The sequence below is a fragment of the Zea mays genome, chromosome 10 (genome assembly GCF_902167145.1).
Source record: "Zea mays cultivar B73 chromosome 10, Zm-B73-REFERENCE-NAM-5.0, whole genome shotgun sequence".
Classification (NCBI taxonomy): Eukaryota; Viridiplantae; Streptophyta; class Magnoliopsida; order Poales; family Poaceae; genus Zea; species Zea mays.
Genome location: NC_050105.1, coordinates 138917112 through 138989200, shown reverse-complemented (window position 1 = coordinate 138989200; position 72089 = coordinate 138917112). Strand labels below are relative to the sequence as shown.

General features: G+C 50.1%; 2 protein-coding genes across 2 annotated transcripts; one reads left to right on the top strand and one right to left on the bottom strand.

Annotated features, from left to right (window-relative positions):
- The first annotated feature begins 27428 nt into the window (after window positions 1-27428).
- On the top strand, window positions 27429-47936 carry LOC103641949 (copper chaperone for superoxide dismutase, chloroplastic). The gene is made up of 7 exons (XM_020545762.2): window positions 27429-27639; window positions 27728-27757; window positions 45173-45245; window positions 45341-45475; window positions 45909-46017; window positions 46147-46256; window positions 47661-47936. The coding sequence occupies exons 1-7, from the start codon at window positions 27583-27585 to the stop codon at window positions 47897-47899; spliced, it is 753 nt and encodes a 250-aa protein (XP_020401351.1). The 5' UTR covers window positions 27429-27582; the 3' UTR covers window positions 47900-47936.
- Window positions 47886-50628, bottom strand: LOC100286067 (uncharacterized). Its single transcript, NM_001158955.2, has one exon. It carries the CDS (start codon window positions 50514-50516, stop codon window positions 48183-48185), a length of 2334 nt encoding a protein of 777 aa, NP_001152427.2. The 5' UTR covers window positions 50517-50628; the 3' UTR covers window positions 47886-48182.
- Window positions 50629-72089: the final 21461 nt, after the last annotated feature.

Below are 72089 nucleotides of genomic sequence, written 5' to 3'. Positions count from 1 at the left end.
CACCCCCCCCCCCCCCCCCCGTCAACCTGACGCCGTTCCTACCCCCCCCCTCTCGCTGGCAAGCGGGCCCTGCGCAACGCCGTCTCCCCCTCCCACGGCCGCGCCGTTTCCCCGCTCGTGGGCCGCCGCTGGGCCAAAAGCGCCTCCGCGCGCGCGCTCGCGCCCGGGGTGGGCCAGAATTCTTGCCCCCAGCCCAGATAAGGGGAAATCCCTTCTCCTTTTCTTTTCCACCCCTTTTTCCATTTAATTAGTATTCTTCAATATTTTATGCACCAAAAATTATCCAAATAATTTCTAAAGATCTCATACAACATTGATGTTAGAAAATGACACACTATAATTTGTAAATCCCTGTTGATGTATTGTTTTATTGCCTGTTTTCCTAGAAGAAGCGGGGATCGTTGATCCAGAACCCGTAGCCCCGGAAGAGGGACCGGAGCCCGAACTTCCGGAAGTAGGACTTCTGTGCCAGGAAAGCTTCGACGAAGGCAAGTCCATCCTTCCCTTGATGCATAAATTACCTATTCTCTCTACTACTGCCTAGGCCGGGAATCACGGGGAAATATTGCATTGTGAGTGAGAGATGGCCCGCATTATCATATACTTTCTGGGTACGTAATGTGGTTTGGAAAGAAGGGCAAAGTGTTTCCCCTAATAAAGTCTCTTCTTGAAAAGTTTTGCGATGAAGGGTGCTCACCCTCATCACCCTGGGAGTGGGATGATCAGGGACTCCCTGGTTTAGGGGAGGGCCTAAGGTGTTGGCTCAGCTGGTTTAGGCGTGAGCAGAAGGATTGTCCGGTTTGGGCATGGTGGTGGCCTGACTCCTTCCGGATAACCGTTGAGGTTAGGATGCACGAGTAAGGAAAGAGATCCGGCATTCGGGTCTCGCGACGGTGAGATCGCAGAAACCGGGCTAGTGGGTAAAGTGTACCCCTCTGCGCAGAGTTGAAATCTATTCGAATAGTCCGTGTCCACTGGTATGGATGGGTCTGGTATGGCATGGCAATTAGAACTTTTTCTCTAAATTTCTTAACAAGGAAAAAGGTGTGTTTAAAAAGGTTTTGAAGAAGAAACAAAGCCACTGGAGCGGGAAGCTCAGTGGTGGTTGAGTTTTTGGTTACTTATAATATCATGGGAAAACCTTCAAGCAACTGCCTCTCTCTAAGAAAATGATGAGTGACTACAACTCCACCAAATTGAGCATGTACATCATAGGTCTCTTTCTCTCTACGGGAGCGGGGTGGGCTTGCGGAATACCTAGTGTATTCACCCAGATTTATTTATGTTTTTCAGCAGCCGAGGACTTCTTTTCTGCTATGCTTGATTAAGAGGGTTGTGTCTGCACCCAGTTCTGCCTGTGGCTTGGGCTAGTGTATTTTCCTTCTGCGCTTCTCTATTTGGCTCTCTCGAGCTTGTACCCTGGTATTGTAATAAATTTATCTAAACTCTGTACTATTTGAAGTAAGGAATGTGTTTACTAGCCTCCTGGGACTAGTAATTAGTTCACATTTGAATCCCAAAGGATCGGGACGCTTCAGTCGGGTGCGCTTGTAGTAGGGGGATACAAGCGTCCACGCGGGAGTGGGAGCGAGCGGCCTTGCGCGAGCGCCGTCTCGTCCTTCTCCGCGCGAGCCAACCCTCTGTAAGAGGGCCCTGGTCCTTCCTTTTATAGGCGTAAGGAGAGGATCCAGGTGTACAATGGGGGTGTAGCAGAGTGCTACGTGTCTAGCAGAGGAGAGCTAGCGCCCTAAGTACACGCCGTCGTGGCAGCCGGAGAGGTTTTGGCACCCGGTTCGTGTGGTGTCGTGGCCGTCGGAGGAGAGCTGGAGCCTGGCGAGAGGACAGCTGTTGGGGTTGTCGAGTCCTTGCTGACGTCCTCTTGCTTCCGTAAGGGGGCTGAGAGCCACCGTCGTCACAGGGCATGCGGGGCGCCATCATTACTCGCATGGTGGAGCGAGCCAGATGGGACGCCGATCTGGTTCTCCGTAGCCCGAGTCAGCTCGGGGTAGGGTAATGATGGCGCTTCCTGTTGACGTGGTCGGTCCGTGCCCTAGGCTGGGCGAGGTGGAGGCTCCTCCAAGGTCGAGGTCGAGTCTGTCTTCCGTGGCCGTGGTCGAGTCCGAGCCCCTGGGTCGGGCGAGGCGGAGACCGTCGGCTGAGGCCAGGGCTGAGTCCGAGCCCTGGGGTCGGGCGAAGCGGAGTCCGTCGTCTTCCGGGGTTGAGCCTATGTCCGAGCCCTGGGGTCGGGCGAGGCGGAGTTCGTCGTCTTCCGGGGCTGAGCCCGAGTCCGAGCCCTGGGTCGGGCGGAGCGGAGTTCGCCGTCTTCCGGGGCTGAGCCCGAGTCCGAGCCCTGGGTCGGGCGGAGCGGAGTTCGCCGTCTTCCGGGGCCGAGCCCGAGTCCGAGCCCTAGGGTCGGGCGATGCGGAGTTTCCTATGATGCCCGAGGCCGGCCTTGGCTGCTGTCAGCCTCACTCTGTCGGGTGGCTCAGCAGTCGGAGCGGCGCAGGCGGCGCTGTCCTCTTGTCAGACCGGTCAGTAGAGCGGCGAAGTGACTGCGGTCACTTCGGCCCTATCGACTGGAGGGTGTGCGTCAGGATAAAGGTGTCAGGCCACCTTTGCATTAAATGCCCCTGCGATTTGGTCGATCGGCGTGGCGATGTGGCCAAGGTTGCTTCTTGGTGAAGACTGGGCCTCGGGCGAGCCGATAGTGTGCCCGTTGCTGGAGGGGGGGGTCCTTGGGCGAGACGTAGGTTCTCCGGGGTCGGCTTCCCTTGCCCGAGGCTAGGCTCGGGCGAGGCACGATCATGTCCCTTGAATGGACCGATCCTTGACTTAATCGCACCCATCAGGCCTTTGCAGATTTGTGCTGATGGGGTTACCAGCTGAGATTTAGGAGTCTTGAAGGTATTCCTAATTATGGTCCCCGACAATAACTATGACCCTATTCGTTTCTAAGGAACTTAACTTTAGTCCTATCATATTAAATATTTGGATTCTAGTTAGAAGTGTAAAATATAATCTAGTTATAAAACTAATTTTATATATTAGGACTAAACGATAATACAAATTTATTAAACATAACCAACCTTTGTTAATCGTAAATTGATTAGACTTAATAATTTTTTCTTATCATTTAGTGTTCGTTTCTGTAATTAGTTTTTATAATTAGATTATTTAATAACAATTGATATTCAAATATTTGATGATATAAGTCAGAAACCAAGCACCCTACTCCTTTGCTCAACCTGCGGTTCTGAATCCTGAAACAAAATCTGAAAACAGCAGCCAAGTTCAAGCTCAGAACCAGTGCAGTATCTCTAGTCAATCAACCCGATCTCCATCCAATCAACCCACGCACACTGCCGCCGCCGCGGGAAGCAGAAGACACCGGAAGAGCCAACAAGGGCGCGGCACAACGCAGAATGGTGGGTTTCCTCCGGGCCTTCGCCGCCGCCTCCGCTGTGCCTGCTGCAACTGCCGCAGCCTACGCCTTCTCTTCCACCTCCGCCCCTCAGCTTCGAAGCTCCGCTTCCCTCTGCCTGCCTCCTTCCTCTCGGCTTCCTCCTCCTTCTCGACCTCCGGGCACGCTCCCAACGCCGTGCCCTGTCAGGGATCACAAGGGATAATGGAGTCAGTCAGCGGCATGCGGTGTCAGAGGGACGAAGATGTCGTGCCCAGGCTTCAGCGGCAAGCCGGCGCGGGCTTATTACTTTTTTAGGTCTCTCTTCGTTGCCGCTCGCCAAAATACCCCTGTATTCGTAGCGCTCGTCTAATTACCCCACTTAAACCACTTTCCTAGCTAAAATACCTCACTGCACTAATTACCTGTTATAATGGACATTTATACCCTTACATCACGTTCTCTGCTGTTACTTGTGCCCGATGACTGTTGCATGCGTCCTTTCGCGCCGCCATCGCAGCTAGGTCTTCATCTTCTCTGTCACGCCGGCGGCAGAGCCATCGCAGTTGCCCGCTCCATCCGATCGCTGGTGGTTCATCCCGTGCGGCTGGTAGACTTGCCAGGTACTTCATCCCGTGCGCCATCGTAGTTACCTGTTATAATGTGAATTTTGGTTTGCCAGGTTCTTCATCCCGTGCGGCTGGTAGACTTGCCAGGTACTTGGCGTTCTACAACCTGCACTTGAGTAGGACGTCAGATTTAATCTCAGTGATAATTACGTAGAGCATCCCAGGTACCTAAAACTATCATCTGTCGCGTGCATATTTAATTTCTATGATCATATAAATATAAACAATGGCTTTTCTTTACTATGAAGCGATCATGGACGATGATATTGTAAGTACAGGCATCGACGAGGGAAGTGAATCCAGTGGCAGTGGTACTGGTGATAGAGAAGACATTGGTTTTACTAGTGGAACATTGTTTGATTGGTCCATGCTACAAATTGAGGAGCATGAAATTCATGAGGGAATTGGACGTATTGATGAGGATGAGATATACATCACATTGGGTCTTAGAGATGAGGATGATTCACAGCATGGTGCAACAGCACAATTTGCTTCACAATCAAGTTTTGGTCCGCAGAGTAATGGTGCAGATTTGAATGACTATGATGCTGACGTGCTGGTTGACGACGATATTCCAGAAAGTTTCAATATATTACATGATGTAGATCGTCCAGAGATGCATTTGGGTATTATCTACCCCTCAATGGTAGAATTCAGGCTAGCTGTGAGGCAATATGCTATAAACGAAGAATTTCTTCTTGGAACAATAAAGTTAGACAAAGAAAGATACAGGGTGTATTGTCAAGGGAATGGTGGCCAATGTCCTTGGAGACTAAATGGTTCAAAAAAAACCAGATGGAAGTGTCATGGTACTTTAGTGTTTAATTTTTAATTTACTTTAGTGTTTATTTTTTAATTTACTTGCTAATATTCAATTTGGGTTTGTGATATAGGTCACATTGTTGGTGAATGAGCATTCATGTGCCTCAAGCAGCCGGTTGGATGGGTTGAATGCTACTCAAGGATGGGTAGCACAGAAGGCACTTCCTATACTTAGGATTGAGCCAACTATAGGTGCTAAGGACCTACAAAAGAGACTTCAAGCAACATATAAGGTACAAATAACTTATGACACTGCATATAAAGGGCTGCAGAAAGCACTGAAAAAAATGTATGGTACATGGGATGATAGTTTTAGGTTGTTGTATCAATGGAAGGCAGAGGTTTTATTGAGGTCCCCCAATAGTGTTGTGGAGATAGACACCCAGGTTGTAGATGGGAAAGTGTACTTCCATAGATTTTTTTGTGCACTTGGCCCATGTATACAAGGGTTCCTTGGAAGTTGTAGACCTTACCTCAGCGTGGACTCCACGTGTCTGAATGGTAGATGGAATGGGCATTTAGCTGCTGCAACTGCACTAGATGGGCATAATTGGATGTACCCAATTGCTTTTGGTTTTATAGATGGTGAAACAAAAGATAATTGGGTTTGGTTTGTGACACAATTGAGAAAAGCATTGGGCAATATAGATAAGCTTGCTATATGTACAGATGCATGTACGGGGTTGGAGACTGTTGTAGAACTTGTTTTTCCTAATGCAGACAAGAGAGAGTGCTTTAGACATCTGATGCAAAATTTTATTAAGAATTTTCATGGCAATAGCTATAGAGGCATGTACCCTGCTGCAAGAGCATATCGAACTGAAGTTTTTAATAGTCATCTTGGTCCAATTTTGCAAGCTGATCCTGATGTACATGCTTGGTTACATAGAAACCATCCTTTCAAATGGATGAGATGTACTTTTGATCGTGATATTAAATGTGACTACATAAATAACAACTTGGCCGAGTGTTTCAATAACTGGGTGAAAGATCATAAAGACCTTCCAGTAGTTGAATTAGCTGATAAGATTAGAGAAAAGATTATGGTGTTGTGGGAGAAAAGGAGACGGATAAGTGAGAGGTTGAGTGGGGTGATTTTGCCAGCCATAATTCAACAGTTGAATGCTAAGTCTAGAAATGAGTCAAGGTACTTGAAAGGGAATTAGGCTTACACCTATTTCCTAAACTAATTTTGGTGGTTGAATTGCCCAACACAAATAATTGGACTAACTAGTTTGCCCTAGTTTATAAGTTCTACAGGTGGCAAAGGTTCACAATAAGCCAATAAAAGATCAAGAGAAAGGGTTCAAACAAAGGAGCAAAGGGACAACCGAAGGCACCCTGGTCGGGCGCACCGGACTGTCCGGTGTGCCACCAGACACTGTCCGGTGCACCACCGGACAGTGTCCAATGCACTAGGGGGCTCCAAGCTGAACTTCGCACCTTCGGGAATTCTCAGAGCCGGCGCGCTATAATTCACCGGACTGTTCGGTGTACACCGGACAGTGTCCGGTGCTCCAAGAGGACGCGGCTCTGAACTCGCCAGCTTCGGGAATTCGCATCGGCTGCTCCGCTATAATTCACCGGACATGTCCGGTGTACACCGGACTGTCTGGTGTAACTGGCGCACCGGACACTCTACAGTTCATGTTCGGTGCGCCACCGGACATCCAGGCGGGCCCAGTAGTCAGAGCTCCAACGGTCGGAACCCTAACGTTCGGGTGACGTGGCTGGCGCACTGGACATGTCCGGTGTGCACCGGACTGTCCGGTGCACCATGCGACAGACAGCATCCACCCAAACGGCTAGTTTGGTGGTTGGGGCTATAAATACCCCAACCACCCCACATTCAAGTCATCCAAGTTTTCCACTTCTCAACCACTTACAAGAGCTAGGCATTCAATTCTAGACACACTCAAGTGATCAAATCCTCTCCAATTCCACACAAGGCTTTAGTGATTAGCGAGAGAGATTTGTCGTGTTCTTTTGAGCTCTTGCGCTTGGATTGCTTCTTTTCTTTCTCACTTGTTCTTGTGATCAAAACTCAATTGTAACCAAGGCAAGAGACACCAATTGTGTGGTGGTCCTTGCGGGGAAGTTTTGTTCCCGGTTTTGATTTGAGAAGAGAAGCTCACTCGGTCCGAGGGACCGTTTGAGAGAGGGTAAGGGTTGAAAGAGACCCGGCCTTTGTGGCCTCCTCAACGGAGAGTAGGTTTGCAAGAACCGAACCTCGGTAAAACAAATCCGCGTGTCACACTCTTCATTCGCTTGTGATTTGTTTTGCGCCCTCTCTCTCGGACTCATTATTATTTCTAACGCTAACCCGGCTTGTAGTTGTGACTAATTTTGTAAATTTCAGTTTCGCCCTATTCACCCCCCTCTAGGCGACTTTCAATTGGTATCAGAGCCCAATGCTTCAATAGAGCCTAACCGCTCGAAGTGATGTCGGGAGATCACACCAAGAGGGAGATGGAGACCGGCGACAAGCCCACTACGAGTCACGGGAGCACCTCATCGGAAGAGCCCCGCACCAAGAGGAAGGAGAAGAAGAAGAGCTCCTCCAACAAAGGGAAGGGGAAGGAGAAGAAATCCTCTTCCCACAAGTCGCATCGGAGAGGCGACAAGCACAAGAGGATGAGGAAAGTGGTCTACTACGAGATCGACACTTCATCAACATCGACCTCCGACTCCGACGCACCGTCCGTCACTTCTAAGCGCCAAGAGCGCAAGAAGTATAGTAAGATCCCCCTACGCTACCCCTCAAAGTGTACTCCTTTACTCTCCGTTCCATTAGGCAAACCACCGGTTTTTAACGGTGAAGATTATAACATGTGGAGTGACAAAATGAGGCACCATCTAACCTCACTCCACACAAGCATATGGAATGTTGTTGAGTTTGGTGTACAGGTACCATCCGTAGGGGATGACGACTACGACTCGGACGAGGTAGCCCAAATTCACCACTTTAACTCCCAAGCCACCACTATACTCTTCGCCTCTCTGAGTCGAGAGGAGTATAATAAGGTGCAAGGGTTAAAAAGTGCGAAGGAAATTTGGGAAGTACTCAAGACCGCGCAAGAGGGAGACGAGGTGACAAAGATCACCAAGCGGGAGACGATCGAGGGGGAGCTCGGTCGCTTCATGCTTCACCAAGGGGAGGATCCACAAGCTATGTACAACCGCTTGAAGACCTTGGTGAACCAAGTGCGCAACCTCGGGAGCGAAAAATGGGATGACCATGAGATGGTCAAGGTTATTCTTAGATCCCTCGTATTTCTCAACCCTACACAAGTTCAATTAATTCGAGGTGATCCTAGATATAAGCTAATGTCTCTCGAGGAGGTTATAGGAAAATTTGTGAGCTTTGAGCTAATGATTAAAGGCTCAAAGAAAATCATCGAACAAGGCACCTCCTCCACGCCCGAGGTACAACCCGTCGCATTCAAGGCGACGGAAGAAAAGAAGGAGGAGGCTACTCCAAGTCGAACACCCATCGACGCCTCCAAGCTCGACAACGAGGAGATGGTGCTCATCATCAAGAGCTTCCGCCAAATCCTCAAGCAAAGGAGGGGAAAAGACTACAAACCCCGCTCCAAGAAAGTGTGCTACAAATGTGGTAAGCCCGGTCATTTTATTGCTAAATGTCCATTATCTAGTGATAGTGACAGGGGCGACGACAAGAAGGGGAGAAGAAGGGAGAAGAAGAGACATTACAAGAAGAAGGGCGGCGATGCCCACGTGTGCCGCGAGTGGGACTCGGACGAGAGCTCCACCGACTCCTCCTCCGACGAGGACGCCGCCAACATCGCCGTCACCAAGGGACTTCTCTTCCCCAACGTCGGCCACAAGTGCCTCATGGCCAAGGAGGGCAAAAAGAAGAAGGTAAAATCAAGATCCTCCACTAAATATGAAACCTCTAGTGATGAGGATGATGCTAGCAATGAGGAGGATAACTTGCGCATTCTTTTTGCCGACCTAAACATGCAACAAAAAGAAAAATTAAATGAATTGATTAGTGCTATTCATGAGAAGGATGATCTCTTGGACTCTCAAGAGGACTTCCTTATTAAGGAAAACAAAAAGCATGTTAAGGTTAAAAATGCTTATGCTCTACAAGTTGAAAAATGTGAAAAATTGTCTAGTGAGCTAAGTACTTGCCATGAGACTATTGACAACCTTAGAAATGAAAATGCTAGATTAATTGCTAAGGTTGATTCTTATGTTTGTGATGTTTCAATTCCCAATCTTAGAAATGATAATGATGATTTGCTTGCTAAGATTAAGGAATTGAATGATTCTCTTGCTAGTCTTAAGATTGAAAATGAACAATTAATTGCTAAGGCTAAAGATCTTGATGTTTGCAATGTTACAATTTCCGATCTTAGAGATAAAAATGATATATTACGTGCTAAGATTGTTGAACTTAACTCTTGCAAACCCTCTACATCTACCATTGAGCATGTCACTATTTGTACTAGATGTAGAGATATTGATGTTGATGCTATTCATGATCACATGGCTTTAATTAAACAACAAAATGATCATATAGTAATATTAGATGCTAAAATTGCCGAGCACAACTTAGAGAATGAAAAGTTTAAATTTGCTAGAAGTATGCTCTATAATGGGAGACGCCCTGGCATCAAGGATGGCATTGGCTACCAAAGGGGAGACAATGTCAAACTTAGTGCCCCTCCTAAAAGATTGTCTAATTTTGTTAAGCGCAAGGCTCCCATGCCTCAGGATAACGAGGGTTACATTTTGTACCCTGCCGGCTATCCTGAGAGCAAAATTAGGAGAATTCATTCTAGGAAGTCTCACTCTGGCCCTAATCATGCTTTTTATGTATAAGAGTGAGACATCTAGCTCTAGGCAACCAACCCGTGCCAAGTTGCCTAAAAGGAAAACTCCTAATGCATCAAATGATCATAGTATTTCATTTAAAACTTTTGATGCATCTTATGTTTTGACTAACAAATCCGGCAAAGTAGTTGCCAAGTTTGTTGGGGGCAAACACAAGGGGTCAAAGACTTGTGTTTGGGTACCCAAAGTTCTTGTTTCTAATGCCAAAGGACCCAAAACCGTTTGGGTACCTAAAATCAAGAACTAAACTTGTTTTGTAGGTTTATGCATCCGGAGGCTCAAGTTGGATCATCGATAGCGGGTGCACAAACCACATGACAGGGGAGAAGAAGATGTTCTCCTCCTACAAGAAAAACCAAGATCCCCAACGAGCTATCACATTCGGGGATGGAAACCAAGGTTTGGTCAAAGGTTTGGGTAAAATTGCTATATCTCCTGACCATTCCATTTCCTATGTTTTTCTTGTTGATTCTTTAGATTACAATTTGCTTTCCGTTTCGCAATTATGTCAAATGGGCTACAACTGTCTATTTACTGATGTAGGTGTCACTGTCTTTAGAAGAAGTGATGATTCAATAGCATTTAAGGGAGTGTTAGAGGGTCAGCTATACTTGGTAGATTTTGATAGAGCTGAACTCGACACTTGCTTAATTGCTAAGACTAACATGGGTTGGCTCTGGCACCGCCGACTAGCTCATGTTGGAATGAAGAATCTTCATAAGCTTCTAAAGGGAGAACACATTTTAGGACTAACAAATGTTCATTTTGAGAAAGACAGGATTTGTAGCGCATGCCAAGCCGGGAAGCAAGTTGGCACTCATCATCCACACAAAACATCATGACAAGTGACAGGCCACTGGAGCTCCTACACATGGACCTATTCGGCCCGATCGCTTACATAAGCATCGGCGGGAGTAAGTACTGTCTAGTTATTGTGGATGATTATTCTCGCTTCACTTGGGTATTCTTTATGCAGGAAAAATCTCATACCCAAGAGACCTTAAAGGGATTCTTGAGACGGGCTCAAAATGAGTTCGGCTTAAGGATCAAGAAAATTAGAAGCGACAACGGGACGGAGTTCAAGAACTCACAAATAGAAGGCTTCCTTGAGGAGGAGGGCATCAAGCATGAGTTCTCTTCTCCCTACACCCCACAACAAAATGGTGTAGTGGAAAGGAAGAATCGAACTCTATTGGACATGGCAAGAACCATGCTTGATGAGTACAAGACACCGGATCGGTTTTGGGCCGAGGCGGTCAACACCGCCTGCTACGCCATCAACCGGTTATATCTTCACCGAATCCTCAAGAAGACATCCTATGAACTCCTAACCGGTAAAAAGCCCAATATTTCATATTTTAGAGTTTTTGGTAGCAAATGCTTTATTCTTGTTAAGAGAGGTAGAAAATCTAAATTTGCTCCTAAAACTGTAGAAGGCTTTTTACTAGGATATGACTCAAACACAAGGGCATATAGAGTCTTTAACAAGTCCTCAGGACTTGTTGAAGTTTCTTGTGACGTTGTGTTTGATGAAACTAACGGCTCTCAAGTAGAGCAAGTTGATCTTGATGAGATAGGTGAAGAACAGGCTCCGTGCATCGCGCTAAGGAACATGTCCATTGGGGATGTGTGCCCTAAGGAATCCGAAGAGCCTCCACATGCACAAGATCAACCATCCTCCTCCACACAATCATCTCCACCAACCCAAAATGAGGACGAGGCTCAAGTTGATGAAGGAGAAGATCGAAGAGATGAGCCACCTCAAGATGACGGTAATGATCAAGGGGGAGATGCAAACGATCAAGACAAGGAGGATGAAGAACCAAGGCCTCCACACCCAAGAGTCCACCAAGCAATCCAACGAGATCACCCCGTCGACACCATCCTCGGCGACATTCATAAGGGGGTAACCACTCGATCTCGTGTTGCACATTTTTGTGAGCATTACTCTTTTGTTTCCTCTATTGAGCCACACAAGGTAGAGGAAGCACTTCAAGATTCGGATTGGGTGATGGCGATGCAAGAGGAGCTCAACAACTTCACTAGGAATGAGGTATGGCGTTTAGTTCCACGTCCTAATCAAAATGTTGTAGGAACCAAGTGGGTCTTCCGCAACAAGCAAGACGAGCATGGTGTGGTGACAAGGAACAAAGCTCGACTTGTGGCCAAGGGATACTCCCAAGTCGAAGGTTTGGATTTCGGTGAAACCTATGCACCCGTAGCTAGGCTTGAATCAATTCGCATATTATTAGCCTATGCTACTTACCATGGCTTCAACCTTTATCAAATGGACGTGAAAAGTGCCTTCCTCAATGGACCAATCAAGGAAGAGGTCTATGTTGAGCAACCTCCCAGCTTTGAAGACAGTGAGTATCCTAACCATGTCTATAGGCTCTCTAAGGCGCTTTATGGGCTCAAGCAAGCCCCAAGAGCTTGGTATGAATGCCTTAGAGATTTCCTTATTGCTAATGGCTTCAAAGTCGGCAAGGCCGATCCTACTCTATTCACTAAAACTCTTGACAATGATTTGTTTGTATGCCAAATTTATGTTGATGATATTATATTTGGGTCTACTAACGAATCTACATGTGAGGAATTTAGTAGGATCATGACACAGAAATTCGAGATGTCGATGATGGGGGAGTTGAAGTATTTTTTAGGATTCCAAGTCAAGCAACTCCAAGAGGGCACCTTCATTAGCCAAACAAAGTACACTCAAGACATTCTAACCAAGTTTGGAATGAAGGATGCCAAGCCCATCAAGACACCCATGGGAACCAATGGGCATCTCGACCTCGACACGGGAGGTAAATCCGTCGATCAAAAGGTATATCGGTCGATGATTGGTTCATTACTTTATTTATGTGCATCTCGACCGGATATTATGCTTTCCGTTTGCATGTGTGCAAGATTCCAATCCGACCCTAAGGAATCCCACCTTACGGCCGTAAAACGAATCTTGAGATATTTGGCTTATAGTCCTAAGTTTGGGCTTTGGTACCCTCGGGGATCCACATTTGATTTGATTGGTTATTCGGATGCCGATTGGGCGGGGTGTAAGATTAATAGAAAGAGCACATCGGGGACTTGCCAATTCTTGGGAAGATCCTTGGTGTCTTGGGCTTCCAAGAAGCAAAATTCGGTCGCTCTTTCTACCGCCGAAGCCGAGTATATTGCCGCAGGCCATTGTTGCGCGCAATTGCTTTGGATGAGGCAAACCCTGCGGGGCTATGGTTACAAATTAACCAAAGTTCCTCTTCTATGTGATAATGAGAGTGCAATCCGCATGGCGGATAATCCCGTTGAGCATAGCCGCACTAAACACATAGCCATTCGGTATCATTTTCTTAGGGATCACCAACAAAAGGGGGATATCGAGATTGCATACATTAACACTAAAGATCAATTAGCCGATATCTTTACCAAGCCACTAGATGAACAAACTTTTACCAAACTTAGGCATGAGCTCAATATTCTTGATTCTAGGAATTTCTTTTGCTAAATTTGCACACATAGCTCATAAGTATTTCTTTGATCATGTCTCTTTTATATATGCTATGACTAATGTGTTTTCAAGTGTATTTCAAACCAAGTCATAGGTATATTGAAAGGGAATTGGAGTCTTCGGCGAAGACAAAGGCTTCCACTCCACTCTATTACTCATCCTTCGCCGTCACTCCGCTTCACTCTCCGTCTTTGGTATAATCTTCACTCATATGTTTTATTTGCCAAAGGGGAGGAAGTAGTTTGAAAGGGCTTATATCTCACTCAAAGTATCCGTTTTTGGCGATTCATGCCAAAGGGGGAGAAAGTATGAGCCCAAAGCAAAAGGACCGCATCACCACCCTAATTTTAAAACTAATGATTTTCGATTGGTAAATTTCAAATTAGTATCTTATTGTGTTCTAAAGGGGGAGAAAGTAGTATTTTCAAAAATGATATCTTAAAACCCTCTTGAACACTAAGAGGAGAATTTATTTGAGGGGGAGTTTTGTTTAGTCAAAGGAAAAGCATTTGAAACAAGGGGAGAAAATTTCATACTTGAAAATGCTTCGCAAAATCTTACTCATTTACCTTTGACTATTTTGCAAAAGGACTTTGAAAAGGATTTACAAAAAGAATTTGCAAAAACAAAACATGTGGTGCAAGCGTGGTCCAAAATATTAAAACTAAAGAAACAATCCATACATATCTAGTAAGTAATATTTATTGGCTCAAATTCTAAGTAACCTTTGTACTTACATTTTGCAAACTAGTTCAATTCTACACTTCTATATTTGCTTTGGTTTGTGTTGGCATCAATCACCAAAAAGGGGGAGATTGAAAGGGAATTAGGCTTACACCTATTTCCTAAACTAATTTTGGTGGTTGAATTGCCCAACACAAATAATTGGACTAACTAGTTTGCCCTAGTTTATAAGTTCTACAGGTGGCAAAGGTTCACAATAAGCCAATAAAAGATCAAGAGAAAGGGTTCAAACAAAGGAGCAAAGGGACAACCGAAGGCACCCTGGTCGGGCGCACCGGACTGTCCGGTGTGCCACCAGACACTGTCTGGTGCACCACCGGACAGTGTCCGGTGCACCAGGGGGCTCCAAGCTGAACTTCGCACCTTCGGGAATTCTCAGAGCCGGCGCGCTATAATTCACCGGACTGTCCGGTGTACACCGGACAGTGTCCGGTGCTCCAAGAGGACGCTGCTTTGAACTCGCCAGCTTCGGGAATTCGCATCGGCTGCTCCGCTATAATTCACCGGACATGTCCGGTGTACACCGGACTGTCCGGTGTAACTGCGGGGAAACGGCTACTTCGACGCCAACGGCTACCTGCAGGCGCATTAAATGCGCGCCAGCGCGCACAGAAGTCAGGAACGCCCATGCTGGCGCACCGGACACTCTACAGTTCATGTCCGGTGCGCCACCGGACATCCAGGCGGGCCCAGCAGTCAGAGCTCCAACGGTCGGAACCCTAACGTTCGGGTGACGTGGCTGGCGCACCGGACATGTCCGGTGTGCACCGGACTGTCCGGTGCACCATGCGACAGACAGCCTCCACCCAAACGGCTAGTTTGGTGGTTGGGGCTATAAATACCCCAACCACCCCACATTTAAGTCATCCAAGTTTTCCACTTCTCAACCACTTACAAGAGCTAGGCATTCAATTCTAGACACACTCAAGTGATCAAATCCTCTCCAATTCCACACAAGGCTTTAGTGATTAGCGAGAGAGATTTGTTGTGTTCTTTTGAGCTCTTGCGCTTGGATTGCTTCTTTTCTTTCTCACTTGTTCTTGTGATCAAAACTCAATTGTAACCAAGGCAAGAGACACCAATTGTGTGGTGGTCCTTGCGGGGAAGTTTTGTTCCCGGTTTTGATTTGAGAAGAGAAGCTCACTCGGTCCGAGGGACCGTTTGAGAGAGGGTAAGGGTTGAAAGAGACCCGGCCTTTGTGGCCTCCTCAACGGGGAGTAGGTTTGCAAGAACCGAACCTCGGTAAAACAAATCCGCGTGTCACACTCTTCATTCGCTTGCGATTTGTTTTGCGCCCTCTCTCTCGGACTCATTATTATTTCTAACGCTAACCCGGCTTGTAGTTGTGACTAATTTTGTAAATTTCAGTTTCGCCCTATTCACCCCCCTCTAGGCGACTTTCAGTACTAACTAGTCATTTTTATATGTCAATTCATCATTTTTTCTCTAGTGACTACACATTTTTTGTAGCCAAGTGATGATTGTAGGTCTACAAGGTGGACTAACACATCCTGAAGATGCCACATGTGCACCTGCACCACCTCCAAGTGTTGAAAATGAAGCAACTCCAAGTGCTCTAATCTCAACCCCAACAAGAAACAATTATACCAAGAAGAAAAAGCTTACTCCCAAAAAGAAAAGATGTTGATGAAATTCGTTTAGTTTGCCTTTTGTGTGATTGTGTGTGACTATGAACTGGATGCTAAATTGTGTGACTGTGAACTGTGTGCTATCAAAATTGAGCACTATTTTACTATGTATGGATCCTATCAAAATTAAGACAAAACGCTGTCAAAATTATGCATTAGTTGACAACACTGCAGGTTCCTGTATGGCTGTCAGTATTTAGTGTTTCGGTGTTTCAGTAGAGAATGCAATGTAGTAACAGTTTTCTAGTTCCTACGTGGCTGTCATGACCATATTCATAAATCTAGAAACAACCTGGAACCAATCACGGTTGGTTTGTCGAAACCTGGACAGTAGCATGCATTGTTCTATTAAAAGAATGGCTGGACAGTAGCACAAGCGCACGCAGCTGCAACAACATGATGCATCTGTCACATGACAGAGAAAATGAAGAAACGAGAACGTGACGTTAAGAAACAGTGTAAGGGTATAAATGTCCATTATAACAGGTAATTAGTGCAGTGGGGTATTTTAGCTAGGAAAGGGGTTTAAGTGGGGTAATTAGACGAGCGCTACAAATACCGGGGTATTTTGGCGAGCGGCAAAGAAGAGAGACTAAAAAAGCAATAAGCCCATGTCAACGACTCTGACGAGAAGCCCATCTTCGACGAGGGTCCCATCTTCGACGAGGAGCCCGGTACCTTCAGCGCTGCCAAGGACTCGCTGGAGCTCACCGACGCTGACAACACACACTTCAACAGCGTCCGGTGCGGCCACCGATTTGAGACGTTGAGCAACCCGTCTGCCCCTGGCGTGCTCGCCACCAGTAGGGTCCCTGCGCCCCACGACCGGCTGCTACAACCCCTCGCCCACCGCTGCCCCCTGGAGCGCGTCTGTTGTGTGGCCCGTCCTGCCCAGGTCTCATTCCTCCCGACGACGGCGGTGTGGAAGGAGACGTCGCGTGCGTCGTTCATGCGCGAGAAGGGCGAGCACCCCAAGGGCCCGCATGATCGCTCCAGCGACAAGGTGCTGGTGGTGTCGCTAGAGGGTATCGACGACACGCGGAGGGCCGAGATCCACATGTGCGTGACCACGGCGTGCACAGGCTGGGCCATCTCCCAGGTGGAAGACACCGCGATAGTGCCCGACATGGTGCGCCTCGCGCGTGACTCCTTCACGCTCCCACCCGAGGACAAGCTTCCGCTCGGCCCCTACATCGAGACGGCCCCATCTCCAGCTTCCTTGATACTGCAGCTGGTGGTGACCGAGGAGGAGGATGAGGTTTTCCACACCTCGGCCGCCAAGTGCTCGACAGAATGCTTCAGCCAGGAAATCGTCTTGTTGAAGCCTAGCAGTGATGCGCCAACATCCACGCTCGTGCCTGCTACACCAAGGGCAATAGTCGAGGTTGCTGACAACTCGTTCACAAGGTACATCCCTATTGATTCATTGGACTCGAGTGGTGCTGTTCTATCGCGCTATGCCATTGAAGGTCATGAGGCTCCTGAGGTGCTTGTGGAAATGACTACTCAGTGTTTAGTAATACCACGCCTATTCTCTGCTACTGAGGTTGACATAGGACCTTGGCCACCCCCTCTTGAGAACAAGTACACATGGCTCAGTGACACCATGACACCATATTTTAGTTTCGATCTGTCATTCTGTTACGGTCAGGAAGCTCTGAAGCAAAGACCACCATGGCCTCCACCTACACAGTGGGTTATGCATATTGTGGGTGCTCAACTCAGGCCAATACCCTGGCCATCTTATGGCTCTCGTTCAGTTGGGCAAAGTTTATGGTGGGATCCAGGTGGTGATCAATGTTTGCTTACTGAATTTCATTATATTAATGGTGTGGGGGCCTTGCTAAGGCAACAGGCTAATCTGTCTTTTGTCAAGAAGAAAGGGTGGCTGGTTTTATTGCAATTTTTATCCGGTGGTCAGCACAACCTATCTAAAGAAGCTATGGTGTTCATGCAAAGAAATTATGGTGGTCTGCACAAGTCTATTATTGGCTTCAATTCACAAATACAGAAGAATCACAATGGATGTGGTAGCAGTGTAAAGGCCATATTGTCAATTCAACAAGACTCAGTTCAATTTTGTATTTCTTCCACCGTGAACAATAGTTGTTGTGTTAGTTGGCTTATCAATTGGAAAACTTGTCTTCAACGTGCTATCACACATCAACCATGCTATGATGGTCCCATAAATGGTGGCAAGGTAGCTGCACATATCCTCCAAGATATTGCTATTGAGAAGTATTGCATTTTGTCCAGACAGCCTCCATGGCCACCACTTGTGCAGTTTGTGATACATGGTGGAATTGAGCAGGGATACATATGGCGAGTGGAAGGACTTTTGTTTCAAGCTGCTATCAACGAAGATGATTGCAACGGGATAATTCAATTTATACAATTGCATTATGATTTGTTTGACAAGATACTTTGGAGTGCCAGTTATACCAGCGGCATGTATTACAACTGCAGAGTTTGTGCCTGGTTCAAGGTGATGTGGCAAGCTAACATGTCAGCAACGTCCAGAGATCCGAAAGCCAGTAATACTACCAGCGGCAACGATGGAGATCAAGCCAACTTGTCTCAACGGAGAAGCAGCCAGGAAAGAGACCGCGTCAGCTGAAGCAAAGCAACTGGCGAGCAAGTGGGCCGATTGGGTCGTGTATTTAGAGCCTGGTGGGCCGACCGTAGAGCCTGGTGGGCCGACCGTGTGACGATATAAACATGTGTCGTGGTTTTGTAAAGGGACATCGAAGAATTAATGAACGGAATATCAACTGGTTGCCATCGCGAGACCTTCTTCTTCCCCACGTCTCCAATCTCTACTGCTTCCTCTCTTCCCTGTTCTATAGGCTTCTAGAGGGTGCTAACATTTGGTATCAGATTAGGTCATTCTGGATCCGTTCTCTGCTGTGCCGTGGCGCCCCCGATCGTCCGCGATGGATCATCCAAATGCTACGGTCCGCAAGCTGCTCGATGTAGTGGCACTGATGGAGGAGCGCTTGACAGCTGCGTTGGCTGGCCGTCATGGTGAGCAGACTGCTCACGGATGCACTGCCTTCTTCGATGACAGCCGCATCGATGAACTCGATGTGTGGGACGAGGATGCCACGAGCGTCGACGCGGATGACTATGTCTCCGCCTCCACGGTGGATCGGGAACTGCGGTTCGACGAGTTCACCTTCAACGACAAATCTACGCCGTATCATCTCTCGTCCACCCGCGAGGCCCTCTTCTCCGACGGCGCCAACCCCTTCTTCGACGAGGCGTACTATGCGCTCAAAGTGTTCGATCAAATGTCTAGCCCATGCTTCGATGGAGAGCCTATTTTCGACGAGGTGCCCAACGACTCCATCACCGAGTACAAATTGCCGCTCATGGAGGTTCCCCACTTCGCGTTACGCTACGAGAAGATTCAGCAGCACGTCGACGTTGCTGCTCTCTAGGGCGAGGAGCACCTAGTCTCCCTCGAGACAATGAAGTCGAAGGTCGAGGCGGGGAACACCATGGCGGCGATGGCCGCGGCCGCCTCGCCACTCCCGTCCCTACTCGCTGCGGGGAATCTGACGCCGTCCTCCATCGCGCAACCGCATCCGCAAGCTGGGGCGGTGGGGTCGTCCCAGTCAGAGTATGCGACGCCTTCCTCCGTCCACGATGACTCTGTCGCGCTGATCGCCTTCTACGGCAGATGCGACTACGCACGTGCCAACGAGATGACCAGCGCCCAGATCGACGCCATGGCACAGGACGAGACAGACGAGATTGCCAACACCGTGGAGCAGCTGACGGGCCTGGGCGTGGAGAAGGTGGTGGCGACTGCGCTACCCCCGATCGGCTGCACGCCATGGCTATCGAGGTCCAACGACTACGGCTCCTGCAACACCCTCGACACCCTGTTTCAGGTGGTTGTTGTGTACAAATTCAGGGACCCAAAGACCTCCGACCAGGAGATGCTCGAGAGCATCTGCGGCGTGCTCATGCCCTTGAAGCTCCAAGCTAAGGTATCCAGGCCCATGGACATCATCATCAATTCACTCTGCAGCAACAAGGATATCTACGTGAGGGAGCTCATAGCTAATGCTTCTAATGCGTTGGGCAAGATTAGGTTCATTTCCTTTGCTGATAAGGAAGTTCTGGGTGAAGAGAACACTGAGAAACTTGAGTTTCAGATTAAGTTGGACAACAAGAAGCAGATGCTCTCCATTCAGGATATGGGTATTGGTTTGACCATATTTACTAATGGCGTTCAAGTCAGACCTCTACCGTGGCCATCTTTTTACTCTTATACAACTTTGGTGTTGAGAAGTAAATCTTTGGTTGTGGCCGGCTCCATCCTGCCAAAGCCTCCTTGGTGGGTAGTTGGCCTAGGAAACTTGTTTAAAGTTGTTGGCAGCTGCAATAGGAGTAAAAGTGTAGCTGGGAATATTCAGAGCCAATGTTATATGAGTGGAGTGGTGTATCACACTATCTGGCTGCTGGTATTATTTCAGTATATATCAACTTGGCGCTGGTTTTCAACTACACACCTAAATGAGTTGAGGAGGATCAACTTGGCCTGGGAAGTTGATTGTGTTTTCACCTGGTCTGCACTTGGACTTCACAGTGTTGTTCATAGCAGTCCAGACAGCGCCACCGATGGTTGTTTTTCGACTGCAGTTTCAATGCTTGAGGTCACTGATGCGGATAATGGTTCCAGAAACTGTATGAATGTTAAGAGGACAGTGGAAGGATTTAGTAATGCTGGTTTTGCTGGAACAGGAATTATTCTTGAAGATTGGGGGTCACCAAGGGTATGTGAACAAATACAAGGAAGGAAGGTTGTATCAAGGGACGCATCAGTTCAGCACATAGAAGCTGTTGTTGATGCCAGGCATGAGAGTGGTTCTAATTGTTTCTTACACAAGTTGTCGGGAGTTCAACAAATGCAACAAGCGATCACTGTGAAAATGGCTAACGAGCAGCTTCGGTCCGGTGATGAGTACATATCGTCGACAACTTGGGTGATGTCAGATTGTGATTTTTTAGCAGATCTAAAAATTTTGCAGACATCAGCTCTCCAACTCCATGCTATCGAAGAGGTCTGGGACTTGTTAACCCCGACAGAAGAAGTGGATGTCTTTTCTGAAACCAATGATCAGCTCCTGATGGTGTTGTCATCTTCAGCAGGGTCTAGCACTAAGACAACTACCACATTGCAGTTACAAGGTCATATTCAGCATCAAGATAGTCTGGTGCTCATTGAATCCGGATCCTCTCACATTTTTCTCAGCGACAGATTGCGATCAGAGTTATCTGCTGTGCAACCGCTGGTAACCCCACTCACCGTTCAAATGGCTAGTGATCAAGTGATTACCTGTTGCCATCATCTACCTTCAAACGAATGGATGATGTCAGGCTGTTATTTTTCAGCAGCCCGCAAGTTCCTGCTTATACCGTCATTTGACTTGGTGGTTGGCACTTGGCAGGATTGGCTCCAACCTCACATGTCTTCTTCGTACAACACCAGCTACCAGTCAGTTGTGGGCCACACTCCTATTGCTCGTGAACCAAAACAATTTCTTAGTCTTTCTTTGGGATCCTGGAGGTCATATGAAGCACAGCTTGGGGGCAAGCTGTATTTCAAGGAGTGGGGAATGTCAGCAACGTCCAGAGATCTGAAAGCCAGTCATACTACCAGCGGCAACGATGGAGATCAAGCCAACTTGTCTCAACGGAGAAGCAGCCAGGAAAGAGACCGCGTCAGCTGAAGCAAAGCAACTGGCGAGCAAGTGGGCCGATTGGGTCGTGTATTTAGAGCCTGGTGGGCCGACCGTGTGACGATATAAACATGTGCCGTGGTTTTGTAAAGGGACATCGAAGAATTAATGAACGGAATATCAACTGGTTGCCATCGCGAGACCTTCTTCTTCCCCACGTCTCCAATCTCTACTGCTTCCTCTCTTCCCTGTTCTATAGGCTTCTAGAGGGTGCTAACATAACACATGTTTGTTGCCATGGTTCCAAGGTCACAAAAGTGCCAGCACCATGCCGCTCCATGCAATTGATGAAGCTTGGGGATTGCTCACCTTGGAGGATGGTGTCGAGACAGTGCCAGAACAGACCAGGCAGCTGTTGACTTCAGCTCGACGTCGATTACCGAGAGAACGATCAATCAGTCGAGTATTGAAGAAGAACAGTGAAAACAGAGGATTTTCTTTGGACAGGCCAAAACGGGTGAGCCTGCCTCCTTTTTGTGTTTTTCTATTTATTCCCTGGACTACTCAACGCGTTCCGATTACACAGCTCCAAAACTTCCCACGATCGCCATACCCACGACCCTGGATGCTCGGAGCACTCTCCCACGATGACACACACTCACATTGGACACTGCGCAGCGCAGGACAGGTCCCTGGCTCACGCTAACCACTGACTCTACAACAGAAATTCCCGCCAAGAGCCTAACTGAGAAGCTGAAGTATCTAACAATCTCCCCCTACTCTTGCTTCCCATAATCTGGAATCCTAAATGACTCCAATCTTCCTGCGAATCTCCTGGAAACGCAGCCTGCTTAAAGCTTTGGTGAACGTATCTGCAAGCTGTTCATCAGTCCCAACCTGCACCAATTCAATATCACCACGTTCCACACATTCTCTGGTAAAATGATATTTCACATCAATGTGTTTGCTTCGATCATGATGAACCGGGTTCTTTGCCAACGCAATAGCAGCCGTGTTATCCATGAGAATAATTGTTGGCTTAGCAGGGATGCCAACGACCTCCTCAAGTAGCTTCTGCAGCCACACTGCTTGAGCTGCCGCGGCTGCGCTCGCCATGTATTCTGCTTCACATGACGATGTGGCCACTGCCTTTTGTTTCTGAGACATCCATGACACTGGACTCCCCCCAAGAAAACATATAGCACCTGTAGTACTGCGGCGATCATCAATGTCACCGGCTAAGTCACTGTCTGAATACCCAATCAATTTCAGACTGCCTCTTCCTCGACTGTACTGTAGTCCATAACCTGTTGTCGCTGACAGATAACGTAAAACACGCTTCAATGCAACCTTGTGATCATGCCTTGGAGACTCCATGAACCGGCTCAGAAATCCAACACTGAAAGAGAGGTCTGGTCTTGTATGAAGCAGATATCTGAGACTACCAATTATACTTCTATATTCAGTTTTGTCAACTGTTGGAGCTTCACTTCTCTTAGATAGCTGAATTCTAGACTCCATTGGTGTTGCACATCCATTACAGTTTGCCATCCCTGCTTTCTCAAGTAATTTCTTTGCATATGCTTCCTGTTTTAATTCCAGTCCTTCAGCTGTTTGGCGTACTTCAATTCCGAGATAATATGACAACGATCCTAAATCTGTCATTTCAAACTCCTTCTTCATCTCCTTCTTGAATTCAGTTATCTGTGCGTCTGATTCCCCTATAATTAACAGGTCATCTACATATACTCCAACAACAACTCTCTGACCACCTTTCTTTCTAGTATATAGTGCATGATCTGTTTTGCATCTTGTGAAACCAAGTTTACCTAAACTTTTGTCCAGCTTCACATTCCAAGCTCAAGGAGCCTGTCGCAATCCGTACAGAGCTTTGTGCAATTTTAGAACCTTGCCTTCCTCCCCTTTTGCAGTGAACCCAGGAGGTTGTGTGACATATACCTCCTCAGCCAAATCACCATTCAAGAACGCTGATTTCACATCCATGTGATGGATTGGCCACCCATGATGTGCTGCGACTGCCAATAGTACCCTGACAGTCTCCATTCTAGCCACTGGAGCGAAAACTTCTTCAAAATCAATACCTTGCTGTTGCACATATCCCTTAGCTACCAGTCTAGCTTTGTGTTTGATCACAACTCCTAATTCGTTACGCTTCAGCTTATACACCCATTTCAGACCTATAGCGCGATGTCCTTTTGGTAAATCAACCAGTGACCATGTCTTGTTCCCTTCAATTGATGCCATCTCCTCTAACATTGCCTTTCTCCAATCAGTAACCTTCAGAGCCTCAGTCACTGAATATGGCTCCTCACCGATGGCTGTCAACAATTCTTCAACAGCAAGTATTTCAGCTTGTTCTGGGACATTATCAGTTCCCAACACACTTTCCAGCATACGATACCTCCGTGGCGCATCATCTTCATGGTCAGCATCAAGATCTGGGGTTTCAGTGGGAGGAGTGGCATACTCGGTACCCATTATCCCAGGTGTGAGCACCTGCTGTTCATCCTGAACATCCCACTGGCCACCAGGATGAGTGGGAGGCCCAGAAAGACCACTACTCGACACGCTTGGTGACGAGGACGAAGAACCCGGCTTGTCCATCAAGCGAATGGAGCTCTCGACAGGCACAAACTCAGCACCAAATGGGACATTTGTCCCAGTCTTCTCCTCATTCCAGTCCCAGGCACGATCCTCTTCAAACACGACGTCACGCGACACGTGTACGCGTTTTGTGATTGGATTATAAAAACGCCAGGCCTTGCTGCCACTTTCATACCCAATGAACACCATTTGTGTACTTCTATCTTCAAGTTTTGTTAGACGCTTGTTGCCTTGCTTAACATGTGCAACACAGCCGAATGTACGAAGATGACTGACGGTAGGTTTTGTTCCATGCCATACCTCATATGGTGTGCTCCCTTCATTTCCTTGAGTGGGTGATCTGTTCAGTATGTATACAGCCGTTGCCACAGCCTCCCCCCAGAACCAGTTAGGGAGATTCATGGCTTTTAGCATGCTCCGCGCCATTCCCATGATGGTTTGGTTTCTCCGTTCCTCCACTCCATTCTGCTCCGGCGTGTACGGTGCTGTCAAGTGTCGCTTGATCCCTTCACTGCAACAATGCTCGATGAAGGCTTGTGCTGTGAACTCTCCGCCTCGGTCCGTACGGAAAGTTCCCACCTTTCTTCCAGCTTCCACCTCAGCTCTTGCCTGAAAGGACTTGAACGCCGACATCGCTCCATCCTTGGAACGCAGAAGAGACACCCACATGTACCTACTCAGGTCATCCACCAAAAGAAAGAAAAACCTGTTACCGCTCGGTGTCGATGGGGTCAGAGGCCCGCAAAGATCCCCATGGATCAGCTCAAGCTTGCTCGTCGCACGATAGCCTGCCTCTCCTGGGAAAGAAAGTCGACGCTGCTTCCCGGCGAGACAGCTATCACAGACATGATCAGCGTGATCAATCCGTGGCAGCCCGCACACCATTTCTTCTTTGGCTAGACGTCTCAAGCTTCGAAAATTAAGGTGTCCAAGGCGTGCGTGCCACCTCCATGTTGCGCTGCCTCCTTGCGCAGCGAGGCAGACTGGCTTTGCAACGTCAAGATCCAGCTCGTACAGCTGGTTCACCGACCGCGGCACACTTGCCAGTAGCTGACGCTGAGTATCCCAGATCTTCAGACGCCCGTTCAGCATTAGAATCTTGTGTCCACCTTCTTCCAATTGTCCAAGGCTCACGATATTCGTGGTGAGCCTCGGAATGTAGTAAACTCCCGTCAGAGTCTTGTGGTCACCATTCCGGCAGTGGAGAAGAATGGATCCGCGACCACAAATGGCCGTGACTGAACCATCACCGAATCGCACTGTACCTTGCACCTTCTCATTCAGCGAGGAGAACGCAGAGCGCTCACCTGTCATGTGATTTGTGGCTCCCGTATCTAGGATCCACCGCGCCTCTTCCTTCACTTTGTCACCAAGCTGAACGTACAGCTTGTCCTCCCTGAGATGAACGACTTGGTGCGGCCCCAGTGAAGCCGGGGCGTCGTCGAGGTTCTCTTGTATGTCGATGACGCTGGTTCTCGCCAGTAACAAGGCTTCGTCCACCTCTTCAGTATGCACAGCGTGGGATTGCTCATCGCGCTTCTTCTTCCTACAGTCCCGCGCCCAGTGACCAGTATTTCCGCAATAACGACATTCGTCGTTCGCGACCGTCTTTCCTCCACGACCGCCGTTGCGGCCACCACGTCTCCCACTGTTTCTTCCGCGCCCGCGTCCTCGGCCACAGAAATTTCCAGACACCGACGAGCTCCCGCCAAAACCTGATGGTTTATCACCTGCAATCTTCAGACGTGAAGTTATCTTGGCAATTAACTCATCCTCTGTGAGATTTAGTCGGGGCAGGGCCACTGCGCGCTCCTGGGTGAGTCGCTCCTCAGCTGCCTTCAGACGCCCGATTAGCTCATCAACGGACATCTCGCTCAAGTCAAGTAGCGTCTCAATTGAAGCCGCTATCTGATCAAACCGAGATGGCAGGGCCTGCAGAAACTTCCTAACAACTTCCTCCTCGGTGTATTCATCACCAAGCACCGCCAGTTCACCCGTGATGCGTGTGATCCGTACACCGAAATCATCCACGCTTTCGCCGTCGTTGAACTTGAGGGCGTCGAAATCCCTCTTCAGTGTACTCGCCTTCGCCTTCCTGACGCGGTCGACTCCGACGTTGCGCAGTCGAAGCATCTTCCACGCATCCTGCGCCGTTGCCTTCCCAGCCACGGCTCCCATCAGCTCCGGCGGAACTGCCTTGGAGAGTATCTCCAAAGCATTCCGGTCGTCGACGTAAATCGTCGTGCCTTCACTCACCGCGTCCCACAGGTTCCTCGCCTGCAGCATCACGCGCATGAGGGCCGCCCAGTCATGGTAGTTGGTCTTCGTCAAGATCGGGTAGTTCCCCGACGGAGCAGCCCGCTCCACAACGACGTGCTCGACCACGCGCTCATAACCGCCTCCTCCCCGATTGCCGCGCGTCCCCCAGCGTGGCGGAGGTGACCTCCCTCGTCGCTGGCGCCGCGGCGGAGTGACCGACCGGTCAAAGCGTCCTCCTGCCGGCATGCTAGTCGCCATATCCGGCTCTGATACCACTTGTTGACTTCAGCTCGACGTCGATTACCGAGAGAACGATCAATCAGTCGAGTATTAAAGAAGAACAGTAAAAACAGAGGATTTTCTTTAGACAGGCCAAAACGGGTGAGCCTGCCTCCTTTTTGTGTTTTTCTATTTATTCCCTGGACTACTCAACGCGTTCCGATTACACAGCTCCAAAACTTCCCACGATCGCCATACCCACGACCCTGGATGCTCGGAGCACTCTCCCACGATGACACACACTCACATTGGACACTGCGCAGCGCAGGACAGGTCCCTGGCTCACGCTAACCACTGACTCTACAACAGAAATTCCCGCCAAGAGCCTAACTGAGAAGCTGAAGTATCTAACAGCAGCTTATGAGAGCATTATCTCTGTCACCGGTTGCTTGGGAGGGAACAGACACAGGGACTGCCATGAGATTGTCTAGTTGTATGCAGCAACAAGATCCATTAATACTCATGGACTTGGGTTCACTCACACGTCTGTCAATGAACATCTCTGCACCCAAAAGCTGCCTCTCTCCATTCCAGTGCAAGTGGCCAACAGTCAGTGTAGTCTTACGCACGTGGAATGGACAAACAAGAGGATTGTGATCCTGTATAAATGTTCTTCAGTATGGTTGCAGGGTCTTGCGCCATCTTGTCCAACTGGGGAACTCATCACAAAGCTTATTCACCAGCAATTGTCCCGCACACAGTTCTAGATGACGAAGCAGGTAGATACAAAGCTTATCTGTCCGCTTGGGGACAAGCAGCATTTGAAGACCGGGGGAATGTCAGGGATCACAAGAGATAATGGAGTCAGTCAGCGGTATGCGGTGTCAGAGGGACGAAGATGTCGTGCCCAGGCTTCAGCGGCAAGCCGGCAACGACGTAAGAATGTGCTAAATGGGCTATGTAATACATTAGCTGGGTTCGGCCTGTATGGAACGATATATGTGTGTCTCTGTAAACTGAGGAGGACATGGTAAAACACATAACAGAAACGTTACTTCTCTGCCTCGTCTCCTTCCTCGCTGCCGTCCTTACCTCTTCTCCACGAAATCTGCCATTGCTGCTTGTTTCTCTTCTGCAGCCTCGCTAGGCATCTGCAGCTTCGCTAGGCATCGCTAACATGCCCTCGATGGCCACCACCGCAGCGCCCGCGGCCGATCTCTCGGCGCCCGATAAGGTTTGGCCGCTCGCGTCACCATCAGTAATCTGTTAGCCTCGCCTGAGAGCTGTGCGCCTTTTCTAACTTTGTGTTTGGTGTGTTGCAGCAGCAGGACTCGGCTCTTCCGGAGCTCACTGTAGGTGTTTCTGACTTTACTAGATGCCTGCGTTTTTTTTTCACGATGAAATGCTACTTGCTCTGGGTGCTGGTTGCGGGAATCTGAATTAGTTTTAGACCGTTTACTGGATTGAATTGGTGGTTGAGAGGTGGAAAATCGAATACATCAATTCCATATCTAGGTTTAGATAGCTGGAGATCTTGGTCTGAGTGTGGTGATATGTTCAGTTGGCTGGTGATTGTTTCTTCTTTTTCTATAGTTAGTGGATGTTTCCAATTTGTAGAGCTGGTAATCCACTAGTAGTGTTAGCTCTATAATATCATCTCATTTAGCTATTTAGAAGAAAGATTGAGTTGCATCAGTGAATTTTAGTTGCACCTGCAGATGTTGTGCTAAGGTCATGTTTGTCTTCATGCTGTATCAAGATATTTGATTTATCAAGGATATCGGCAGCAGTAACAAATCTACCTTTGATTTGTTTTCTCTCTGTTGCCAGAAGATAGCTAAAAGGGATTAAGTAAACAATGGGTATGGGAGGCCTGTGAGGAGCCACTATCAGATCTTCAGATTGTTGCTTTGAGAGGGACATTCAGTTTTAATATGATCAATATTTGGACAGTTAAAATAGATAAGTAGTTGCACATGAGTTCCATACAAGGGAGACGACATTACGACAAAACTTGAGTATGAAAGTCAGATGTTGGTACCATAAATCATTCGAACACTTCCATTTTTCTTGGACATGAGATACACCATTCGGGTGGTGGGTGGTATGAGGTATCAGCTCCAAATTGCCTGGCTTGCTATGTCGTTTTCATAAAGGGCCATAACTTAGCACCAATAACTAAAAGATATTGCAATTTTCTCCAAGTAGGACAAGATGTTGTGTGCAGGAGTGATGTTAGATTTAGTAGCTCAAGAATAGGACTGGAAAAAAGCTCGACGAGTCGGCTCGGCTCGGAACGAGTCCGAGCCAAGCCTGTTTTTGTGGCTCATGAAAAGAACAAGCTAGCTCGGCTCAGCTCGCTGCGGCTCGCAAGCTGGCTTGTGGCTCGATCCAACAACAATTTACATAAAATCTTGATTAGCATATAGTGTTAATACCAAATAGATGATTAGTTTCTGTTATTTGAGATTACAATACAAAATAAATCTATTTTCTATATTATATTAGTAATGTATTTATTTTATAATAATGCGCAGCTCTCCTACGTATTCGAGAAAAAAAACATGTTACTTAAATTATTTTTGAGATTTTATATTATAATTTAGAGGGCAATTTCACGTTTATGTTTAGGCTCATTGGCTCGTGAGCCGGCTTGCGAGCTTGGAATGAGCCGAACCAACTTTTCAGGAGCTCGGCTCGTTTCCACCCCTACTCAGGAACTAGGTTATGTACTTCGAAAGCCTACTGCAAACTATGATTGTTTCATTTTGGAAATGATTTTATATGTTCAAGGCAGATAGGCAATTTCTGGCATGTGGTTGCTTGGTGAAGTTCTACAGCCTGGTCCCAGTCGCAATCGTAGTCATTCTCACATAGACTATGGTGCCGTTGTGTATGGATTCAGTAGGGCTTTAGGGTTTTTCTCGATCTGCGTGAGGTCTTCTTCTTAGTGTGATACCCAAGGGTTGTCATACCCCATGCAAGTTGAAATATGGTCTAGAATGGCAAGGCAATATACTATTTTGTTTTTTTAAATACAAAATAGACAATATGTAGTCTTTTGTCACACCCGGTTTTAAGGAACAAAGCCGGGTGCATCTCATACATGCGCTAAGAAGACAACATATATAATAACAGAGTGTATAGAGATAAATGTCACAATAAAATCAGAGTACTTATTACATAGCAGAAGTCTTACAAAAATAAAATATGAATATCGCAGGATCTAAAATTTATCCTTGGCGCCAGAAAGCTGACTGAGAGACGCCACCTAGATCAAGTCGAAAGCCTCAGTGTTAGGCGGCTCCTCTTCGACCACCTGTTCTTCTCCTGTGGGGGGTGAGACAGCAAGAGTGAGCTCACACATGTTCATCGCTCAACAAGTTGTGGGGAATAATGTGGCATGAACACACCAAAGGTGGGAGTTCATGAAGTGTAAGGCTGATCAATGAAATAAAAGGCTGAAGCTGAGCATTGCTTTTAGAAGTTGGTCAAAATTTTATTAGCAGTTACTAAGTGTAAGTGAATACCAAACCATAGTAATAATAAATAAAAGTAATAGTAAAATAATCCCAGATGCAATGAAATGACAAATTAAGTTTAAGTTCCATAAATTAATCATGTGAGTGTCCGAGCCGCTCATGACCGTTAGCACGGCTAGTATACCAGTTTTACACTCTGCAGAGGTTGCGCATCTTTACCCACAAGTCGTGTTACCCATTTGCCACGGAGTTGATCAGACCCCATACACCTCTACCAAGGAAGCGAGGCAGGGTACCACTACGAGGCCTTTACAAAGTTCCACTAGCTTCAGACTACCCGCTACAGTTTATAGGAAGCTCCAGTGCAGGAATCCCTCGCCTGACCGCCATCGCAGCAAAATCAACCCAAGGACCTCCTTACACTGACCACTTCCCTACTGCCCTTGCCCCTTTCGGGTAAGATAGCCATCCACTAGCTTTCCTAGTTAATCAGCCAAGGGCGTCTCATTAAACCCTTGTGGTAGCACTGTTTTCCCGGGTGGTTCTCCATGTTCCCATTAACATAATGATCTTATCATGAACATAAAATAATGAATATATAATAACAAGTATAAAAATGAGTGATGAATATCTCTATACCCAAAGCCACATAAAGCAATAGCATGTACTATCCAAAAATTTAGTAGTAAAACTAGTGGTGAAACAAGGTATAAAGATAGTCAACATCTAGGGTATCCTATTGGGTCCCAGCAAAATTAACCTATGCAAATCATTATGATTAATAAGAACATGAATGGGTAAAAGAAGTGATCAAGGGCACAACTTGCCTTCAACGAGCTCCTGCTCAGCTACTTCAACCTGCTGCTCACCAGTATCCTCAGTCACGGTCTCTTCTACTCGCCACAATACAAACAAGCACAGTATATAGAGAAAATTAACATTACACCAAACATGTAAACAAAATACACAGTAATAATCTACACATTAAAATAAAATCTTAGGAACATGAATCGTAATTTTTGGTGTAATGGATATTAAATTATGAATTTCCAAAGGTTTCATGTGCTTAAAATAGATTAAGTGAGGAATTAAATTTCTTACTGTTTTCATGACAAAACAGAGGCTCTAGGTGTTAGAGAATAAAATTACAAAATTTTAGAAAGTGGAATGGGTTAATTTGGAGTTCATATGAATTTTCTATGGAATAAACAAGTTCTAGTAATTATTTTCATATTAAAAATCCATTTTCTAATTTTTTATTCAAATTAAATAGGTTCTGGACTGGGCCTCATTTACTGAAAAGTGCAGGGGTCCATCTATAATTGTTCCCGAGACACAAACCGCCTCCCTACTGGACGACGGGTTAATTTATAGTTTCACCAGGGACTCTTAAGCAAAAGGGCAGCCGAAGAGGTATCGTGCATTGTGGGCCGCACGATCGGGATTCACTGGCCTGTATTGAATCTAGTCTTTAATGAACCGGTACGCGGTTATAACCATCCGATCAAGCGTCAACGTTCTAGATTTAAAATATCCTGCATCGATTTCTGTCCAGCCGATCAAGATCGGACGATTCACAGCGCATACACCGAATCGGTATACAACAACTAATCCAGACCGCCCAGGGAGCATCTGACGGCGTCGATTCCCCCCAGACCCTATGAGACGGCGATTTGATCTCCACCATACGCTCAAATCAACGGTCAGGGCTACTCTTCTTCCTCCTCACGAATCCCGCACGGCGGCGCCCAAGGATGATGCCGCGCTCCTGACCGGAGCTAGCAAACCGGTGACCCGAGGCCTAATTCTAGGGTATAGCTAGCACAACGTAAACAGGGGAAGATAGTGGATCGATTGACGCATTCCATACCGTGGACCGACGCTCGTCTGCTAATGGTCGCGGTGGGAAGCTTGACGGCGCGATTGCCCGGCTCCGATGAGAAATTAGCCTCGCCCCGCCGCCAGATTCGCCCCGCCGAGTCCACGAATAGCCTCACCACGCTCCTGCAATGCACCACACCTCGACTACGCGCTCAGATCGGCAAGGGGAACGCTTGCCCCGAGCGGTGGAACACGGTCTTCACGGCTAGTGTTGGGGACCATAATTAGGGGTACCCTCAAGACGCCTAATTCTCAGCTGGTAACCCCCATCAGCATAAAGCTGCAAAGGCCTGATGGGTACGATTAAGTCAGGGATCAGTCCACACGAGTGACTCGATCACGCTTCACCCGAGCCTAGCCTCGGCCAAGGGCAGCCGACCTCGAGAGACTTCCGTCTCGCCCGAGGCCCCCCCTTTTTACGGCGGACACATCACCGGCTCGCCCGAGGCCTTGGCTTCGCTCAGAAGCGACCCTGACTAAATCGCCACACCGACTGACCGAGTTGCAGGAGCATTTAACGCAAAGGGTGAGTCAGACAGACAGTCAGACCTTGCCAAAGGCGCCACGGCGAACTCCGCTCCGCCCGACCCCAGGGCTCAGACTCGGGCTAAGACCCGGAAGACGGCGAACTCCGCTCCGCCCGACCCCAGGGCTCGGACTCGGGCTAAGACCCGGAAGACGGCGAACTCCGCTCCGCCCGACCCCAGGGCTCGGACTCGGGCTAAGACCCGGAAGACGGCGAACTCCGCTCCGCCCGACCCCAGGGCTCGGACTCGGGCTAAGACCCTGAAGACGGCGAACTCCGCTCCGCCCGACCCCAGGGCTCGGACTCGGGCTAAGACCCGGAAGACGGCGAACTCCGCTCCGCCCGACCCCAGGGCTCGGACTCGGGCTAAGACCCGGAAGACGACGAAACTCCGCCTCGCCCGACCCCAGGGCTCGGACTCTGCTCTGGCCTCGGCCAAACGACCTCCGCCTCGCCCGACCCCATGGCTCGGACTCGGCCTCGGCAACAGAAGACAGACTCAACCTCGGCTTCGGAGGAGCCCCCACGTCACCCCGCCTAGGGCACAGACCCACCACGTCAACAGGAAGCGTCATCATCGTCCTACCCCGAATCGACTCGGGTCACGGAGAACAAGACCGGCGTCCCATCCGACCAGCTCCGCCGGATGGGCAATGATGGCGCTCCACAAGCTCTGTGACGACGGCGGCCCCCAGCTCTCTTATGGAAGCAGGGCGACGTCAGCAAGGACTCGACCGCTCCAACAGCTGTCCCTCCGCCAGGCTCCGTCGCACCTCCGACAGCCACGACATCACGCCAGCAAGGTGCCAAGACCTCTCCGGCTGCCACATTGGCATGTACCTAGGGCGCTAGCTTTCTCTCCGCTAGACACGTAGCACTCTGCTACACCCCCCATTGTACACCTGGATCCTCTCCTTACGACTATAAAAGGGAGGACCAGGGCCTTCTTAGAGGAGGTTGGCCGCGCGGGACCGAGGACGGGACAGGCGCTCTCTTGGGGCCGCTCGCTTCCCTCACCCGCGTGGACGCTTGTAACCCCCCTACTGCAAGCGCACCCGACCTGGGCGCGGGACGAACACGAAGGCCGCGGGACTTCCACCTCTCTCACGCTCGACTCCGGCCACCTCGCCTCTCCCCCCTTCGCGCTCGCCCACGCGCTCGACCCATCTGGGCTGGGGCACGCAGCACACTCACTCGTCGGCTTTGGGACCCCCCTGTCTCGAAACGCCGACAGTTGGCGCGCCAGGTAGGGGCCTGCTGCGTGCTGACGAACGGCTCCCCGTCAAGCTCCAGATGGGCAATCTCCAGCAACCTCTCCGGCCCGGGGCGGTGCTTCGTTTCGGGACTCTTGAGTTCATGTCCTTCGACGGCAGCTACGACATGATACTTCTTCCACCGCCGTGCGATAACGACAATGGCGGCCGACAACCCGCTCGCCGGCGGCGGAATCGACGACACCTTCCCCGCGTGGTGGAAGAACAACATTCGAGCTCGCTCCGTTCTCTCCCCCGCCAACGGAGGAGGAGGCGGGGCCATCAAGGCCAAGCGGGAGGCCGCGCTTCGTTGGCCGTCGAGCGAATCGACGCCCCCGACGCCCCGACGGAAGGCACGCCGGACGTCGACCTCGCGTTCAAGACGAAGGCAAGCGCCGTCCCCCCGCGACACGCTGACCCCGAGCAAGAAGACGACGCCGGCGCGCTCGCGGAAAGCCTGCAGGACGTCGCCCTCGTACCTGAGATGACGGTGCAACCAGTCCCCGATGCGACTACGTCGCTCCTCGTCGACCAAAAGGTACCAACTAACTCCCATCTTACGTCATTTCGACTCGGCCTCAACCCGCCAAACGACCTCGCTTTGGCGGGCGCTCTCATTGAGGCGAGTGCAACCCCACTGGGGTTTCGTATACGGTCGCCTTGGGACCGGCTGACGGACGTCTCGACCTACGGGTCCTCTGGGTCCGAGGAAGATGACGACCCCAGCGTCTGTTGGGATTTCTCCGGACTTGGCAACCCCAGTGCCATGCGGGACTTCATGACCGCATGTGACTACTGCCTATCCGACTGTTCCGGCGGAAGCCGCAGCCTTGGCGACGAGAGCTGCGGCCCAAGCCGCGAATGTTTCCACATTGAGCTAGGGGATCCCTCCGAAGGCAACCGTCTCGGCATGCCGGAGGACGGTGATCTTCCTAGGCCGGTGCCTCGCGCCGACATCCCACGGGAGCTAGCTGTGGTCCCCGCTCCGGCGGGGGGTTACGACCCACAACTCGAGCAAGTCCGCGAGGCGCAGGCCAGGCTCAACGAGGGAACAGGAGCGCTTGAGCCGATCCGTCGGGACGTCGGGCAGGTATGGGCGGGCCAACCCCTGGTCGGAGAAATACGTCACCTGCCCCAAGGTCTCCAGCACCGCGTCGCCAACGATGTCAGGGTCAGGCCGCCGCCCGCATCCAGCGGGGTTGGTCAGAACCTGGCAGCCGCAGCGATGCTCCTCCGCGCGATGCCGGAGCCATCAACCACCGAGGGTCGGCGAATCCAGGGAGAGCTCAAGAATCTCCTGGAAGGCGCTGCGGCCCGACGGGCCGAGAGCACTGCCTCCCGAAGGCAAGGATATCCCTCGGAACCTCATGCCGCGACTTCCCGATTCATGCGGGAAGCCTCGGTCTACACCGGGCGCACGCGCAACACCGCGCCTGCGGCCCCGGGCCACCTCGGCAACGAGCACCATCGACGCGACCGTCGGGCCCACCTCAACGAAAAGGTGCGCCGAGGCTACCACCCCAGGCGTGGGGGGCGCTACGACAGCGGGGAGGATCGGAGTCCCTCGCCCGAACCACCCGGTCCGCAGGCCTTCAGTCGGGCCATCCGACGGGCGCCATTCCCGACCCGGTTCCGACCCCCGACTACTATCACGAAGTACTCGGGGGAAACGAGACCGGAACTGTGGCTCGCGGACTACCGCCTTGCTTGCCAACTGGGTGGGACGGACGACGACAACCTCATCATCCGTAACCTTCCCCTGTTCCTCTCTGACACTGCTCGCGCCTGGTTGGAGCACCTGCCTCCGGGGCAGATCTCCAACTGGGACGACTTGGTCCAAGCCTTCGCTGGGAATTTCCAGGGCACGTACGTGCGCCCCGGGAATTCCTGGGACCTTCGAAGCTGCCGGCAACAGTCGGGGGAGTCGCTCCGGGACTACATCCGGCGATTCTCGAAGCAGCGCACCGAGCTGCCCAACATCACCGACTCGGATGTCATCGGCGCGTTCCTCGCCGGCACCACTTGCCGCGACCTGGTGAGCAAGCTGGGTCGCAAGACCCCCACCAGGGCGAGCGAGCTGATGGACATCGCCACCAAGTTTGCCTCTGGCCAGGAGGCAGTCGAGGCTATCTTCCGAAAGGACAAGCAGCCCCAGGGCCGCCCATCGGAAGAGGCTTCCGAGGCGTCTGCTCCGCGCGGCGCCAAGAAGAAAGGCAAGAAGAAAGTCGCAATCGAAACGCGACGCCACTGACGCGGACCTTGTCGCCGCCGCCGAGTACAAGAACCCTCGGAAGCCCCCTGGAGGTGCAAACCTCTTCGACAAGATGCTCAAGGAGCCGTGCCCCTACCATCAGGGGCCCGTCAAGCACACCCTCGAGGAGTGCATTATGCTTCGGCGTCACTTCCACAGGGTCGGGCCACCCGCCGAGGGTGGCAGGGCTCGCGACGACGACAAGAACGAAGATCACCAAGCAGGAGAGTTCCCCGAGGTCCGCGACTGCTTCATGATCTATGGAGGGCATGCGGCGAATGCCTCGGCTCGGCATCGCAAGCAAGAGCGCCGGGAGGTCTGCTCGGTGAAGGTGGCGGCGCCAGTCTACCTAGACTGGTCCGACAAGCCCATCACCTTCGACCAGGCCGACCACCCCGACCATGTGCCGAGCCCGGGGAAATACCCGCTCGTCGTCGACCCCGTTGTCGGCAATGTCAGGCTCACCAAGGTCCTGATGGATGGGGGCAGCTGCCTCAACATCATCTACGCCGAGACCCTCAAGCTCCTGCGCATCGATCTGTCCTCCGTCCGAGCAGGCGCTGCGCCCTTCCACGGGATCATCCCTGGGAAGCGCGTCCAGCCCCTCGGGCGACTCGACCTCCCCGTCTGCTTCGGGACGCCCTCCAACTTCCGAAGGGAGACCCTGACGTTCGAGGTGGTCGGGTTCCGAGGAACCTACCACGCCGTACTAGGGAGGCCATGTTACGCGAAGTTCATGGCCGTCCCCAACTACACCTACCTGAAGCTCAAGATGCCGGGCCCCAATGGGGTCATCACCGTCGGCCCCACGTACAAACACGCGTTCGAATGCGACGTGGAGTGCGTGGAGTACGCCGAGGCCCTCGCCGAGTCCGAGGCCCTCATCGCCGACCTGGAGAACCTCTCCAAGGAGGTGCCAGACGTGAAGCGCCATGCCGGCAACTTCGAGCCAGCAGAGACGGTTAAGGCTGTCCCTCTTGACCCCGGTGGCGACACCACCAAGCAGGTCCGGATCGGTTCCGGGCTCGACCCCGAATAGGAAGCAGTGCTCGTCGACTTTCTCCGCGCAAGCGCCGACGTCTTTGCGTGGAGTCCCTCGGACATGCCTGGCATACCGAGGGATGTCGCCGAGCACTCGCTGGATATTCGGGCCGGAGCCCGACCCGTCAGGCAGTCTCTGCGCCGATTCGACGAGGAGAAGCGCAGAGTGATTGGCGAAGAGATCCACAAGCTAATGGCAGCAGGGTTCATCAAAGAGGTATTCCATCCCGAATGGCTCGCCAACCCTGTGCTTGTGAGGAAGAAAGGGGGGAAATGGCGGATGTGTGTAGACTACACTGGTCTCAACAAAGCATGTCCGAAGGTTCCCTACCCTCTGCCCCGCATCGATCAAATCGTGGATTCCACCGCTGGGTGCGAAACCCTGTCCTTCCTCGATGCCTACTCAGGGTATCACCAGATCCGGATGAAAGAGTCCGACCAGCTCGCGACTTCTTTCATCACGTCGTTCGGCATGTACTGCTATGTCACCATGCCGTTCGGTTTGAGGAATGCGGGCGCGACGTACCAGCGGTGCATGAACCATGTGTTCGGCGAACACATCGGTCGCACAGTCGAGGCCTACGTCGATGACATCGTAGTCAAGACAAGGAAGGCTTCCGACCTCCTCTCCGACCTTGAAGTGACATTCCGATGTCTCAAGGCGAAAGGAGTCAAGCTCAATCCTGAGAAGTGTGTCTTCGAGGTGCCCCGAGGCATGCTCCTAGGGTTCATCGTCTCCGAGCGAGGCATTGAAGCCAACCCAGAGAAGATCGCGGCCATCACCAGCATGGGGCCCATCAAGGACTTAAAAGGTGTACAGAGGGTCATGGGATGCCTCGCGGCCTTGAGCCGCTTCATCTCACGCCTCGGCGAAAGAGGTCTGCCTCTGTACCGCCTATTAAGGAAGGCCGAGTGTTTCGCTTGGACCCCTGAGGCTGAGGAAGCCCTCGGCAACCTGAAGGCGCTCCTTACGAAGGCGCCTGTCTTGGTGCCCCCGGCGGATGGAGAAGCCCTCTTGGTCTACGTCGCCGCGACCACACAGGTGGTTAGCGCCGCGATTGTGGTCGAGAGGCAAGAGGAAGGGCATGCATTGCCCGTTCAGAGGCCGGTCTACTTCGTCAGCGAAGTGCTGTCCGAGACCAAGATCCGCTACCCACAAGTTCAAAAGCTGCTATATGCTGTGATCCTGACAAGGCGGAAGCTGCGACACTACTTCGAGTCTCATCCGGTAACTGTGGTGTCATCCTTCCCCCTGGGGGAGATCATCCAGTGCCGAGAGGCCTCGGGCAGGATCGCAAAGTGGGCGGTGGAAATCATGGGCGAAACGATCTCGTTCGCCCCTCGGAAGGCCATCAAGTCCCAGGTGTTGGCGGACTTCGTGGCCGAATGGGTTGACACCCAGTTGCCGACGGCTCCGATCCAACCGGAGCTCTGGACCATGTTTTTCGACGGGTCGCTGATGAAGACAGGAGCCGGCGCGGGCCTGCTCTTCATCTCGCCCCTCGGAAAGCACCTGCGCTACGTGCTGCGCCTCCATTTCCCGGCGTCCAACAATGTGGCCGAGTACGAAGCTCTGGTCAACGGGTTGCGGATCGCCATCGAGCTAGGGGTCAGACGCCTCGACGCCCGTGGTGATTCGCAGCTCGTCATCGACCAAGTCATGAAGAACTCCCACTGCCGCGACCCGAAGATGGAGGCCTACTGCGACGAGGTTCGGCGCCTGGAAGACAAGTTCTTCGGGCTCGAGCTCAACCACATCGCTCGGCGCTACAACGAAACCGCAGACGAGCTGGCTAAAATAGCCTCGGGGCGAACGACGGTCCCCCCGGACGTCTTCTCCCGGGATCTGCATCGACCCTCTGTCAAGATCGACGACGTGCCCGAGCCCGAGGCACCCTCGGCTCAAGCCGAGGCGCCCTCAGCTCGGCCCGAGGCACCCTCGGCTCAGCCCGAGGTACCCTCGGCCCCCGAGGGCGAGGCACTGGACGTCGAGGAAGAGCAGAGCGGGGCCACGCCTGATCGAGATTGGTAGGCCCCGTACCTGCAATATCTCCGTCGAGGAGAGCTACCCCCCGACCAAGTCGAGGCTCGGCGGGTAGCGCGACGCGCCAAGTCGTTCGTCTTGCTGGGCGATGAAGAGGAGCTCTACCATCGCAGCCCCTCGGGCATCCTCCAGCGATGCATCTCCATCGCCGAAGGTCGGGAACTGCTGCAAGAAATACACTCGGGGGCTTGTGGCCACCACGCGGCGCCCCGAGCCCTTGTCGGGAATGCTTTCCGGCAAGGCTTCTACTGGCCAACGGCGGTGGCTGACGCCACTAGAATCGTCCGCACCTGCGAAGGGTGCCAATTCTATGCGAAGCAGACCCACCTGCCCGCTCAGGCTCTGCAGACGATACCCATCACCTGGCCCTTCGCCGTATGGGGTCTGGACCTCGTCGGTCCCTTGCAGAAGGCGCCCGGGGGCTACACGCACCTGCTGGCCGCCATCGACAAATTCTCCAAGTGGATCGAGGTCCGACCTCTGAACAGCATCAGGTCCGAGCAGGCGGTGGCGTTCTTCACCAACATCATCCATCGCTTCGGGGTCCCGAACTCCATCATCACCGACAACGACACCCAGTTCACAGGCAAAAAATTCTTGGATTTTTGCGAGGATCACCATATCCGGGTGGACTGGGCCGCCGTGGCTCATCCCATGTCGAATGGGCAAGTAGAGCCCGCATGATTCTACAAGGGCTCAAGCCTCGGATCTACAACGACCTCAACAAGTTCGGCAAGCGGTGGATGAAGGAACTCCCCTCGGTGGTCTGGAGCCTAAGGACGACGCCGAGTCGCGCCACGGGTTTCACACCGTTTTTCCTGGTCTACGGGGCTGAAGCTATCTTGCCCACTGACCTGGAATACGGCTCCCCGAGGACGAGGGCCTACACCGATCAAAGCAACCAAGCTAGCCGAGAAGAATCGCTGGACCAGCTGGAGGAGGCTCGGGACAGGGCCTTACTACACTCGGCGCGGTACCAGCAGTCCCTGCGACGCTACCACGCCCGAGGGGTCCGGTCCCGAGACCTCCAGGTGGGCGATCTGGTGCTTCGGCTGCGGCAAGACGCCCGAGGGAGGCACAAGCTCACGCCCCCCTGGGAAGGGCCATTCGTCATCGCCAAAGTTCTGAAGCCCGGAACATACAAGCTGGCCAACAATCAAGGCGAGATCTACGGCAACGCCTGGAACATCAAACAGCTACGTCGCTTCTACCCTTAAGATGTTTCCAAGTTGTTCATATACCTCGCACCTACGCAAAGTTTAGTGTTCAAGGAAGGGTCGGCCTAGCCCCGGCAAAGCCCGACCCTCCCTCGGGGGCTAAAAGGGGAGAGACCCCCTCTGCGTCGAATTTTTTCCTCGAAAAAGGATCTCTTTTTAGCAGGATTACTCTCGTGCTTCTTGACTACTTCGGAAAGCGGATCCTGGAAACGACAGAGTACACGTAAGCAGCCAAGGCTGACCGAGCCGAGGGACTCCTACGCCTCCGGGATACGGATACCTCACTCATCACCTTCTGCGATAAGTAACTCACGCTCGGATAAAGCGACTCCGTGGACCGAACAAGTCTTCACGCTCGGAAGCTCTCCTGCCGAAGCAGTCCTTCAAGCTTTCTCGACTAAGTCGGGGACAGGGCCTCATGGACGGGTGAAAGTACGCGTAAGCGGCAAGGCCGACCGAGCCGAGGGATTCCCACGCCTCTGGGATACGGATACCTCACTCGTCCCTTCCGTGAGAAGTAACTCTCGCTCACACAAACATCCCTGTTACCGACAGAGTCCAGATGCTCGAAACAAGAGGAAAAAAGACGCAGCTTCGCAAGCACGGCGAGGGTGTGTTTTCTGGCCTCGGCGGCCGCAGAAGGCACACGCTACCAGACGATCTGATCCTGCAGGCTCGGGTCTTCACGCTGAAGGGAGCCGTAGCACCCTCGGCATCGACGACGTCTTCAGCTATGTCCGACCCAGCCTCGGACGGCGGCGCGGTCCAGGGACCCCTTCGGGAATCCGGCCCGAGCAGGCGGCCCGGCCGGTTACCCCTGGGGACTCGGCCAACCGGCTTCCAAGGGCGCCAGCCCGACCCGAGGCCTCGGCGGATCGACTTTGGCGTCGGCTCCGCTGACGGACAACATGACTAGGCTTCGGCCAACCAGGTTCCCATTCTCGAGCCAACTCCGCCTCTGTTCATACTGATATCGCTACCCCTGGCCTCGGCTCATCGAAGGGCAGCCGAGGGGTCTCTTTAACTAAGCTAGAGGAGCCCCAGACAACAAGGCCGATCGGGCCGAGGGATTCCCACGCCTCCGGGATACGGATACCTCATTCGTCACCTTGACACGGGGCGACTCATGCTTGGTAAAGCGGTTCAGATAACCAACAGGCGAGACTTAGTGCTCGAAAATGAGGAAAAAACACGGCTCCGTGCCGAAATTACATATATGTTCAGGCCTCGCCAACCACTCGCCCCGTCGCATTAACTCCGCGGCGGGACACGCGGCGCCTCTGGCGGGAGAAGCGCGCGACGCTTCACCTTCGCCGTAATAACCGCGTCAAAAAGAGGTACGCCACGTCGTTCGATTTCGTTTCCTTTTCCTTTTTCCTCTTTCTCTATCTCTTGCAACAGGGACCGGGAAAGGGGATACCCCGAAAAGGATCCTTTTCCGCGAAGGAACCGGGCTCCGAGCCCCCCCTACTGATCAGGGGTTCGAAGACTGGCCCTCCGAAGGGTTCAACAGTCGCCTCATATCGCGTGGGCCCGACACCCACTACTGGTCAGGGGTTCGAAGGCCAGCCCCCCGAAGGGCTCCATGGCCGCCTCAGGCTACTCGGGCTCCGCGCCCATTACTGATCAGGGGTTCGAAGGCTGGCCCCCGAAGGGTTCACAGTCGCCTCAGACACCGAGCGAGGGATGACCAAGGGTACGTTCGATACATAACCGAGGCTCAGGTTGCGCTCCCGAGGTACCCTAGGACATTTCCGAGACCAGCGGGAACGATCTTGTAACGGAATCCCATCGGAGGGAGGCATTGAGCCCTCGGACCCCGTCGCCAGGGGACCGGGTCCGGCAAATCACCCGCAGGTACTTTTGGGCGTGCCTCTGGGCCCCTAGCCGACCCCCAACGAACGGGGCACGGACGCCCACTCGGATTACCCGCTTGCAGCTCACCGGAGACACCATGTTCGGTGCCCATCGAGGGTAACATGGCGCACTCCCCCCCTCCTCCTTGCGGAAAGGCGACGTAGGGGCGTATGTAAAAAGTCGAGTCTGTCCCTGATCGTCCTCTCGCCCTGTGCAGAGGCTCGGGGGCTGCTCTCGCAAAAACCGGCTCCGGCCAAACCGTTGACAGCGTCAACATACCAGCCCGAGAGCTTGGGCCCCGACCGTGCACCCGGGCTACGGCCAGTTCGCATGAGGGAACGACCAGACCAGCCGAAGCATTACGCAAGGTATTAAGACCTCGAAGGAGTGTAACCACTCCTCTGAGGCCTCGGGGGCTACACCCGGCGGGTGCGCTCGCGCGCACCCACCAGAACAAAATGCAACCGAGAAAGGCTGGTCCCCTTGCAAAAAAGTGCGACGAAAGCCTCCAAGCGAGTGCTAACACTCCCTTCGAGGCTCGGGGGCTACTGTCGGGGACCATAATTAGGGGTACCCTCAAGACGCCTAATTCTCAGCTGGTAACCCCCATCAGCATAAAGCTGCAAAGGCCTGATGGGTACGATTAAGTCAGGGATCAGTCCACACGAGTGACTCGATCACGCTTCACCCGAGCCTAGCCTCGGCCAAGGGCAGCCGACCTCGAGAGACTTCCGTCTCGCCCGAGGCCCCCCTTTTTACGGCGGACACATCACCGGCTCGCCCGAGGCCTTGGCTTCGCTCAGAAGCGACCCTGACTAAATCGCCACACCGACTGATCGAGTTGCAGGAGCATTTAACGCAAAGGGTGAGTCAGACAGACAGTCAGGCCTTGCCAAAGGCGCCACGGCGAACTCCGCTCCGCCCGACCCCAGGGCTCGGACTCGGGCTAAGACCCGGAAGACGGCGAACTCCGCTCCGCCCGACCCCAGGGCTCGGACTCGGGCTAAGACCCGGAAGACGGCGAACTCCGCTCCGCCCGACCCCAGGGCTCGGACTCGGGCTAAGACCCGGAAGACGGCGAACTCCGCTCCGCCCGACCCCAGGGCTCGGACTCGGGCTAAGACCCGGAAGACGGCGAACTCCGCTCCGCCCGACCCCAGGGCTCGGACTCGGGCTAAGACCCGGAAGACGACGAAACTCCGCCTCGCCCGACCCCAAGGCTCGGACTCCGCCCTGGCCTCGGCCAAACGACCTCCGCCTCGCCCGACCCCATGGCTCGGACTCAGCCTCGGCAACAGAAGACAGACTCAACCTCGGCTTCGGAGGAGCCCCCACGTCACCCCGCCTAGGGCACAGACCCGCCACGTCAACAGGAAGCGTCATCATCGTCCTACCCCGAATCGACTCGGGTCACGGAGAACAAGACCGGCGTCCCATCCGACCAGCTCCGCCGGATGGGCAATGATGGCGCTCCACAAGCTCTGTGACGACGGCGGCCCCCAGCTCTCTTACGGAAGCAGGGCGACGTCAGCAAGGACTCGACCGCTCCAACAGCTGTCCCTCCGCCAGGCTCCGTCGCACCTCCGACAGCCACGACATCACGCCAGCAAGGTGCCAATACCTCTCCGGCTGCCACATTGGCATGTACCTAGGGTGCTAGCTTTCTCTCCGCTAGACACGTAGCACTCTGCTACACCCCCCATTGTACACCTGGATCCTCTCCTTACGACTATAAAAGGGAGGACCAGGGCCTTCTTAGAGGAGGTTGGCCGCGCGGGACCGAGGACGGGACAGGCGCTCTCTTGGGGCCGCTCGCTTCCCTCACCCGCGTGGACGCTTGTAACCCCCCTACTGCAAGCGCACCCGACCTAGGCGCGGGACGAACACGAAGGCCGCGGGACTTCCACCTCTCTCACGCTCGACTCCGGCCACCTCGCCTCTCCCCCCTTCGCGCTCGCCCACGCGCTCGACCCATCTGGGCTGGGGCACGCAGCACACTCACTCGTCGGCTTTGGGACCCCCCTGTCTCGAAACGCCGACAGCTAGCACGGCTAAGGTGGAGGTCGGTTTGGTTAGAGCTGTTCACGTGTGGATGGAGTAAAGAGGAGGATAAGGATCCGGTTCCGGTCTTCTTATGGCCGCCCGAGGTCCGTTCGCGGCCTACTCCAACGGATCCCGCCATCTGCGCCATAACAGAGCACGCCCGAGTCGCGCGGCGAGGGAAGAGGAAGATCCCAGCGGAGCGGGCCCGCGCAGCAGTGGCTGGTGGTCTTGCGCGCGAGCCATCTCCCGGCATGCAGAGAGTCCCAGAATCGCGCGATTCCGTTGAAGCTCAGTCCACGGCGGACCCAACACCATGGCCATGCGGCGACGCCCAGGAAGATTGGGCTGACACCCGCGCCCCACTGGCAGAGCCCGAGCACACCCAAAGTGACCGGTTCGCGGGCCCGAAGTGATAGTGAGAAAGCGGCAGGCTGTGCGGGATTTGGCGTGGCTGGCGTTAGACTGTTGAGTGGGGCCCGCACGCCAGAGTGGCTGCGCGCGTGGTCATGGGCCGAGAGTGCGGTAGGGATAGTGGGCCGATTATCTAAGGTTTTGGCCCATGCGCGTGTTTCTTCTTTTTATTTTCCTTTCCTGTTTCTTGTTTATATTTTCCCTTCTCATTTGAGTTCAAATTTCAAACTCAAATTCTTTGGTAAATTCTCCTCAGATTGAAAGTCTTACTTTTATTTATACTATTTATTTTGCATATACTTTCCTTTTTAGTAATTCTTTCCTCCCTCTCCACATTTCTTTGGAGTTTTGTTTCTCCAAAATAGAATTTAAATTACATGTGTCTATTAACATATTAATAATACCTTTATTTTATTAGTCATAAATGCACAATCAAATAAAAATTCAGCATGATGCATGATTTATTTAGGTGTTATTGGTTATTTAATCCCCTTTTGATGGTGTTTATTCACATGTGATATTAACTAGGGATGGTACACACATATAGGTAGAGGAAATACTCTCTTATCATATGATTTACAAATCTGGGTATTACATCTTTCTAGCTAAATATACTATTTGGCTTGTGTTTTGTTGCACTCTGTTGATAGAAGCATCACCTGGTGGTTCACTTCATGGTTCTTTGTGCATTCTCTTTAGGAATTGTTTATGTCTCAATGGAAAGAGTTAGTTAATAATCTTGTGCTTGATATGATCTGAAGACGAAATTCATGGTGGACATGAAATGTGAGGGATGTGTAACAGCTGTGAAAAACAAGCTGCAAACTCTTGAAGGTATGGGGCCATACTATTTAATTTTCTATCGACTTCAATGAAACTCTAAGCATAGTGATTTCTGTTTGGTTTATGATGGCTACCTTTTACTACAGGAATAAAAAACATTGAGGTGGACTTGTCTAACCAAGTTGTTAGGGTTCTGGGATCTCGTCCAGTGAAGATAATGTTAGATGTCCTTTATCAAACAGGTCGAGAAGCACGACTGATTGGACAAGGGAACCCAAATGGTTTGTGTTAATTATATGTTATTCAGCATTTGTTACCAAAACTCATTCATATTAGCTTGGTTATTTACTGGCATTTGTTATCAAAAATCATAATGGTTGGTTTAGCGATCATCGTGAGTGAAATGTGGTGTTGGTAATTTCTTGTGACATGTTGACATCTGTAGCATTGGGCTATAATTGTCTCTTTTCATATTGAGAGATCCATCGAAGATTTTGAAGATCTTTAAAACGGTACTATAGTTTCCATTTGTCTTTGAAATGCTTGTAAGTTGCAACAGGTCTTATTGTGCTCTTTTAATTGTTTGATGGAGCGTCAGTTTTTAATTGGCATATACTGTGAAGATCACCTTCCGATTGCTTGCCTGTTCTATTTTGCTAATGTGTTGCATAGTTGTGTATATTACGACTAATTTTATTCCCCCTAACATTGCAGATTTCTTAGTTTCTGCTGCTGTAGCTGAGTTTAAAGGGCCAGTTGTATTTGGTGTTGTTCGTCTGGCCCAAGTAAACATGGAGTTGGCTAGAGTGGAAGCCACGTTTAGGCCTTGTTCGTTTCCACCGGATTGATGGGTCGGAATAATTCCTAACCGGATTGCTTCTCTAATTTATATAAACTTTGTTTAGACGGAACGATTCCGGGTGTAATCCTCTACAAACGAACAGGGCTTTAGTGGTCTATCACCTGGTGAACATGGATGGTCAATAAATCAGTTTGGGGATTTGACAAGAGGTGCAGAAAGCACTGGCAACATATATAATCCGCCAGATCATTTATCTGATACGGTAATATTCCAACACTTGAAATCATCAGAACATGGTCGTAAAATAGTTACAAATGACAACATGTTGGCAGTTGGAGAGGTTTGGGGATTCTCTTATGTTGTCTTGATTTCAATTAGGATTAGGTAATCTAGCTTCAGAATCATTCATCTTGTATAGTTGTATGATGATATAATACTACAATTTCAAAGACAAGCAACTTCAGAGCGGATGGTTTATCTTTAGACTTCTTTGCAGTTTGCACCCTTATTACTTGCTCTTTCAGAGTTGCATTGCATCCAGTGCATGTCATAGCAACTCAGTTGGTAATTTGGTATAGTGACCTGGTACTATATGCCTATATCTCACATAAAATCGTTTATGTTTAATTTACAGTGTCTTGTTATCTAGAAACACTAGTTATCTTGCATGAGTCTAGAACTTTGAAGCATGTTCCAAGCGTATAATTAGATTAAGGGGGTGTTTGGTTACACCCCGCTAAAATTTAGCCCCTGTCCCATCGAATGTTTGAACCTCCGTTCCGGGTATTAAATGTAGTCGGATTATAAAACTAATTTGTCAGCCGAAGATTAAAAGACGAGACAAATCTAGTCGAGTTGGTTGGATCTATATTTCATACTCCTATTTAAAAGTCAAACGTTTGATGTGACCCGGGCTAAACTTTAGCAGGAGCAACCAAACACCCCCTAAATAAGTTGTGTATGGAGACTTAAACATGCTCTTTTACCCTTACTATCCCATGGTAACGAACCATATAGGTTTCTTCTAGATTTATTATTCAGGTTTACTTTGCAGTTGCCCCGCGATCTACCATCTACTTTCACTACAAAGCATTTATTGTGCCTTAAATTCGACGACCAAATCCACCAATCCAAATAGTTCCTGCAAATATTAGCAAGGCACTGGCATACCGGCCTGTTTCTGTTTTGCATATGCTGCATCACATGGCTGTCAGAATGTAGCAGATTTAGATTCGAGCAACTGTAGTTCATCCACCGGTGGGCCTGGTCGGGTGGATCATCTTTTACTGCTTGCATCTGTTGCATTAGATTTGCATAGCATATTTGTTACTGAACATCATTGGGAAAGATAAGGTAGCAATTTCTTATGGGTTGGCTGATTATGTTTTATAAAGGGTTTTATGTTTTATCAAGGTTTCAGAGAATGTGTTGTATTTAGCTGAGTGATCAGTCTTGAGAAATAAAATATTGTTGCAACTGAGGGAACACAGTTTCGACTTTCAACATGGAAAGCACAAATCTTTTGAACCCTGAGCTCAACAGTGTATTCAAGTGACCTGCTTTGAGAAATCAATTTCATTATTTGAAGGAATACCAATTTCAACAATGAAAACGTAACTCCTTCAAATCAAAATTGGGAACTAATATTTTTACCTCTCTGAAACAACCACTTGGTGACCTGGGAACTCTAGAAGCTGGAGAGAACGGGGAAGCCCATTTCTCAGGACCGAAGGAGAAATTGAGAGTAGTTGATTTGATCGGCCGCTCGATTGCTTTGTATGCAGCGAAGGACAAATCAGACCCTGGCATCGCCGCAGCGGTGATTGCAAGAAGTGCCGGCGTAGGAGAGAACTACAAGGAACTCTGCACTTGTGATGGTGTCACCATTTGGGAATCAAGCTAAACCTGCTAGCAGCAAATTTTCCGTACTATTTGCTTCCATTTCTTGTACACTCATTAATGTAGAAACAATCAAACTGGCAACTGAACATTTGGAATAAGCATGAATACATTGAAGAATAAAGGCGGTTCTCATGTGGAGCTTTGACAGTATTTTTCCGTTGGTTAGTGAACCTGTTCTGCCGCTGCCGCTGCCGCTGCGACACAACGGATCTCTGGCTTGATTACCCAGGCCCAGAGGTTCCTGCTCCATTGCTTGCTCTAAACGCACGGTAAATAAACGAAGCTCACATCGGTGGCAGCCATGTGAGGACAAGGGGGCTCCGGACGATGTGGACGCCGTCGCTCCAAGACAGCGCTCCGAACTCCGGTGTCTTCTGGGCAGCCTTGGTTGTCATCGTCACCTTGTAGGTTAGCTTCTGGTTCGAACTTGTGAAGTGCAGGGTGCTTGGTTCGACGACAATGTCTGCGCCTTTGAACTCTGTAACCTTGACATGGTAAGTCGAAGACGGCGGGCCGACGTTCGTCACGGTGCGACGCACCGTCAGCGCAGCAGATGGCTGCTCCGCGAAGACCGCGGAGATGGCCGGATAATTCAAGTCACCCGGCGAGCTGAAGGTGTGCTTGCATGTCTTGCTCGAGTTCTTGGTGAAGGACCTGAGCTGCAACGGCGTCAGGTTCTCCACGCAGAGGAACTCCAGGTAGTCGTCCTGGCCGATGTCGTAGACCAGGCCAGGGTTGAGGGCACGCAGCGGGTGTATGTGCCCAGCTCCGTGATCGAACGGCGTGGACGCCTTGCCGGTGGCCGCGTCCTTCAGCGACCGGTACGTGTTGTCGTGGACGTACGCGGTGGTCATCAGCGCGGACTTGATCTTCGCGGGGCTCCAGTCCGGGTGGCTGGCCTTGATCAGCGCAGCCACGCCGGCGACGTGCGGGCACGACATGGACGTCCCCGACAGGATGTTGAAGCCGACCCGCCGGCGGTCGCTGGACAAGCTCGACGGGCTGGCGTCGCCGCTCCATGCCGCCAAGATGTTCACGCCGGGCGCGATGACATCCGGCTTGAGGATCTCCAGGGTCAGGAAGTTTGGTCCCCGGGACGAGAACGCGGCTACGACTGGCGATGGGCGGATCCCGAGCTTCGTCCCGTCGAAGCTGAGCGTGGCCGTTGGTTTCGGGGCGGTTTTGCTGTACTTCTTGGCGGCAATGCCTTCAGACTGCCCAACGGCCACTGCTGGCAGGAGGTGGCTGTCGGCGACAAGCTCCTCGCCGTTTGCCGGTGTGTTGGCGAGTATCATGCCCGCGGCACCGGCGTTCTTGACAACCTGACCCTTCTGCACCCGAGGACTAATGCCGCGGTCGCAGATCACAATCTTTCCAGCGACCTCGTGGGGCTGGAGTGTCCCCTCCAGGCACAGGGACCTGGGGTCAGGGATGCTCGAGTTGCCGCCCATGTAGACTAACGGGTACTGCTCCTTGGACGAAAGACCTCGCCGGCCTTTGTAGAGCGAAACCCCGGTGAGGTTTGCGCCATTGCCGAGCGTCACCGTGGCCGGGAAGTCCCGGTCCATGGTGCTCGCGCCCACCGTGGTTATCCACGGCGACAGGTTGGTGAGGCTTATGGGGTCCGGGCCGCCGTTGCCGCCCGAGCAGGCGACGAACACGCCCATCTGCATGGCACCGAACGACGCGATGGCCAGGCTGTCGCGGAAGTAGGGGGACGAGCCGCCGCCGAGCGAGATGGAGAGCACGTCGACGCCGTCCGCCACGGCGCGGTCGACGGCCGCCAGGATGTCGGAGCTGAAGCAGCCCCCCGTCCAGCACACCTTGTACGCCGCGACGCGGGCGCGGGGCGCCATGCCACGGGCGACGCCGCTGGCGTAGCCGAAGAGGCTGGCGTCCGGCACGGGCGCGCCCGCGGCGGTGGCCGCGGTGTGCGTGCCGTGGCCGTCCTGGTCCCGCGGAGATTTGAGCTCGGCCGTCTCGTTGATGGGGCCCGACGAGGCCTCGTAGCCGTTGTAGAAGATGCGCGCGCCGATGATCTTGCGGTTGCAGCTGGCTACGGTGAAGCCGCGGCCGGTCTGGCACAGGCCCTTCCACCTGGCCGGGACAGGGCCGAGGCCCTTGTCGCTAAAGCTGGGGCTCTCGGGCCAGATGCCGGTGTCGAGCACGCCGACGACGACGTCGTGGTCGGCCAGGCCGGCGGACCATATGCTGTCGCTGATCTCCGGGCTGATGCCCAGGAAGTCCGGGCTCCTGGTGGTGTGCAGCTGCAGGACCGTCTCCGGGAGCACGGCCACCACGCCGTCCGCCTCGGCCATCCGCTCGGCCTCGTCCTCGTCCAGCTTCGCCGCGAAGCCGTGGAACGCCGTCTCGTAGTTGTAGACGATCCTCGCGGCGTAATGGTCGTCCGCGTCTCCTTCCAGCTGCACAGAGCTCACGGATTTCACAGTGGATGCGTACCATTCGTGGTGGAAATCGAACGAGCTCGGCATCTCAGACGCGGCCATCTGAACGATGTAAGTCTTGGGAGCTGCCCCGCGAGCAGGGAGGCATGCTTGCAGAGCCACGAGAGCTAGGCACAGCGGCAGAGCCTTCCATCTGACGCCGCCAGAACCCATGGAGGACGAGTCTCGAAGCTGTGATGGATGGACAGAGGTGGAGGAGCCAGCTCAGCTGCCGTGCCTTATGTATGCTGCTGCTGCTCGTACAGCGTCCTCGAGTGAGCTCCGGTGTCCGGTGTGGGAAGCAGGGGAGTGGAGATTGGAGAGTGAACAGCAGGCGCCAGACGGGAAGGTGGTGGTTGCCGGTGTCCTCATTTATTAAGTTTATTCATCACTCGGCTCAGCTGTGCGGTGGGACTGTAAATGGCGAGAGCCGTTGTTTGGTGCGCTCATGCCATGCCGCCATTACTTCTTGGAGATATTTTAAGTGGGCCATTGACGCTTGTGTTCTTCTGCTTCTCCTGCCTGCAAGCTGCAAGGTTAGATTCGAGCAAAGGGAAAGGAAAAAAAAAAAGAAAGAACATTGAAGCGGTGGATCCGAACGGCACATGACTCTGCTACTATTACGGGGTAAATCGCATTGATTGTCATCGTAGACGGTTGCTAGGGTTCGTGAAAGCAGTTCACGTGCTAGCTCATTACTCTGCTACTGTTATCGGCACTGACGCAACGCAAGGGAAGAAGATCGCCGGCGACGGCAATGCGCGAGCGGATTGCATGACGGATACGGCGATCTGAGACGAGTGACGGAGCTGGTGCTGCTTGTGCTTTGCTTGCCGAGGAATGACTGCCTGACACACCACATAATCAAAGTTGCATGGAAGTGTTTGATTAGCTCCTGATTGGACGATACGGGTGAACAGTGGAGGGGATGGTCGAGCTGCGAAGAATCGCATGAACAACAGGGACGAAACAGGTGGTTTGTGTCTGTAATTGGTTGTCACGCAAGGATTTAATCTAACGCGACGATGTTGATCAATGATCAACGGGGTGTTGACGCTTTTTCGGAGCGCCAAATACTCAAGAAGAACCGGCGGCGGTGCTCTCTGGTCAGGCGCGGACAGTCCGCGGCCTGGGGCCGGACGGTCCGCGACCTGGCACAGGGGCTAGGGTTTCCTGCCTGACGGCCGGACGGTCCGCGCGTGCGCAGGGGCGGCGGAAGATCGCCGGCGGCGCCTGGATCTCGCTCCCGGGAGGGACCCCGTCGGGGAGGAGAGATCCTAGGGGTTGTCTAGGCTCGGGCCGGCCGACCTAGACTCCTCCAATCGGCGTAGAGTCGAAGAGAGGCGGAGAATTTGGGGATTGAGAGGCTAAACCTAAACTAGACTAGAACTACTCCTAGGATGAAATGCGAATAAAAGTTGTATTGATTCGATTGTTGATTATTACAAATCGGCCGTAGACCTCTCTATTTATAGAGGAGGGGGGCTGGACCCTTTACACAACTAATTCCGAGCTAATCTCGCGAATATAGCTAACAACCGTAGCACAAAACTCGGAACCCTAATCTATTCTGCGCACGCGCGGACCGTCCGGCCCACAAGCGCGGACCGTCCGGACCGCGGACCGTCCGGCCTCAGGGCCGGACCGTCCGCTTGCTCATTTTTGGTTCTAACATATGCCCCCCTGCCTTTTGGTGGAGCTGGGCGAACCAAAAGCAACTAACTCGATGTGATCACATCGGTTCTCTTAGGCATCTTGCCACATACTAGGATGGTACTGTTTGAGGAAACGCCCATTCAAAGGCTTTGGTAAATCCTTGCCTTGTAATGTTTGTAGCAAATAGGCGTTACCAGACATTACCTGTTTTACTTTATAAGGACCCTCCCAGCTTGGCGACCATTTTCCAAACTTCCGGTCTTTATTCCTTAGAGGCAAGATGGTCTTCCACACCAGATCCCCTACTTGAAATGACTTTGCTTTGACCTTCTTATTGTAGGCCCTGGCTACCATGATCTTGTCCTTTTCTATTGCTCCCAAAGCTATCATCCTCTTGTCGGTCACCTCATCAATATTATCCACCATTGAATTATAATAATCAGTAGTAGTTAGATCATTTTGTCTGGCAAACCTGACAGCATTCAAACTTATTTCCACAGGTAACACTGCTTCCTGCCCATAGACAAGCTCAAAAGGAGATACTTTAGTAGCACTATGTTTAGATATTCTATGAGCCCATAAAGCTTCAGACAAAATCTTATGCCAATGTTTAGGATTATCAGATACCTTCTTCTTTATCAAATTAATCAATATCCTATTACTAGACTCGGCCTGTCCATTGGCCTGAGCATAATATGGAGACGAATTAAGCAGCTTAATTCTGTATAATTCAGCAAATTCACGTACCTCCTTTGACATAAAAGAAGTACCTTGATCTGTAGTCAAGGTCTGGGGAATGCCGAATCTATGAATAATATGCTCAGTTATGAACTCAATTACCTCCTTGTGCGTCATGTTCTTTAGAGCAACGGCTTCAGTCCATTTGGTGAAATAGTCAGTGGCAACTAACACAAACCGATGCCCCTTTGATGATGAAGGATGAATTTCTCCAATAAAGTCTAATCCCCATCCTCTGAATGGCCAAGGCTTGATGATAGGATGTAATTCGGCTGCAGGGACTAACTGTAGGTCGCCGAATTTTTGACACACTTGGCACCCCTTGTAGTACTTGAAACAATCAGCTGTCATACTAGGCCAATAAAAACTAGACCTTCGCAACAACCACTTCATCTTTGGAGCTGATTGATGGGTACCACAAATTCCTTCATGTACTTCGGCCATGGCTAATATAGCATCATCTGGGCCCAAGCACTTAAGCAGGACATCATTAACCGTTCGGCGGTAAAGTTCATCACTCATCAAAACATACTTGAAAGCTGTTCGCCGAATGTTCTTATCTGTCCTGATATTGGGATTTTGCAAATAATTAAGTATAGGTGTCCTCCAATCACTTGCATCGACTTCATTGTCAGCCGAATCGATTAAGAGAACCTTTCTGGTAACCTCGGACGGTCCGGCGTCAACACGCGGACGGTCCGCGACCTGGGAATTTGGCTCTGCACTGGTTATCAGATTTTCAGTTTTGTGAAATTTCCCTCTCTTTATCCGATAACCCGATGCATCTTGTGCCAAGTCGTTAGCTCTATGATTCTCAACTCTAGAGATATGCCGAATACTGAACTCGTCAAAAGAATGGATTATGCTCCAACATTTCTCAAGATAACTATTTAGAGTACCATCAAGACATTGATATTCTTCTAACACTTGTTGGACAACCAGCTGAGAATCACCAAATACCTTCACATGTTTTACTCCCATACCATTTAAAAGTTCTAAACCGAATAGGAGGGCCTCATATTCAGCTTGATTATTAGTGTAATACGTTTTCAATCGGCTAGAGAAGTCAAAGGAGACATTACTTGGTGAAACAAGCACAATGCCAATTCCTTGCCCTTCATTGCAAACCGATCCATCAAAATATAAAGTCCAAGGAGTAATAGTGAGGTATGATATGTCTAGTTCATGAATATCATTAACCCGATGTTCTACAATAAAATCCGCTACGACTTGGCCTTTCATAGATTTCAATGGTTCATAAGCCAAGTCATATTCTATGAGTGCATAAGCCCACTTACCAATTCTACCACTCATAATTGGGTTATGCAACATGTACTTGATTACATCGGCTTGACCAGAAATAGTGCAATGACTAGACAGTAAATAACATCTACATTTGGTGCATGCATAAAACAAGCATAAGCATAACTTTTCGATAAAAGTGTACCTTGTTTCAGCATCCACCAATCTTCGGCTTAGATATGTCACCACATGCTCCTTCCCCTCAGTTTCTTGTGTCAGAACAGCCCCAATAACCTTGTCTTCAGCTGCAATGTATAATCTGAACGGTGCTCCTACTTGTGGTGCTTTTAACACGGGAGCCGAAGACAAGTATTTTTTTTAATGAGATCAAATGCTTCCTGCTGCTCTGCCCCCCAAGTGAATTCAGCATCATTCTTAAGCCGAAGGATAGGGGTGAAGGCATCAATCTTCCTGGCTAAATTAGAAATAAACCTTCGTAAATAATTCACCTTGCCGAGAAACCTCTGCACTTCGACCTTACACGTCGGGGGCCCCACATTCCGAATAGACTTGATTCGGTCAGGGTCTATTTCTATACCATGTTCATGGATGACAAATCCTAAAAACTTACCAGCCGACACTCCAAAAGCACATTTACGTGGGTTCATTTTTAAACCATACCGACGCATTTTATCAAAGGCTTTGCGCAAATCAGCTATATGAGAACTAAACTCAGCCGATTTGACTACAATATCATCAATGTAGACCTCCACAGTGTTTCCTAACAACTCATGGAAGATCAGATTCATAGCCCTCTGATAAGTAGCACCAGCATTCTTAAGACCGAATGTCATGACAACCCATTCAAATAAACCAATGAAGTCTGGACATATAAAGGCTGTTTTAGACGCATCTTCTTCGGCCATGAAAATCTGATTATATCCGGCATTACCATCAAGGAAGCTAATAATTCTATTTCCTGACGCATTATTGATTAATGTGTCGGCTATGGGCATGGGATATTCATCTTTAGGAGTTGCTTTATTTAAATTACGAAAATCAATGCATATTCTAAGCTTACCTGACTCCTTCTTCTCCACCGGCACAATATTGGAGACCCACTCTGCGTATCTGCAAGGTCTAATAAAATTAGCTTCTAGCAGCCGGTGGATTTCGTCCTTGATTCGTGGGAGAAGATCTGGACGAAATGTTCTAGCTTTCTGCTTGAAAGGTCTGAAACCAGGCTTAATAGGCAGCCGATGTTCGATAATTTCTCGGCTTAGTCCAGACATTTCAGTGTAATTCCAAGCAAAACAATCTGAATATTCCTTCAATAGACCGATCATCTCATTTCTAGAATCGGTCTCCAGGGTCTTGTTTACAAAAGTCGGCCTTGGAGTTTTACCATCTCCTATGTCAATCTCCTCCAAAGGATCGGCCGATGTAAACCCCTGTCCTAGTTTATCAAGATCTCTGAATTCCTCTATCATGTCCCCCACAGAGGAATCAGATGATCTTTGTGTGATGGCGAACTCTCCGGTCTCGTGGATCGGATCATCCGTAATACTGTCTTTTCGCTGTGGTAGATGTTCGGTTTTAAAGTCCGAACTCTTTTGTGAAAGACCAGACCATCCGGCCTTGGCGGCCGAACTGTCCGTGACCAAAGACTCATGAACTTTGTGTGTATTCATTATTTAACTTTATTTAGGATTTAGCCGATTCTCCATCGGCTCTAGCATTACAGGAATGAAACCTTTCTTATCTATACTTATGAATTGATAATCAGAAAAGTCTACTCCTGTGAGACATGTAGCAGTCTCATAAGTCCAGAGTACAGGGGCATCGGCCACAGCGATGCAGGCCGATACATCAGCATGTACTTGTTCTATGTCATCGCCTACCCATTGTATCAGCATTTGATGTAATGTAGAAGGTATACATTGATTGGCGTGAATCCAATCTCTGCCTAGGATTAAACTGTAATTTCCTTCTACATCAGCGACGAAGAATGCAGCAGCAAGGGTCTTAGTCCCGATGGTTAATTCAACGGACGTGACTCCCCTGGCTTTGATCGAACTATCAGTTCCAACACCGCTGAGGGTCATGTTGGTCTTGACAAGTTCGTCATCTTGTTTACCTAATTTTCTGTATAATGAATAAGACATTAGATTTACAGCCGCCCCTCCATCTACCAACATCTTAGCAATCGGTATCCCATCAATGTGGCCGCGCACGAAGAGCGGCTTTAAATGATTTACCGATTCTTTTGGTTTAGTAAAGGCGGCTTCTTTAGGACCAAAATCAAACTAGGCAACAACAGGTTCATCGTCGCCGATAATAGTACAATCGACAGAAAATGTAATAATATTTACATCCATACCTGGGCGTTCTGGAGAAGCCTCATAGTCGACCAGGTCTTCTCCCAGCAGGTCGTCCTCCTCCATTGATGTTGTCGTGTCGTTGGAGGCCTCTTGGTGAACGGCGGGCGGTCCGCGCACGGAGGCCGGACGGTCCGCGCCTGGTGCAGGTTGTCCAGACGCTTCCTGGTGAAAGCCGGACGGTCCGTGCGCAGGGGCTGGACGGTCCGCGCCTGGTGCAGATTATCCAGACGCTTCCTGGTGAGGGACGGACAGTCCACGCGCAGAGGCCGGACGGTCCGCGCCTGGTGCAGGTTGACTTTCTATTTCCGTGGCCGTTTGTTTTTTCTCGACGGCCTTTGGTCTCCATTTCTTTTGCGGTGGCGGGTATAGTGGATGTGTGTCATTAAATGTCTTTTCCGCCTCTTTTTCCTGGCTCTCCTTTGCTCTTAGGCGCTGTAATTTTCTCTTTTGGGATCGTGTCAATCCCGCTGGGCACCATCGAGGCATGGAGTATTTTGGATCGGCTGTTTTGATGGTAGCCGTATCCTTTTCGGTTGTGTTGGCCGATTCGCCGAAAATCATCGGTCCTTTATTGTCTCCCTGTATGACAACATCTGCGGTACCTATTTTGATGATGTCCTTTTTTGTTGTTCTTTGAGTTGCTACAGGCATATGCCCCCCTGCCGGATTGGTCGGCCTAGGAGGCCGAGTAGTCCGGTAATCTTGTTGGGCCTGTGCCAGGTGACCTGATTCAGCAGCGCTCAATCGGTCTTGCACTGGCGGCGCCAACCTATCAAAAACGGACGTTTGGGGTGCCCCCCAGGCGGGGTACTGTGGCATCCCAAATGGATATGGTGGCATGCCCCACATTTGATTTGGGACATATGGTGGAGGTAAGTATGTGTATGGATATGGCATAGATGGATAAGGAGGTGGAGGGGTCCATGTCGGCATGTTAGGTCTCAATTGTACAATAGGACCTTTCATTTCTTCCGATTGGTGAGGTGGTCCAATCGGCCTGACCTGACGTTGCTCATGAATGGGTGAGCGGGGTCGCTTCGGTGGCCGGTCACTGGGGCCGACCTTCTTTTTCACATATTTAGACAACAATTGATCGAAAGTTGGGCCAGGCTTGATCAGCCGACCAGCTGCTTTAAATGTATTTGTTTTCCACATACCTATCTCTGGTCGTCGTGGTTTGAAGGTACGTGGTCGCTGCGAGTCCTGAGTACGGCCGGACCGTCCGCCGGAGCTCTCCGGACCGTCCGGTGGGGTCCCGGACCGTCCGCGCCTACGTGTCGGACCGTCCGGGATACACAGCACGGGTTCCTGCATCTGTCTCCCTGTCTGCGCTTGCCCCCCAGTGCTGGAGGCTGTGATGGTCACCTTTAGGGTCTCCCCTCCATCGGGAGTCTTCTCGGCTACCACTTTTCTGCAAGAAACTTTATGATCCTCATCGGCCTTTTTAGAATTGCCGATGATTGCCTCTTTGCCTTTGCTTTTATCGGCCGTGTTTGGCCGAACCAGGACTTTCTTGCCCTCAAAGTCGATCACGTTCATTGGAAAGGGCTCTGTATCCACCTGCATTTCCTGAAATTTCAATCGTCCCTCATTAATGGCCGATTGAATCTGTCGTCGGAATACATTACAATCATTAGTGGCATGAGAAAATGAGTTATGCCACTTGCAGTATGCACGACGTTTTAGCTCGTCGGCGGATGGAACAGTGTGATTTATTTTAATATTGCCATTTTTGAGTAATTCGTCAAATATTTTATCACACTTACCAACATTAAACGTAAACTTAACCTCCTCTTGCCGTTTCTTTTGAATCGGCTGCAAGGAGGAACAAGCCGAAGATTTGACCTGTTTAGGCCAAACCATTTCAGCAGCATATACTTCGGCTGATTCGTCATCTGAGCTACTTTGGTCGCATTCTACTATATGTACGTTGTGACGCATTGTTTTAGCAGTTTCTTTGCTCCGGCTTTCGCAAGCCAAAGCCCTCTGGTGTAACTGTGCTAGTGTAAAAAATTGGATGCCTTCTAATTTCTCTTTTAAATAATATCGTAGACCATTAAAGGCTAATCCTACTAGCTGTTTTTCTGCTAAATGAATTTGAAAGCATCGGTTTCTTGTATCGCGGAATCTCCGGATGTAATCATTAACCGATTCGTCCTTTGTCTGTCGCAATGACACTAAATCTACCAAATCCAATTCATAATCACCGGAGAAAAAATGATCATGAAATTTTTGTTCTAGATCCCCCCATGATGAAATGGAATTAGGAGGCAAAGTGGCATACCATGCAAACACGGTTCCTGTTAGTGATAATGAAAATAAACGTACGCGAAATGCCTCTGTGTCGGCCAATTCTCCCAATTGTGCTAAGAACTGGCCTATATGTTCGCGTGTGTTTTTCCCTTGATCACCCGAAAATTTTGCGAATTCGGGTATCCTGGTTCCCTGTGGGTATGGGTGGTGATCAAATCGGCTGTCATAAGGTTTCCGATATGATTGCCCCCCAGGGACCATGCTTACTCCGAGCTTATCTCGGAACGCCCCGGCTATTTCTTCCCTTACTATATCAATGGCAGCCGGTGCAAGACCACCGGCTCTCTGGTCAAACATAGGTGGGGTTGGCTGGATATTAGCATGTTGTCTTTCCCCCCCATTGGTTTGAGTTACGTGGTGCATTTTCATTTGCCCTATATGGGTCATAGGTTTGATCGTTTCTTTCCGGCCTTCTAGGTGGGGCCGGAAAGCTTTCCTGGGCTTTGGATCCTGAATTAATGGGATGGTGCATCGCATAGTGTGATGGGAAGTGTTGCTGGGACGGGCGAGGATTCATGTAATAATCCTCCTCAAAATACTCATGCGCGGACTGTCCGGATACGTACCCGGACCGTCCGTGGTTATATGCGGACCGTCCGTCGTTGTATGCGGACCGTCCGACTGGGTAGTTTGGGTTCTGTGCCGTGTGTGGTGGCTCGGGCGCATATCTAGGTAACTCATTAAAAATAGGCCCGACTGTTGCTGGCCCGGACGGTCCGCGCTCACGTGCGGACGGTCCGGGCATGTGCAGATCGGCTGGTTTGCTGCCGATTTGCGGTTGCTTAGGGTATGTGTCCATCGACATCCCATAAAGGGGTTGTGACTAGTCGTGACAACCTGTAGCCGATGTGTTACACGCGTTATCTCCTAACCCAACCTCGTGTGAAGGAAAATTTGCGATGTTAGACTTATCGAATGCACATACTAGTCTCTTAACATCGCTTTGCATACCCCCTATGATGCTCTGCATTTGTTCACGCTGCTCTTCTACATAATTTCTAAGAGATTGTAGCTCGTTGGTATTACTTACATTGGGGATATCTGGCGTGGGTTGGAGCGAAGCCGGATCCGTCGCCCGATGTCGGACGACCTTGTTGTTCCTGTCCACTTTGAAGTTGGCCAGGAACTTTGCTTTCGCCTCCTGGATCATCCGCTCCTTGTGCTCCTCGAACTGGAGCTGCTCGTCAGCCGGCAAGGTTTCCCAAGTCGGCTCTATGATGTTGCTTGGAGAAATATCAGAGCTATCCCTTGAACCGGCCATTGAGGGCCGATTTGATGAGCTTAGATATGTCGTCCCCAGCGGAGTCGCCAAAAAGTATGTTGACGCTTTTTCGGAGCGCCAAATACTCAAGAAGAACCGGCGGCGGTGCTCTCTGGTCAGGCGCAGACGGTCCGCGGCCTGGGGCCGGACGGTCCGCGACCTGGCACAGGGGCTAGGGTTTCCTGCCTGACGGCCGGACGGTCCGCGCCCTGGGGCCGGACGGTCCGCGCGTGCGCAGGGGCGGCGGAAGATCGCCGGCGGCGCCTGGATCTCGCTCCCGGGAGGGACCCCGTCGGGGAGGAGAGATCCTAGGGGTTGTCTAGGCTCGGGCCGGCCGACCTAGACTCCTCCAATCGGCGTAGAGTCGAAGAGAGGCGGAGAATTTGGGGATTGAGAGGCTAAACCTAAACTAGACTAGAACTACTCCTAGGATGAAATGCGAATAAAAGTTGTATTGATTCGATTGTTGATTATTACAAATCGGCCGTAGACCTCTCTATTTATAGAGGAGGGGGCTGGACCCTTTACACAACTAATTCCGAGCTAATCCCGCGAATATAGCTAACAACCGTAGCACAAAACTCGGAACCCTAATCTATTCTGCGCACGCGCGGACCGTCCGGCCCACAGGCGCGGACCGTCCGGACCGCGGACCGTCCGGCCTCAGGGCCGGACCGTCCGCTTGCTCATTTTTGGTTCGAACACGGGGACCCTATGATTTTTTTTTAAAAAAAATTGAGAAACCTACAGGTTATCTTGTTTAAACTAATTAATGTAATTAGTAACCGAAATCAATGACATGTCTATGTACCTTTTCATTAAAATATAAAATTACATAAGTTACTAACAAAACTAACTAATCAATGAGGGGAGTACCTGTGGATATCTTGCATTTTACGAGGAGGGGAGTACACAGTTGATCGTAATTGCATGAGATGGCCAAGGATCCTCGGACAATGCACATGATCGTACCAGAGCGACATATCTCACTCTCTTCTATGGTGCCGCACTTGGCGTCACAGTCTCGCTGGCCAGACCGCCAGAGTGCCTGGCCACCATGAAACTTAGACGAACGTAAATCGACCATTAAAATATCACATATTCACATGCCCATGCCCATATGAAAACAAAATGCCAGGTTTGGCTAAGGCTGGTCCAGTGCACAGTCTTACTCTCGTCCCCACTGCACTGCTCCAGTCCCCCCCCCCCCCCCCCCACTGCTCCAGTCCACGGACTGTGTCCCTACTGCTTTAGTGCACAGACTTCACCTGCACCAAACTATAGTCTTAATCTATAGTTATATATCGGCTTTTCTATTTTAGGATTAAGTAATTTACGCGGATTTATTCCAACGCTCAAAAATTACACAACATAATATTTTTTATTAAATTAAAAAATGCAAACTGTATAATAATTAAAATAAAATAACATGCATAAATCTAATCGGAGTGCTCGATCTCATCTTCATAAGAAATTTGTGATGTATCATAGAGAACTTTGAGATGAAATTTATGATTTTTTGCAATTTGTTTGAATTTTTAGACTTTAGACAGCTAAAATGGCGAGTTGCAACGGCTAGCACGCGTCACGTCGCTCTCCCCCCCCATCTCGCCCTCACCAACGCGTCGCCCGCCTCTCGCCTCGCTCTCGTCTTCCTCTCGCCCGACGCCCGGGCGCGCGCTCTAGCGCTGGCGAGACCTGGACGATATCGCTCACTCTTGCTCTCCTCTCGTCCGGTGCCGGACTGCCGGGCGGCAGTAACTCCCTCTCGCCTCTAGTGCCGCCTGCGTTGGCACCAGCCTAATCCAAAACCCTACGCGCATCGCATCTCTGACTCTGAGGCCTTCGCTGCCGTCGTTCTTATCCGGTCATTATTTGGCGAGCAAATCACGGGCGACGCAGGCAGCGCTGGACCCCAGGCCGGGGATTCGGAGTTCATGCCATGCACGTCACGTCGTCACCGGGGGACACCCGCTGGCGCTAGATAACAGGAGAACCGAAAGCATCCGAAGCACGCAGCACGTACTCGTGGCAGGCGACTCAGCGACGTGTCCAACGGCTAGGCAGACGACGACGACGCCGTGGTGGCTCGGCACCCTTGCTCATGCCCGTTGCCCCCGTGCGCGCTCGCTCGCTTTCAGCTCGTCTTTTCGGGCGTCGGAGCCATTGGTGATCGCCGCACGGTACCGCCACCGGATTGCTGTGCTGGTTTCTGATGAGAGAAACGCACGGCTCTTCTCGCGGTTTGGGCCACGTCTGGTAATGCCGCGACAGCCGCGTCGTCTCTGCGACTCCTGTCACTGCACGCCGAGGTGGTCTCGTCTCCAGCTCAGGCGGCACGTGGTGTTGTCTTCAATCGTGCTGGTACCACTACCAGCACCATGCACCAATCAAGCACCATCGCAGTACGGACGACATAGCCGCCAAAACCTGTTAGCCAAGGGCGGAAATGTCAGTGATAAATGGGATATTAATGTTTTTTATCACCGTTACCGGAGGAGGCCGCTCTCCAATTGTCAGTTTTTTTTTATCCGAATCTGCATCTCCTAATAAAAGCCCAGTCTCCAATTACTTCTCCTTCTATACATCTTCGCACACTTCATGCACATGGTGAACCTCGATCAGGCCAGCTAGCCGTCACCAGAGCTCTGCAAAACATGGCCTCTGCCATCGGTAATACATGCATGCAACTTCCTTGCGTACGCACGTTATGAACACGAAGCATCAATGGAACCGTAAGCTTATTTCGTCTGACAGTGAACTAAGCAACCAACAAACTGCTAATGATGGATCGAAACCGAAAGGAAACCAACCCCAACAATATTATTCCTTGGGCACTTGAAAACGACCAGGCCTTGGTTCGCACGATCGTTGCTCATCGCTGTCTGCTCGATCTATGACCCTCGTCCTGCTGCAGATTGTGTTGCAGATTGGATCAGGGCAGGACAAGTCTCTTTCCTGACGTTAAATCCGCCCACAATCGTCCTCCCTGTGATGGAGCGCGGAAGAAGCAGAAGGAATGTGTGTAGGATGGATAATGGTGAGTGACGGGATAAGAGTCATAAGATGATGAGATCTAGAGATGGCAATGGATACCCAAAACATCCCATTTCTCGTGCGTCGTCTAGTGTGGCATACAAACATGTCAGTCCAACTCAGCAAAAGAAGAAATTCGTAGGAAACCAACTCTATAATAATATGGTCTAAAGCTGGTAATTGAAGAGTGGTCTCTCATAAATGTGCCAAAAAAAAAATAAAACATCACACCTACAGAAAGCATAAAATATTACTCCTCCATAGATCTTACTTCAACACTTTTGTCCAAATTAATATGGATTCCACACAAAAATATATTTTATTTATTACCCTACATATGTTCATTATGTCTGTCAGTACCTTAAAATTGAGGTACCCACTACTACTGAGTCAATACGGACCCCCCTCGAGACTACACTTAGTCACCATACTAATGGTGGTCTATCCTAACCTAGTGGTTGGCCCTACCTAGTAAGGCCTAGCCTCGTGAGAAGGCCAGCACCTCTAATCAGCGCTCCAGAACCCCGGCGGAGGGTTCGCCACATGTCTTAAAGACGAGGGCTCTCGGAACCTACGCCCTGGGGGCCGGACCCCCGGAACAGCCCCAACCCTTGTGGCAGGCCACCCGGACCTCAGGCCTAAGGGGTCCGGTGCTACCACGTGTTGGCCAACACCGAAGGCGGGAACTCACCCGAACGCCTTCTAGACCCCTAGCCAAGGGCGATCCGGAGCTATCATGTGGAAGGGCGGTCCCAGCCACTACTCCCCACACAAAGTGAGGTCTGGTGCTGTCACGTGTTCTACGTGTGACGTAAGCCATCGGTGAAAGCTTGACATCAGCCTCAAAGTGTGAAGCGCCTCTGCATTAACTGTGAACAAGACGTATACTTGCCCGCCCCAGTGACAGGCAGTGTGTCTGTAGTATGCAGGCCGCACAGTAACTCGCGCGTTAATGAGGCAAGACCTTTGACTCCCTGCGCCGCTTGGGCTACTGTCATTACGGCTCCCATTGTAGCCCGCGCGTTAGTGATGCAAAAGGAGACAGGCGGAGAAGACAGGACGTCGTCGCCTGAGCACCCCTACGAGCGGTTGCGCATCAGCCTACGCCGCAACCTACACATGCACCCTACTCCGATTAGACGTGGTAAGGACACGACATGACAGGAGATCTACACGACGACCAAGAGAATATATCCACTCTCCACGGACCGCCGCTACACTTACTTCATATCTAGCAATAGATTACTGGGCTCACTTGTCGGAACTCGGTCATCATATACGTGACTCTCTTGGGCTATAAAAGGGAGGACACATACGGTAGAAACAGGTCTCGTAGAGGTCCAACTCAAACTTCCTAGAAGTCTGTACGGACGGATTCAGAGATACTCAGAGACTCCTAAACTATACAACTCATAGTGGATGTAGTCTTTACGTTCCGGCGGGCCGAACCACTCTAACCTTTGTATTATCGTGTTCTTCCAGCTAAACAGTCAATTCCTAAACTTTCTCCTCATCTTAGGATAGAATACATGCACTCCGCCACCCGACCCAAATGATTTGCTCTTCGACACTGTCTTTTGCTTCTTTCACGTCGTCCTCAACGCTCTTGTCAGCACGTGAGGATAGGTGTCCGCGCTCCGGCCCGCCTGCACGTAGCACCGTGACAGAGCACCTTGCGCCCTGCCTCTGTCCCGCCCGCGTCTGATTGTTGCGCTCCACCCGGCCGCTCGCCGGCTCGCACTCGCCCGTGGTGGCCCATGGTCGGGACTCGAGCTCTTCCACCCTCGCCCCATCGGCCATCGCCCGCGTGGAGGCCGCACCGGCAGCAGCGGTCACGTCCTCGGCCCTTGCAGTGCGCTGTGTGCGCAGAGCAGCTGCAGGCAGCATGCTGCCGAGTCGGCGGATGGGGCGCAGGCAGTGGAGAGGATGCGCGAATTAAATGGATCTATAGCCTGTTACCATCACAGATCAGCAATTATGGAGGTTTCTTCCAATGACTATGCTAAAATTATTATAAAATAGTATAGAGTAACAACTTTGTTAAAATATAAAACTAAAATTCTAATAGAAAAGGGGCTAAAATAAAAAAAAAATCATCACTGCAACGCCGCCTACATGGCGGCTGAAAACGACAAGCAGTGCAATACGTGCTTCTTCACCTTCTCAGCACACCGCAGGGAGCGGCGCCACCTCGAGTTCGACTGCGCAGACGCAAAACAAAGACCAAATAGACGTATGTATGTAGCGGGCTAACGGCTATTCATATAGAGAGCATGTTCACTTTATAGATCATCTTTGTAATATTGCAGATTAGCTGGCCGGACAGAAACAGAAAATAATAGAGTTATGAGAAGACACAGCTGCTGGACCGGAGCTGGAGCCCCGGCAGCCCCGGTCCTGGATCCGCCTCTGGGTGCAGGCCAGCACCCGCAACAGCTGTGGCGTCAGATCGACACGTCCTCGGCTCTTGCCGGCCCGCCGACAGGTCGAACGCCGAGGACGAAGAGCGGGGCTTTCCGTCCTTCCTGCGGGCGCGGTTGCGCAGCTGCTTATGAATCAATACGACATAAAAAGTAGATTAAAAACAGAGAATACATAGATTTAGGGCTAGTTTAGGAACTACATTTTCCCATGTAATTTCTATTTTCCCAAAGGAAAATAAACTAATTTTCCTTGGAAAAATAGAGATCTCTTAAAAAATGTGGTTCTCAAACTAGCCCTTGACGTGAAAAAACCCTCCAAAGCGAAGGGAAAAAAACCACGGGCGTCGATCAGCAACAATATCACTATTTTTCGGGTGGTTACAGATCGCAGAAGATTTACAATGAGATGACGATCTCCTGCGGATTACAAGTGTATTTATAAAGACGAAACTCTCCGCTTCGCTCGTCAACTTGGCCAACTTCTTCAGAATTTGGATCACAAACTCAACACGCCTAGTGTAAGCGTGTCAGGGTGCAGGATGCATCCCAGACATACAGTTGATTACATCTCAAATATAGTTAGGTCCCGTTCGTTTATATCGGATTGAGACCCAGAACTATTCCAGCTAATCAATATTAATACAAATAAAACATACCAATCCACCTGTAAGAGTTTATTAGTAAGAACACAATACATCAAGTATTTGAATCGTCACAAAAGTAAACACGATGTAATCTATATATTCATCTCCAATTACATATGATTTTCAATTAAAAAATATGTTTTAGGTAGAAAAATAAAAAAGAAAAGTACAAAAGTCAAGAATATAAAAATAAACAAAAAAGTACATATATTAAGTGCATGAGTTTCAGATGAAGTACAAAACCCGTTGAATACAAAAACTACACATATTAGTTTAGCTTCGATTTATCCTATTATCGTCACAACACTTGCAAACTGGTCCCTTGTATGTAGGGGTGACAATAAGCTCTAAATTTTATATTATAAGATTTAAGAATCAGATCCTATTTCTATTATTTTTTAACTAAAATTTATTTAGGGCCCTATTATTTTGTGAAGAAAAGCATTTGAATCACGATCCATTACCACTCCTACTTGTATGTGGTATAAGCCATCCTAGTTTAGCAATACATAAGTACTAGGGTATTCAGTCATCACAACCACTAACTCGGTATAAGAGAGTGTAAACTCATCATTGCATATGCCACTGTCTTAGCATATTATTAGAAGATGAAATGGGAAGGTAAAATAATGTTAATGTCAAAATTGGTTATAAGAGAGGGGAAGCAAAGAAAACACACATGCACAGAGAAGAGAAGAGGAGTGAAGAGAAAAGAGCAAGTAGCCAGCAGCTGGCAGCGAGAGAGGTGCTTGAGGTACAAAAAATGGATGAGAAGGGAAAAGAAGAGCTAGCAGCCCGCAGAGAAGAGAAGACCAATAGCCAACAGAGAGAGATGTTGCAATTATTGAACCAGCAGCATCATAAACACAACTACACAAACATGAAGGTGCTGCAAGGACAGAAAATAGAAGATAAAGAGAGAAGTTCTGAGAATGACATATGTGCAGATGTGCCTCGTAATCGTAATCATCATCTCTTTCACCGTATTTAGTTAGAATGGATACAGACGAGGACTTGCAAGGGAGGAGAGGAGAGCAGCTTAAGTTCGCCGGCTTGTAGCACAGCACCAGCAACGCAGGAAGGACTTGGCTATATGCCTAACAGCTACAAGCACATGCACAAGAGCAATGTACCCAAGAAGTCTCTGACTCTTGAAGTTCAGAAACAACAGAATTAGCATATACAAGTCCTAATATTTGAAATGAAAAAGAAGAACAACATGACTCCTTTACTCTTTAGTTTCCACTTCCACTCAGACAGCCACCGCACACACAATCAACATTTTATCTTATCATGACACCCACCGTATCATTCACACCTCACTTGAGCTTGACTACTAGTAGATAGACCATAGTCACTTGGGACACTGGGACAGAAACCTTCGCTACCTATGAAAATAAGAATCAAGTCTGCCAGTCACTGCTAAAATTGAAATCTGAATCCACAATGCAAAAAAATGTAATCGGTCACTACTACTGGAAGAGCAACCCCAAATCAGGTACTCAGCATGGATGAGCAGGCCGGGCGTACGCGTACCCAATATGAAAAAACAGAGGGCTCCCATGACACTGAAGAGATGCTGATTTTGCAAGGTTGTTTGATGCAACAGGAACTAGATCATACTCATACATATATTTTTTTCTGGAAAGAAAACCAAATGAACAACGTAAACAGTCCAGAGGTGGCTGTGAGCCTGTGACAAGCATGAAGATAAAAATACCTTTCAGCCTAGACATCAAACTCAAGCGTAGTTCCTAAACATATGAGCTATGGCCATTCAATAAATTGAATTGTTCAATCTTACACAGAACAGGAACAAATCGAGCTTGCCAAAATTCAGCATTTTCTCAAACAAAATCATCTGCTTAAACAAGCAGTCATTTGCTCAGCACTAAAATTAGGCATCATAGGCAGTGGCGTTTGCATAGTAGAAAGAAAAAATAACAATGACATCATAGGCAATAGCATTGCATAGTGAAAATAAAAAATTACATCACAAGCCGGTAGGATTCATAAACCTTGCTAGGGTTTTGTTGGCGTGGACTCGGCCAAGGACAAAGGTGAGGAGCAGGCACATGAGCGACAGCGGTGGGTCTCCTGTCTTCTTCGTGCGAAGCAGAGATCGGCATTGAGTCATTGACGACGAATAGGAGTGCCTGCACGGAGCTCGGCAAGGAGTGTCATACATGAGGATCATCAGATAGAAGAAGAGGAGAATTGTGGGAATACCATATAGAGGCGAGAATTCGAATATTGGGCCATGGGCCGCTGGTAGTAGAGAATATGAGCCGAAGGCCATTTGTAAAACATATAAATGTTGCTGACGCTGGCTGAAAGGGGCATCAAAAATAAACAAACCAACTTACTTGCTTGCTTCATGCTCTTCTTCTCTTAGACCATATCGAGCAGTTCACCAATATATTTACTGTTAGGGAGAAGATCGCGAAGACCATGTTGAGCGGAGTCCAAACTCGCCCTGGTTCCAAACTAACGGAACCCCCCACCATTTATTGTCTTCGTAGGTTCGCTGGTGCAGAGACTCCGATCAAGCGGGTCCAGCATTGAGGGGTCGCACCGGACGACAACAACTAAGACTTCGCCACATTCCGAGAGAGAAGTCCTATCACCCTTCGTGGCGCACCAAAGGAGGAGCCCTCACCAAACCTCTGTTCGGTCTAGCCAACCGAAGGGCATCTGGCGGCTTCACAATACTACGGAGGCGACTCTTCCCAGGGCCGGTCCTGAGGTTTCATAGACCCAGGGCAAAACAAAAAATTAGGGCCCTCAAAAAATTTTGAATGATAAAAGTCTATAATATATATACTTTCTTCTAAGTACATAAGCAAATTTTTGAATGATAAAAATCTATAATATATCAAAACAACTTCAAATCTTTGTACATATTATCTCAAAAATTTCTTTTAATGTTTCTTGATGCGAAGTCATTGATAATAGTGTTGCTATCAACCTCGTCTAATAATTTTTCTCAATGTATAAAGTAGCCAATCCGTTGAGGCGATCTTGAGACATTGTTGACCTTAATAGTTCTTCAACAATTTCAACTTTAAAAAACTTCTCTAAGTCGATGCCGCAGTCACAAGCACAGTAAATAATATCCAATAAGCGATTGAAATATTTGGATACAGATCCATTTGCCGAACATACTCAAAAAATCTCCATAAAAGACATTGGTATTTCAGGCAAACTTAACTTCAAAACTTTCAACTCAGATAGTAGATCATTTACCTCAACGTCAGAACTGTCCTACGAAGAGGGACAAGTGGAGCAACCGTACTAGATACAACACCTAAGATTATATATAAATGTATATTACTTGGGGCCCTTCCAAAATCGGAGGCCCGGTGCGGCAGCTCCACTTGCCCCCCTCCAGGACCGGCCCTGACTCTTCCTACCCTCACGTCCAGCGGATGGCTGAGGGGAAGCTGGCGCGAACACTCTCGAGGGCATCATTAGCAGTTATACTCCGCACGGCTCGGCATGACCCTCTTGTCAGCGTAACACGTGGGTGTGTAAATTAGTGTGCTTCGTCTGTTGTACGAGTGTCATTGTAATACTCTGTTACATGCAATATTCTTCGGATATAGTTGGTAGACGGGTGTAGGGTCGTACTTTGGACCACCTACCCCCAGACGGGCCTATAAATACGTATGTCCTATAGCCGGATGTGACAAGCATAACAAGAAACTACAGTTTTGTGATATCCTGACTCTGGTGGATGGTGATATCCTAACCCAAGGCTTAATAGAATTAATATAGTATTCAAACCAATAAGGTGCATCTTATTTTTTGGAAGTCTGCGTCGAAAGAACCTCTAGGTTAAGTGTGCTTGGTCCAGAACAATCTTGGGATGGATTACCGACCGGAAAGTTTCCCGGGTGCGCACGAGTGAAGATAAAGTGCGCACAAAAGACTGTGAGGATGATATATGATCCTAAAGGGCTGACTGGAGTAAGTAACGCCGATCAAGGAGTGGACGTGGTGTTATAAATGGTATCAGAGCCGACCCTCACGGTTTCATGGGCGTGTGTGAGCTAGGGGTTCGGACATATGGCGCATAGCGCATGTGGGCCCAGAGTTGTCACATAGCATGACATATGACGACACTGAACACACAGATGTGGTAAAGAGGGGAGATTCCTGAATTGGGGTTGACTGACGAGGACGTCAGTCTTTTAAGTGGGGTGGATTGTGATATCCCGCCTCCGGTGGATGGTGATATATTGGTCAAGGCTTAATAGAATTAATATAGTACTCATATCAATAAGGTACATCTTTTTTTCGAAAGCCTACCTAGAAAGAACCTTTAATTTAAGCGTGCTTGGCCTAGAGCAATCTTGGCATGTGTGACCGACTAGTAAGTTTTTCTGGGTGCGCACGAGTGAGGACAAAGTGCGCACAAAAGACTCGTGTTGGTCTGTGAGAATAGTCTATGATCCTAGAGAGCCGTCAGAAGTAAGTACCGTCGATACAGGAGTGGACGAGGTGTTACAAGTTTCCACTTACCGTCTTGTCGCCCTCTCGTGCTCTGCCTTTTTGTCACTGACTATTTGGGTCCACCTGACAGTTCGTCAGTGCTCAACATTTGACACCCACCGTGAGGATTGCACTGTTCGTAGAGTGGAGTATGCGTATGAGGATGGATAAGGTGCTAGAGATAGTGCTATAAACTAACTTACCTCCCAAATCTTCTTACTGAAATTCTCCTTTTGTGGTGTAATATGTGAGCGCCTTGCGTTTTCCGTGATTGGATTCCAAGGAAGACGATTGCGGACATCACAAATTTGATATTGGAGCTTGATTCTTCGTTGGGCGGATTGGCATCTCCGTTGGGGTCTGAAACCTTGCCGATTATGTTCGTTGCACGACTCGCTTCTGGTCGAGACGGCTCTGAGTCATTGTGGCACCGATGGCGCGCGAGGAGGGAGGCGTGGAAGGTGGTGAGGAGGTCGTGGTCGCTGGGGAGGCCATGGAACGGGACGTGGAGGTGAGACACTGCCCGTTGCGCGGCGCGGAGGTGGTGTTGCTACGGTAGGATACGGAGGAGGTAGAGGAGGCGGTGGTGGTTTGTCGAGGCTGGGGAACATGGACACCAACACGTTGATCGGGTCTGTTTTTTTAGGTGGGGTGGGACGGGTTGGTCTGGTCTGGTCGACAGGTCGAGTGGCTCATGCTCAAGTCTACCTGACGCGTCGATATTTAGCTTGTGTCTCACTATATTATATTAATTATGCAGTAATAGTCACTCCCTTTTAGTCTCTAATGGGCAACCAAAAAAATATGACCCTGATTTAACCGTTATTGTCGTTGAGGTCGCTCTTGGAGAGAAGACTACTTTCATTTTTAGAGTATGTATAACCTTATTTAATATGGAATCTCTTCAAGGTTAATTTAGTGATAAGGATCACGAGAAGATCCGAGGGGAGGAATCTCCTTGCTATTCAAATTTGAATAGGAAGGGTATTCCTTCCCATAGATCCCCTCGTGATTTATGGTCACCAAATCAGCCCACAAAAGTCTTTAAAAGGCTAAATAGAAAAAATATAAGAGGCAGTTTCTTAATGAAGTGTGTGTCTTTATATGACTTGTCTATTAAGATGTTATATCATGCAATATTTTAGTTGTCTCTTATACATCGAACATTAATCTAGAAACTCGATTGTATATAGCTTTAAAGGCTTATTCGGTTAGAAGTGAATCAAAGAAAATTAATCATGTACTTGTTAAAATTAAATACAAAATGATTTAATCCCTTTAATCTTCTCTAATTTTTGTACAAGGCCTATTACCTTTGGGATTCAATAAATGAGCTAACAATCAGTAGATCGCAAGTCTGAATGTGTGATAACGATGGATCCTTTCCAAGCTCGTGAGATAGACTAAATTGATTTCAGAATATCCGGATGATGTTTACATGGAAGATTACATTTGCACGCCTCCGTTTTTTTGGCTTTTGTCGTGTTGTTTAAAAAAATTCTTTCAGTTGTGTTTCTAGTCTGCCTCATCTAAAATTCTCTAGATGGACTTTAATCCGT

Excerpts from the sequence above, each read along its gene's own strand:
- LOC103641949 (XM_020545762.2), top strand. The coding sequence starts at position 27,583 with ATGCCCTCGATGGCCACCACCGCAGCGCCCGCGGCCGATCTCTCGGCG. Across the intron at positions 27,640-27,727 it reads ATCTCTCGGCGCCCGATAAG|CAGCAGGACTCGGCTCTTCC; the intron begins GTTTGGCCGCTC and ends GGTGTGTTGCAG. Across the intron at positions 45,246-45,340 it reads CAAGCTGCAAACTCTTGAAG|GAATAAAAAACATTGAGGTG; the intron begins GTATGGGGCCAT and ends CTTTTACTACAG.
- LOC100286067 (NM_001158955.2), bottom strand. The coding sequence starts at position 50,516 with ATGGGTTCTGGCGGCGTCAGATGGAAGGCTCTGCCGCTGTGCCTAGCT.